This window comes from Mus musculus, chromosome 7 (genome assembly GCF_000001635.26).
Source record: "Mus musculus strain C57BL/6J chromosome 7, GRCm38.p6 C57BL/6J".
NCBI classification, from domain to species: Eukaryota; Metazoa; Chordata; class Mammalia; order Rodentia; family Muridae; genus Mus; species Mus musculus.
The window spans coordinates 108,157,450-108,229,538 of record NC_000073.6 but is presented as its reverse complement, the minus strand read 5'-3'; the positions used below and the strand labels follow the sequence as shown (position 1 = coordinate 108,229,538).

The following is a 72,089-nucleotide window of genomic DNA, read 5'->3' as shown; positions in this document are numbered from 1 at the left end:
TTGAAAATGCTGTCTTTTTTCCACTGGATAGTTTTAGCTCCCTTTTCAAAGATCAAGTAACCATAGGTGTATGGATTCATTTCTGGGTCTTCAGTTCTATTCCATTGATCTACCTGTCTGTCGCTGTACCAGAATCATGCAGTTTTTATCAAAATTGCTCTGTAGTACAGCTTGAGGTCAGGCATGATGATTCCCTCAGAGGTTCTTTTATTGTTGAGAATAGTTTTTGTTATCCTAGACTTTTTTTATTATTATTCCAATTGAATTTGCAAATTGCCCTTTCTAACTCTGTGAAGAATTGAGTTGGAATTTTGGTGGAGATTACATTGAGTCTGTAGATTGCTTTCGGCAGGATAGCCATTTTTACTATATTACACACTCAATTATATTGTGCATTTTTAAATTCTAATTTACACCATTCTTTCTCTTATTTTCCTATTACTGGTTTGGTTTTTTTTAATGTGTGTGTTTGCTTCAATTTCTTTTTTTTATTTTTTATTACATATTTTCCTCAATTACATTTCCAATGCTATCCCAAAAGTCCCCCATACCCTCCCTCCCACTCCCGTACCCACCCATTCCCACTTTTTGGCCCTGGCGTTCCCGTGTACTGGGGCATATAAAGTTTGCATGTCCAATGGGCTTCAATTTCCAGTGATGGCCGACTAGGCCATCTTTTGATACATCTGCAGCTAGAGTCAAAAGCTCTGGGGTACTGGTTAGTTCATAATGTTGTTGCACCTACAGGGTTGCAGATCTCTTTAGCTCCTTGGATACTTTCTCTAGCTCCTCCATTGGGGGCCCTGTGCTCCATCTAATAGCTGACTGTGAGCATCCACTTATGTGTTTGCTAGGCCCTGGCTTAGTCTCACAAGAGACAGCTATATCAGGGTTCTTTCAGCAAACGCTTGCTAGTATATGCAATGGTGTCATCGTTTGGAGGCTAATTATGGGATGGATCCCTGGATATGGCAGTCTCTAGATGGTCCATCCTTTAGTCTCAGCTCCAAACTTTGTCTCTGTAACTCCTTCCATGGGTGATTGTTTCCAATTCTAAGAAGGGGCAAAGTGTCCACACTTTGGTCTTCGTTCTTCTTCAGTTTCATGTGTTTTGCAAATTGTACCTTATATCTCGGGTATACTAAGTTTCTGGGCTAATATCAACTTATCAGTGAGTACATATCATTTGAGTTCTTTGTGATTGGGTTACCTCACTCAGGATGATGCCCTCCAGGTCCAACCATTTGCCTAGGAATTTCATAAATTCATTCTTTTTAATAGCTGAGTAGTACTCCATTGTGTAAATGTACCACATTTTTTGTATCCATTCCTCTGTTGAGGGGCATCTGGGTTCTTTCCAGCTTCTGGCTATTATAAATAAGGCTGCTATGAACATAGTGGAGCATGTGTCCTTCTTACCGGTTGGGACACCTTCTGGATATATGCCCAGGAGAGGTATTGCGGGATCCTCCAGTAGTACTATGTCCAATTTTCTGAGGAACCGCCAGACTGATTTCCAGAGTGGTTGTACAAGCTTGCAATTCCACCAACAATGGAAGAGTGTTCCTCTTTCTCCACATCCTCGCCAGCATCTGCTGTCACCTGAATTTTTGGTCTTAACCATTCTGACTGGTGTGAGATGGAATCTCAGGGTTGTTTTGATTTGCATTTCCCTGATAATTAAGGATGCTGAACATTTTTTCAGGTGCTTCTCAGCCATTTGGTATTCCTCGGGTGAGAATTCTTTGTTTAGCTCTGAGCCCCATTTTTGATGGGGTTATTTGATTTTCTGGAGTCCACCTTGAGTTTTTATATATATTGGATATTAGTCCCCTATCTGATTTAGGATAGGTAAAGGTCCTTTCCCAATCTGTTGGTGGCCTTTTTGTCTTATTGACGTTGTCTTTTGCCCAATTTCTTTGTTTATTATTATTCTTTAATCTTTATTTTGGCTAATTAAATTGTTTTTATTATTAAAACAAAATAATACAGGATGATTTTAAATGGAATAAATTTACTTCTTATAGTTGTGTGTAGAGCATTGGATGTCCAATATCAAGAAACCAATAGATTCAACATCTAATAAAGGCAAGTATTCTTCCCTACCAATGGGGCCTCTTGCTACATGTCATATTGCCCAAGAAGACATGCATATTCCTTCTACATTTTTTTCTTATTTCATTTTTTATTAGCTATTTTCTTTATTTACATTTCAAATGTTATCCCCTTTCCTGGTTTCTCCTCTGAAACTCCCTATCCACCTCCCTGCCCCCTGCCCGCTCACCAACCCACCACTCCTGCTTTCTAACCCTTTCAGTCCCATTTATTGGGACACATAACCTTCACACGACCAAAGACCTTTCCTCCCATTGATGACCTATTAGGCCATGCTCTGCTACATATGCAGCTAGAACCATGAGTTCCACCATGTGTTTATTTTGGTTGGTGGTTTAGTCCCAGGGAGCTCTGGAGATACTGGTTACTTGATATTGTTGTTACTCCTATAGGGCTGCAGACCTGTTCAGCTCCTTGGGGACTACCTCTAGTTCCTTCATTGGGTATCTTGTGCTATGTCCAATGGATGGCTGTGAGCATCCACTTCTGTATTGGTCAAGCACTGACTGGCAGAGCCTCTCAGGAGACAGCTATATCAGGCTTCTCTCAGCAAGCTTTTATTAGCATCCACAATAGTGTCTGGATTTGGTGGTTGTTTTTTGGGATGGATCCCAAGGTGGGACAGTCTCTGGATGGTCGTTCCTTTGGTCTCTACTCCACACTTTGTCCCTGTAACTCCCTCCATGGGTATTTTGTTCCCCTTCTAAGAAGGACCAAAGTATCCACACTTTGATCTTCCTTTTTCTTGCTTTTCATGTGTTTTGTGAAGTGTATCTTGGGTATTCTGAGCTTCTGGCCTAATATCCACTTAACAGTGAGTGCACATCATGTGTGTTCTTTTGTGATTGAGTTACCCCACTCAGGATGATATCGTCCAGATCCATTCATTTGTCTAAGTATTTCATAAATTCATTGTTTTCAATAGCTGAGTAGTACTCCATTGTGTAAATGTACAAAATTTTCTGTATCCATTCTTATGTTGAGGGACATCTGGTTTGTTTCTAGCTTCTGGCTATTATAAATAAGGCTGCTGTGAACATAGTGGAGCATGGGTTCTTATTACATGTTGGCACATCATCTGCGTATGTGCCCAGGAGTGGTATTGCTGGATCATCAGGTAGTATTATGTCCAATTTTCTGAGGAACTGCCAAACTGATTTCTAGAGTGGTTGTACCAACTTGCAATCCCACCAGCAATGACTGTATGATCAGAACTTCAAGACTCTGAAAGATAAAAGATCTCAGAAGATGGAAAGATCTCCCATGCTCGAAGACCAATGGGTGGATACTTCATTCCTCCTTAGATTGGGAACAAAATACCCATGAAAGGAGATACAGAGACAAAGTTTGGAGCTAAGACAAAAGAATGGACTATCCAGAGACTACCCCACCTAGGGATCCATCCCATAATCAGCCACCAAATCCAGACACTATTACACAATGACAGAAAGATTTTGCTGAAGGGACCCAGTTATAGCTGTCTCATATGAGGCTATGCCAGTGCCTGGAAAATACAGAAGTGGATGCTCACAGTCATCTATAAGATGGAACTCAGGGCCCTTAATGGAGAAGCTAGAGAAAGCACCCAAGGAGCTGAAGGGGTCTGCAACCCTATAGGTGGAACAACAATATGAACTAACCAGTATCCCCAGAGCTCATATCTCTAGCTGCATATGTAGCAGAAGATGGACTAGTCGGCCATCACTGGGAAGAGAGGCCCCTTGGTAACTTTATATGCACCAATACATGGGAATGCAGGGCCAAGAAGCAGGAATGGGTGGGTAGGGGAGCAGGGCGGAGGAAGGGTATAGGGAACTTTCGGGATAGCATTTGAAATGCATATAAAGAAAATATCTAATAAATAAATAAGTAAATAAAGATCTCCCATGCTCATGGATTGGCAGTATTAATAAAATGGCTATCTTGCTGAAAGCAATCTACAGATTCAATGCAATCCCCATCAAAATTCCAACTCAATTCTTCAACGAACTAGAAAGGGCAATTTGCAAATTCATCTGGAATAACAAAAAACCTATGATAGCAAAAACTATTCTCAACAATAAAAGAACCTCTGGTGGAATCACCATCCCTGACCTCAAGCTGTACTACAGAGCAAATGTGACAAAAACTGCATGGTACTGATACAGTGACAGACAAGTAGACCAATGGAATAGAATTGAAGACCCAGAAATGAACCCACACATCTACTTGATCCACTTGATCTTTGACAAAGGAGCTAAAAACATCCAGTGGGAAAAAGACAGCATTTTCAACAAATGGTGCTGGCTCAACTGACAGTTAGCATGCAGAAGAATATGAATTGATCTATTCTTATCTCCTTGTATAAAGCTCAAACCTAAGTGGATCAAGGACCTCCACATAAAACCAGAAACACTGAAACTTATAGAGGGGAAAGTGGTGAAGAGTCTTGAACATATGGGCACAGGTGGAAAATTCCTGAACACAGCACCATTGGCTTATACTGTAAGATCAAGGATTAACAAATGGGACCTCATAAAATTGCAAAGCTTCTGTGAGACAAAGAACACCTTCAGTAAGACAAGAAGGCCACCAACAGATTGGGAAAAAATCTTTACCAATCCTAAATCTGATAGAGAGCTAATATTCAATATATACAAAGAACTCAAGAAGTTAGACTCCAGAAAACCAAATAACCCTATTACAAAATGAGGTACAGAGCTAAACAAAAAAATTCTCAACTGAGAAATATGTAATGGCTGAGAAGCACCTAAAAAAATGTTCAGCATCCTTAGTCATCAGGGAAATGCAAATCCAAACAACCTTAAGATTCCACCTCACACCAGTCAGAATGGCTAAGATCAAACACTTAGGTGACAGCAGATGCTGGTGAGGATGTGGAGGAAGAGGAACACTCCTTCTTTAATCTTTTTAATAGTCAAGTTTTTATACCCTCCCAGTCTGCCCTCTGACATCTCCACATTCCTTACCTTCTCCTCCCAACAAGTCTCTAAGAGGATGTCCCCACCCTCTACCCCTATCCCACCAGATGTCCTAATTCCCTGGGTCCTCAAGTCTCTTGAGGGTTAGGTGCATCTTCTCTCACTGAGTCAAGACCCCACAGTTTTCTGTTGTATATGTGTTGGGGGCATCATATCAGCTGGTTGGTGGCTTTGTATCTGAGAAATCCCAGGGTCTAGGTGAATTAAGACTGCTGGTCCTCCTATAGGGCTGCCCTCCTCTTCAGCTTCTTCTGACATTTTCCTAATTCAACTACAAGGTTCACCAGATTCTGTACATTGGTTGGGTATAAATATCTGCATTTGACTCTTTCTGCTGCTTGTTGTACCTTTCTGAGGGCAGTCATGCTAGGCACACCATAGTATCAGTAATAGTGTCAGACCTTGGGCCTAAACTTTGAGCTGAATCCCGGTTTTGACCAGTCACTGGACCTCCTTTCTCTCGGGCTCTTTTCCTTTTTTGACCCTGTAGTTCTTTCAGACAGAAACAATTCTGGATCAGAGTTTTTGACTGTGGGATGGCAATCCCATCTCTCCAATTGATGCCCTGTCTTTCTACTGGAGGTGCATACTATAAGTTCCCTCTTCCCACTGTAGGTCATTTCATTTAAAGTCCCTCCCTTTGAGTCCTGAGAGTGTCTTACCTCCCAGGTTTTTGGTACATTCTGGAGGATTCTCCTGCCTCTTACCTCCTGAGGTTGCTTGTTTCTGTTCTTTCTCCTGGCAGCCAGTACCTGATCATGTTCCCCTCTTCCCCTCCCTGTCCTTTCCACCCAGGTACTTCCCTCCCTCCCACTCCTGTGATTGCTTTCTTCTCCCTCCCAAATGGGATAGAGTTGTCCTTACTTGGACCCTGTGGCTTGTTAACCTTGTTGAGTTCTGTGGACTTTATCATGAGTACTCTGTACATTTTTTAGATAATATTCACTTATTAGTGAGTACATACCATGCATGTCTTTTAAGGTATGAGTTCCCTCACTCAGCATGATATTTTCTAGTCCCATCCATTTGCCTGCAAAACTCAGGATATCCTCATTTTTAATAGCTGAGTAGTATTCCATTAGGTAAATGAACTACATTTTCTGTATCCATTCTCCTGTCGTGAGACATCTAAGTTGTTACCAGGTTCTGGCTATGATAAATAAGGCCAATACGGGATGGTGTGGCATCTTTTGGGTTTATAAATTTGTTTTTGATTCTTGGATAATTTTTAAAAAGAGAAGTAATGATCAAATGAAGGTGGATAGGTTTGGAAGAGTGAATGTTCTGGGAAAACCAGGAGAGCAGAAAATATTATTAACAAATACCATAACATTTTTTAAATAAAAAGAGGGCTCAGTATAAGGAAGAATATGCTGTTTTCTAATGACAGAGAGGAAAAGATTAAGAACATCGCAAAGGCAAAAAGAGGAAACATAAAAACTAGTGAGAAAAAGAAAATTCAAGTATGTGGGAAAGACAGTAGGAGAATTGTGAAGCCAGAGGAATAGGTGTTGCGCGCGCTCAACTAGCCAGGAAGAACGATGCTGCAACAGGATCCTTCTGCACACGTTTATTCAGTCCTGTTTCTTCTTTCTCTATATCTCCCTTGTTTATATCTCCCCTGTTTATATCTCCCTTGTTTATATATCTCCCTTGTTTTTATATCTCCCTTGTTTTTATATCTCCCTTGTTTTTATATCTCCCTTGTTTTTATATCTCCCTTGTTTTTATATCTCCCCCGAACCCTGGGCCTCTCACTCCTTTTATACTCTCTCATCCACGCACAGCAGGCCACGCCACCTCACCAGGCACGCAGCTTCAGCTAATCAGGGCAGGAGGGGCAAATCTCCACCAAATTGGATTCACCAGTATCCTGGTACACCTGTGCAGCTCTCAAGATGTTTGTGGCTTATATGAGGAAGTCAGGTGCAAGTCATATGACTTAGCTGCAGTCCCTGGCGCCTTTGGGACTGCCGCCACACCTGCTCCCCACAATTCCCCCTTTTTTCTTTTTTGGCAGAGAGAATGTCTGTAGATAGCCCCTCGCAACCATGCCCCTTACCCGTCCTTGGGTGACAAACAGCATTGGTTTGATCCATGTCTTAGGTTGGTGACATGCCCAGGGAGTCTTATCACTGACTACCTCTCTATCATGCCAAGCCACACCTGGGGAGATTGTGTTTTGCTTGTGGCAGGTGCATCAAAAGGCCAGGATGTTAATTAACCTATGGCCAGATCTTAATTGCTGCAAGCAAGCCTCATGGGTGAAGGTAGAGGTCTGATCCCCAGTGTGCAAGCATAGGGGCCCTACACAAAACCATCTCTTAGGCTCATCACCCAGAGAGGTCTTGGCCAGCTCCCGTGTCGTTTTTCCTGGGGGAAGGGAACTAGGACACTGAACCTTCATGCAATCAGACATGCCTTCCACAGGATGCCAACAGCAAGCTATCCTCTGTGCAGTGCTTAGCCTCGCACCCCACGGCATAACGCAGCATAATTTCTTTTAGAGCGGCAAACCGAATCTGAGGAGATTGTCCCGCCTCCACTGCAGCAAAAGCCTACGCTACCATGGCGAAAGTGCGGACCCGCACACTCTGCACCTAACACATGTGCCAAACACAAAAAACACACACACTATAACAAGCATACATCCCAGGGCTCTCATCCCCGCTCATCTTCCCTGAAGCAAGGGATAGATGGCCAGCGGGGCTATCTCTTTAAGGGGAATTCAGGGATCAAAAAGCGTGGAAAGAATATCATGTCGAGCTGGTATCGGCTTCTGGAATACCGAAAGGATCTCTCATCTCGGCTCCATTGTTTGTGCTTGTGGGAATATCCACCACATCCACAGGGGCAACTGGATCAGGAGCCTCATTCTTGCAGCGTCTCACCAATCTCTCCGGCACCCAAAGAGGTTCCATCTGGTCCTGTGGAAACACACAAACAGACCCTCTCGCCCACGTCAACACCTGATCCTGTCGATCCTCTCCAAATCTCCAGACAGAAGGTCCACCTACAGGTGGCTGCTGAGGAGGCATAAGGAGAGGACGCAGAAGCTAATTCGCCTTCCTCCTCCGCCTCAGCTCTTTTATTTTGTCCTTTCTGTCCACCTGATAACACTGTGTCTCCTTTCTTTTTCCTTTTTCTTTTTAAGCCCTTCTCCTTTTCCGACATAATTTCTTGTTGCTCTATAAGGGTTTTCTGACCTGTCTTGACTGCCTCTCGATTCAAACAGTAACAGAGTCCATATATCAGAACAAGCAAGACCAAAACTATCAGACCTACCCACAAAGGGTCAATGGGAGAAAAAAGCATAACTACACAGCGAGGATCTATTGATCACTACACTGAGGTTATCATAGTTCCTTAACTTGTCCCCAAACCGGGAACCTTAACTTGTCCCAAAACCAGGAACCTTAACTTGTCCCAAAGCCTGCTTCCTGGCAACTTTATATTCACCTCTATTTTATCCGAGGTCCTTCCCAAACTCCTGGGTTACTTTGTGCCTACTTCCTGGCAACTTTATGCTCACCTCTATTTTATCCGAGGTCCTTCCCAAACTTCTGGGGTCGCAAGTTTCACTCACCGTGAACTTACCCTGCCGGCAACCACTAACTGCTGAAAGTTCTGAACTCAGTGGGGGAGTCGGTTCCCCGTACGGGCCACCAATTGTCGCGTCTGCTCTCGACCAGCAAGAACGATGCGACCACCAGTCCTTCTAACAGCAGTTTATTCCGTCTTCATCTTTCTTCTTTCTCTTCATCAGTACCGTTCCCCAGCTGAAGAGTTCTGAATCCACGCTGGATCCTTCTCAACAGTCTGTTTTACAGGAACCTTTATCAACCACTCCTTCCCCGCGATGCAGTTCTGAATCCTCCCTGTAGCAGGGGGTCTTCACTCATGCCTGAAGATGTTTCTTGTCCCGGGTTTCCTCGTCCCAGGTCTTCTCGTCCCGTCCCGGGTTTCAGCACCAACTCTTGCGCGCGCTCAACTAGCCAGGAAGAACGATGCTGCAACAGGATCCTTCTGCACACGTTTATTCAGTCCTGTTTCTTCTTTCTCTATATCTCCCTTGTTTATATCTCCCCTGTTTATATCTCCCTTGTTTATATATCTCCCTTGTTTTTATATCTCCCTTGTTTTTATATCTCCCTTGTTTTTATATCTCCCTTGTTTTTATATCTCCCTTGTTTTTATATCTCCCCCGAACCCTGGGCCTCTCACTCCTTTTATACTCTCTCATCCACGCACAGCAGGCCACGCCACCTCACCAGGCACGCAGCTTCAGCTAATCAGGGCAGGAGGGGCAAATCTCCACCAAATTGGATTCACCAGTATCCTGGTACACCTGTGCAGCTCTCAAGATGTTTGTGGCTTATATGAGGAAGTCAGGTGCAAGTCATATGACTTAGCTGCAGTCCCTGGCGCCTTTGGGACTGCCGCCACACCTGCTCCCCACAAATAGGGAGTCTGCTGTAAAACTACCTCACAGTAAAAAAAGAAGCCATACACATATGACCTCACCAACAAACTTGACCAAACTGATGAAAGATAATAACAGGGAATTCACTAAAGTGAATAGAGAATAACCCATGAGGTCTCAATTCTATATAAACAAACATAGTCACCTAGAAGAAACTGAGAGTGGAAGAAATGGTCTTCCACAAGGGAAAGTACAATTTTAGTCTAATTTCAAATTTTCTGCCCTAAAAACCTGCATACAAGGAAAATTGTATAGATTGAGCAGGCAGTTTTAAAATTGAGCAAATAAAAAACATAGTAATGAAAATGAGGCAACTCATTGGAAATAGAGCAAGAAATGTTTACATGGAAAGAATTGCAGGAAGAAAAGGGCATAAGAAATTACTCAATTGTATTATAATATCAAAATAAAAGAAATGATTTTATAAGCACAGGTGATAGAGCTAAAACAAATGAGCCAATCAGAACACAGAGTGGGAAGGAATTTCTTTAACAGATAAGTGAGGCAGCCCTGGTGAAAAGAACTGATGGTTCCATAAGCAAGATAAGACCATGGTCCTCACAAATCTCAAATCTACCTGCTCATTTCCAAATACTGTTTTCTCTGACAAATGGATTGTCAGTAGAGATAGATCTCATCTGTCATTATATATGGTTCAGAAAAACAATGGTCAGGCACCACATTGATATATAGGGCCCTGAGAGCATGGTACAACCACAAGTAGGAGATTGCTAAATTAACCTTCCATGGTTCCACAGTGATCGACAACCCTGAAAAACAGTTGTGGAAAAAGAAGGACAAAACACTAACAAGATAAAAGTTAAGGTTACAGAATTTTTAGGTCAGACAGCAAAGTGCACAACCACACTTGATTGTCTGAATCGAATCTGGTTATTTGAGCCTGAAGCCAGCATGTAGAACAACCTCTGGAGTCATTTGTCTGCCAATAAATGGTGAAAATTCAAAGATCACTGAAGTGTGTCCCTCTATGTAGTTGATTAGTATTTAGGAGATGTTGACAGTATAAAGACTGGTCCTTAAACTGTGTAGTTAGTAGTCTTCTTGTTTTCCTTCCATCCTCAAGCTAAAATGTTAGGCAACCTAGTACTAATCCTGGAGACTCTGTATTTTAGATAAAAGTACCTATCTAGACAACTGATTGCAAAGTACAGTGTGCCTAGAAGAGGGCTTCAATGCACAGAAAATAATCTACTGTCATAGATAGCTGTGGTAGGCAGCAAGAAATCAAAAATATAGATTCAACATCAATATAAACCATAGAATATGAGTTCACAAATTCTCCTATGTCCCACAGCCACCCAGGGACAAATAATAGGAACTGATCCAATGCTTAATCCTTTGCTTTCCTTCCCCAATTCCACTTTACTTATGTCATACTTGCACAAAACTCATTTACAAATTTAGAAAATATTTAGTAATATTTTATCTTTTCCTCTTTTTTCTTTCTTTTCTATTTTTTTAAAAAAGTTATATTTTATTATGCTGAGTGCCATCCATCACACAAGGTTCACACTTTAAGTTCCTAATTAAGGTGCTAAGCCTATCTCACCAAGGCTACATGTGCTACATGTCTTAGCTAAAGGTCAGGTCCCCACTCTAAAACAATTCTGATTATAGGGTCAGTGATAGGTTATTTCTTCACCACCAGTGAAATGAGCCAATTTAAACCAGATTAGATTATTTTAAAGGCAAGTTTATTGGGAAGCTGCTCTGAGGTGGAGACTTCATGGGTCCCAAGGATGGAGACCTAGGAAGACACCATGGAGAAAGGGTTGGGGGATAGGTGAGGGAGAAAGAAAGAGAAAAAGGGACATGCACTAAGAGAGAAGACAAGAAGAAAGAGAAGACATGAAGAAAATAGAGAAAAGGAAGAGAAGAAGAGAGAGAAGAGGAGGAGAAGGAGGAGGAGGAGGAGGAGGAGGAGGAGGAGGAGGAGGAGGAGGAGGAAGAAGAAAAAGAGAAGAAAGAGAGGCAGAGAGACAGACAGGCACACATATACAAATTGAGAAGTTGAGGAGGGAGGGAGGGAAAGAGAGGATGGGGTAGAGAAGGAGTGAGGGAGAGGGAAAGGAAGAGAATAAAATATCTGGATTATAATCGAGGAGCCTCTGGAGGAAGGGAAGCCAAGCCCCTGGTCTGGAGAATTCAGAATACTGAGCAGGGTGTGCCAGTTGGGGACTGAGGGATTCTGGGAGAACTTGGAGGACAGGTGTGCTTTGTGAAATATGCACCCCAGTCCCTTTTCCCAGGGTCTGAAACCAAACTGTCAGGATTCTGTGGGAGACTTGAAAGTCACTGAGAAGATTAAGGTGCTATCTCTATACATATGCAAAACAGATTATTGATTATATCTTGCTTATATAGAGTCCTATGGGTGTCATGGGGTTCTAGGACTGTTTGGTTATTTTAACTGAGTGATGTCACTGGGTTTTGATTATCAGGTGCAGCATTGTGTCTAGTGGGATTCTGGTCAACTTATTTTTACATGTCTAAAATGAATCTTTTTCTATGCTCGTTACATATTTAAGAATTTTTTCCTCTTTTCATTAGATATTTTTTTATTTACATTTCAAATGTTATTCCCTTTCTTAGTTTCTCCTCCGATAATCCTCTATTCCCTCCTCCCACCCCCTGCTCCACAACACACCCACTCAAGATACCTGGTCCTGGCACTCCCTTCTACTGGGGCATAGAATATTTACAGGACAAAGGACCTCCCATTGATGACTGACTAGGCCATCCTCTGCTACATATGCAGCTAGAGCCATGAGTCTGACCATGTGTTTTCTTGGATTGGTGGTTTAGTCCCAGGGAGCTCTGAGGGTACTGGTTAGTTCATATTGTTGTTCCTCCTATGGGGCTGCAAACACTTCAGCTCCTTGGGTAGTTTCTCTAGTTCCTTCATTGGGGACCCTCTGCTCCATCCAATGGATGACTGTGAGCATCCACTTCTGTATTTGTCAGGCACTGGGAGAGAATCTCAGGAGACAGCTATATCAGGCTCTTGTCAGCAAAATCTTGTTGGCATCTGCAATAGTGCCCGGGTTTAATGGTTGTTTATGGTGTGAATCTACAGGTTTGGGAATCTCTGGTTGGCCATTCCTTCAGACTCTGCTCTGAATATTGTCTCTGAAACTCCTCCAATGGGTATTTTGTTCCCCCTTCTAAAAAGGTTTGAAGTATCTACACTTTGGTCTTTCTTCTTTCTGAGTTGCATGTGTTTTACAAATTGTATCTTGGGTATTCTGAGATTCTGGGCTAATATCAAGTGTGTTCATATCAAGTGTTTTCTTTTGTGATTGGGTTACCTCACTTAGGATGATATCCTCCAGATCCACCCATTTGTCTAAGAAATTCATAAACTCAATTGGTTTTAATAGCTGCATAGTGCTCCATTGGTAAATGTGCCACATTTTCTGTATCCATTCCTCTGTTGAGGGACATCTGGGTTCTTTCCAGCTTCTGGCTATTATAAATAAGGCTGCTATGAACATAGTGGAGCATGTGTCCTTATTACAAGATAGAGCATCTTCTGGGTATATGCTCAGGAGTGATATTGCTGGATATTCTGATAGTACTATATCCAGTTTTCTGAGGAACCGCCAGACTAACTTCCAGAGTGGTTGTACCAGCTTGCAATCCCACCAGAAATAGAAGAGTGTTCCTCTTTTTCCACATCCTCGACAGCATTTCCTGTCCCCTGAGTCCTTTTTCTTTTATACTCTTATCTTTCTTCATTTCTTTATCTTCTTGTCTTCTATTATACATATTTTTAAATATTTTAGTTTCTCTAATTTTTACTCTTAATTTAAAAATTCATCAAGTATATATTGATCATGTTATTTTTCCCACTTCCTCCAGATCTGATTCACATCCAGAACCACACAATTTTCATGTTCTCTCTCTTTCTCTCTATTCCTATCTCAATACAAAAATAAATAAAATATAAAAATATAATTCAAAAATCATAAAGTCTGTTTTATGTTGGCCCCATACTTCTGTACATGGATAGTGCAATGAAGTGTGGTTGATATATCTAGTGTCACCCCATTGGGGGAAAGTGATTTTCCCTATCCCAGAAAGGATCAATTGCAAGAAGAAAACTGTTACCTGTCAGTGTTTCTGCCGCAACAATAAGTACAAACCACAAATAACTAGCCAGTGTACAGCAAGGTAGTATACAACAGAATGTGGCATATGGAATAAACCCCCATGAATACCTGATCTCCTTGTTAAAATTCTACTGAAGTTCATAAGGACTGTAAATATTATAGAAACTTATGCTGATATAAATATGTGTTATCTACTTATATCTTTTGTTACATTTCATGTACAGCATAACAATAAATGATGAAAAGTTTGTATAAGTTTTTACAAACATCTAATTTTATTCTTCTCTTTTATTCCTTCTGCATAAGTTCATCATTGAAGGTCATCATTCTGCCATGTAAAAGATGAGGAACATATTAGGTATCAGACTTGAATGCATGATGTACCTTATGTCTCTTGATATTGCAGAGTCAATTCATATGTGATATTCTTGAAGACTGTCTGTTATAAAATGAAAAGTCAAAATATTAAATAGATAAATGTAGCATTATAGTGGAAACTGTATCCACAATGAAGAATAAAGAAACTAATACAATGTAGAATTTAATGGAATGAAGATTAGCAAGAGAATTGAGCTGTCTCTTTAGGTCAACCATGCTTTCTGTTCTACACTATATTATAAGAGCTGACACTATTGTCTCTTGTTTTAGTTATGAGCTATGGAATGTTTATTCCAACCTGGAAATCACCCATATCTCTTTCTACAATTTATTTTCTATTTAACAATAATATTTTATACTCTTGACTATAAAAAATGTGAGTACCTATAATAACTGTTATTCCACTAAACAACTCATCACTGCCTATACTCACCAAAATGCCTAATAGAGTATGTTGCATCAACCACCACTAAAATAGTAAAACAAAAATTTATGTAAATTGAATGAAAGAAGCCAATGTAGTCCATTTTAGTGACCAGTTCAATATTTCCTAACTTGACCTAACCTGAAACAAATATCAACTGGCAGGAGTATTTTCTTAAGATAATTTGTGATCCTATACCTCCCATAATTACTGAGTGAAAGTGCACCAATAGTCACAAAATTTGAAAAGCAATAGATTGCTTGAGATTGCTAGACTCATTGAAAATTAATTGTACTTGTGTTAAATGAACTGCTCAGGACTCACTGGGAAATAGGTAATGATCCCTGATGCTTTAAATTCACATTGGACTCCAGAGCTTCTGCAGGGACTTATCCTCAGTGACAATGACAGTGGGAAACAGGTTTGCTATAAAGTCATAGTAACTTTGAATCTCTTTATTTGAAATGAATTTTTATTTCAAAAGGTAAGATTTTGACTTTGATGGTAAATGAAGTTTTTTTTTTTCTTTGACATGCGGTGTATTTATAAACCCTGATGTTGAAACAAGTCTGATGGAATTATGAAGTTATATAAAAGAAGGGAGAAAAACAAATCTTCATGTAATCACCTTGTATTTCATTAGCAAATTGTTCAGAATGATCAGGCACAAAACAAAGTTTTCATAGATTCTTTATTTATCCATCTGCAAGTAAGACCTTCCTAGCTAGTGTATGCGTAGCATTCACCAAATGGCTAACAAGTACAATAGCTTTGAAATACTTCGGTTGCTTACTGTCAGGGGATATCCTGTGCAAGGACTTGCTTTATTATGGACTGAATTTGCCAGTCTCATAGGTATCTCTGTAGACAAATGAGGATGTAAGTGTAGAATGTGAGGGATGACAGTCAATCTGCCCCTCGTGAATAAATCTCTTAACTTCTGAGATTGAATGTTGAACAGCGTCCTCTGTTGAATTCATTCTATCATACTCCAGTTAGAAAAGCTGTGATACTAGGTAAGGAGCTGCTGTGTCTAAACCAATGATGTGTTAAATATTTATATTTCACAAGATGATAAAATTGATATTTCAAAATACTTTAAAGAACAGTGATCTAGTAAGAAGAATTTAAAATATCTAATGAGTGTACAATAGTAAATTCAACTTGCAAATTTAATGTGATCCTTATTGAGTTTTACAAGCTCTTGAGATTAGTATCACCAACAAAGCACCTTTCTATGTACTAAACATGGGAAAGCTGAAGTATTACCCTTCTGTCTCTCCCTGATTTGTGTATGCTTCGAACAGCATTGCCATCATTCACTTACAGTGAAGTTACTAAGAGCAATAGACTGCGTTCAACCACCTAATGTTCATATCTAATATTCTCTTAAAGTTTGTCATTTTTATTTAATATATTTATGTGCTTCCTGTTATATATACATGTGTCATTTGAATTTCTAGTTTTGATGAGGATCAGAACAGGGCATCGTGTCCTAAGAACTGTAAAAAACAAACTGTTGTGAAAAATCATGTGGATGCTGAGAATTAAAAACAGGTCCTCTTTGAATATAGTCAGTGTGCTTATCACAGAGTAATCTCTGAGCTCCACAATATGTTACTTGATGTAATCAGGTATGTATTAGATGTGGAAATGTATATGTATATACATGTGATGATGATGAGTGTGTGTGTTCAAAGTCAGCCTGTTTTCCATAACAAGAGAGCCAGGATTACAAAGAAAAACCCTATCAGGGGAAAAACAAAACAAAACAAAACAAAAAAGCTGCAACACAAAAGAAAAAAATTAACTGATAATTCATGGAAATAAAAATATGAATTATAAATAAATACAAGTTTTTTTTTAAATCCTGTGCTGGTGGTTCAATATATTTAGAAATAATTTAAATCTTCATTACATAATTCTATTATTTTACATTTTATTTCTTGGTTATAATAAATAAATTATTATTTTGAAAGGGCTCATATAATTTTATATTCGTTCATTTATTTATGTGTCTGAAGAGAGTGATACAGGTAAATGCACAGGTGTGAGTGTCAAAGGACAACATCCAGGAGTTAAAGCTCTTTTCCCACCTTGTGAGTTCCAAGAATCAAACTCTGGATGTCAGAGATCAGGCTTTGTAGAAAGAATCTATAACTGCCAACCCATCTTACCCGAACATAGCATGCTTTTATATATTTAACTATAATGACAATTTCATATGTTTTACTATAAAAATTGTAAATAAAAGTTATTTATTATTTATACCACATTTCTAGCTTTTCTGGTTGAATAATTAGAAGAACTTATTGTATAGAAATGTATAAAGAATGAAAACTTTACTATAATATCCATGGTTGATCCAAATTTTGGATAATATGTTTATTTTTTATGCTTTCATGTATATATTACATGAAATGAAGTGACCTATTTATAAATCCCTCTCTGTACTATCTCCATCACAGCCTTGATCTTGCAGCAGCTGTATGATCCTATGGCTTTCATATACAACGGTAGCCAGACAACAGTGACAGAGTTCATATTATTGGGACTAACAGATGACCCAGTCCTTAAAGTCATTCTCTTCAGCATCATCCTGTGCATCTACCTGGTGACTGTGTTTGGAAATCTCAGCACCATCCTTCTCATTGGAGTTTCTTCCAAACTCCATCATCCCATGTACTTTTTTCTCAGCCACTTGGCTTCTGTTGATATGGGCCTTTCATCTTCTGTCACACCCAATATGCTTGTCAACTTCCTGACTGAGAAAAACACCATCTCCTACCTTGGATGTGGCATACAGCTCAGCTCAGCTGCTTTCTTTGGGGCTGTTGAGTTCTTCCTTCTGGCTGCCATGGCTTATGATCGCTTGGTAGCAATCTGCAACCCACTGCTTTATTCCACCAAAATGTCCACACAAGTGTGTATCCAGTTGGTTGTAGGTACTTATGTAGGGGGTTTCCTTAACGCTTCATTTGTAACCCATTTCTTTTTTTCTTTTCTCTTCTGTGGCCCAAATAGGGTCAATCACTTTTTCTGTGATTTATCTCCTATGATGGAACTCTCCTGTTCTGATGTGAGTATCTCAGAAATTGTTATCTCATTTTCTGCAGGCTCATTCACAATGACCACATTGTTTGTTATAGTCATATCTTATTTCTATATTGTCATCACCATCCTGAAGATGCACTCCACTGAGGGTCGCCAAAAAGCCTTCTCCACCTGCATGTCCCACCTCACTGCAGTCACTCTCTACTATGGAACTACCATATTCATTTATGTGATGCCCAAGTCCATCTACTCCAGGGACCAGAACAAAGTGGTGTCTCTGTTCTACGTGGTGGTAATCCCCGTGTTGAATCCTCTCATCTACAGCCTTCGGAATAATGAGATTAAGGATGCTCTGAAAAGACAGTTTTATAGGAAAACATTGTTATAGAGCAGTCAGTTGTTGGTAAAACTTAATATAATAATTTTAATCCTGCAAGACCAATGTAACCATCATATCAAGTTTGGTTATAAGCCTTGGTATTTCTCCTTTTGCCCTAATCTGTTTCTTCCAGTGTGTATAGGTATTGTATTTCATTGCATTTTCCTGTTTATATTTTCAAATGTGACTTCCTGAACCTGATAGAATATATTTGAACATGTTTACCCTCATTCTCAGCTCTTCTCAGCCTTTTAGCCCCATCTCCTGTACAATAAACACTATGTTGCAATTTGGACTTTCTCTATACTTTTAGGTTTGTAGGTATCTATTGAATCATGGTTAGCCTGCTGGGGAGACACTCTTAAAGGAAATTGACTCTCATTCCTCAGGAAAAATATCAATTGCCAGTAAAACCTCAGTTAGGGTTGGACACTGTGCTCAGTTCCTCTCTGTATGCTAGTATTGTTTCTGCTTTTCTGCTTATAGACACTGATACAACTTCCATGAGTCATACCTATAACGATTTTTTTTATGTCCTGAAAGCAATGTTTCTTTGTAGTCATACACCACCTCCAGCTTTTCCAGTATCTCCACATAGTCTATCACAATAATTGTTAATCTTGGAGAGAAGAGTATGTGATATACATGTTCCTTTCATAACTGCACCTTTTAGTCTCTAATTATCCTCACAATGGTAAGTTGCATGTCAATTACTATCTACTGCACAAAGAATCTCTTCTGATAATGGTTGAAAGATGAGCTAATCCTGAGTATAATGACAAGTCATTGCAAATTGGTTTGATATTACACCCATTTATCAAAATAATGGTAGTAGTTTTCTTTTTCTAGGGTCTATGACTTGTCTACATTAGGTTTTGGCCCTGATAGTGGTGTTATGTATGGTATCATTTTGTAGACCTTGCACAACTTAGATCCAGTCAATAAGAGTTTGGTAACTCCCATAATATTTGTGCCACTATTAGCAAGAGTAGGCATTTCTTCTCAGGCTGGTGGTTATTTTAGTTTGTAACTTTCATGATATAAAGTGTCTATACTATAGCCATGTTTATAAATATGTTCATGATTGCACTATTACTATTTACAAATATTAATTGCTTCCCTTCACTTCACAGTGTAGTTCATTTACTCTCCTCTCTTCCATGATTCTCTCCTTTGATTTTCCTCACTTCCCTTTTATTTCTTGAAATTATCAGGATCAGTGTACTTCCTATTTTCTATTGCACATTTTAGCTTATGTTCCATACTTGTGATCCCATCTCATTTTCCAGATCAAATATTATTTGTCCAATAGGGATTTCACTGCTAGCCTATGTAAGCTGCAAACACTGTCCTTTTACCACTCTCCACATCTATCTTTACCACTCATAATAGTTCCATATATTCTTATCCAAAATGTTCTAAGTATTAAAATGTTGATTATTTTCAAATGTACTATCCATTAAAATATTATTTCATGAGAATTATTTAATTCAGCAATATTTCTTTAGTATCTACTTGTTTAAGTAATACCATAAATACACAATATCTAGATGGAGTGAATTGTTCAATAGTAATACTGTATCTACCTATAACACAATTCCAATCTTTGACATACTATTCCACAAAGAATTTGACATCCTGAAGATAGATATGACTGGTTTATGATACCTTCCTCTACCTTTCTTTTTTTATTAAATGTTTTCTTCATTTACATTTCACATGCTATTCCCTTTCTAGTTTCCTATCCTAAAACCCTGTATACCCTCCACCCACCCCCTGTTCTCCAACCGACCCACTCCCACTTCCTGGCATTGGCATTTCCCTATACTAGGGCATAGAATCTTCACAAAATCAAGGACCATTCTCCCACTGATGGCCAACTGGGCCATCCTCTGCTACATATGCAACTAGAGACACGAATCCCACCATGTGTTTTCTTTGATTGGTGCTTTAGTCCCAGGGAGCTCTGGGGTTACTGGTTAGTTCATATGGTTGTTCCTCCTATAAGGCTGCAAACCCCTTCAGCTCCTTGGGTACTTTGACTAGCTCCTTCACTGGGGACACTGTGTTTCATCTAATAGATGACAATGAGCATCCACTTCTGTATTTGCCAGGCACTGGCAGAGCCTCAGAGGAGACAACTATATCAGGGTCCTGTCAGCAAATTCTTATTGGTATATGCAATAGTGTCTGCATTTGGTGGATGTTTATGGATTGGATGCCCAGGAGGGGCAGTCTCTGGAGGGTCACTCCTTTAGTCTCAGCTCCGAACTTTGTCTCTGTAACTCTGTCCATGGGTATTTTGTTCCCCACTCAAAGAAGGAATGAAGCACCCACACTTTGGTCTTCTTGAGTTTCAAGAGTTTTGAAAATTTTATCTTGGGTATTCTAAGTTTCGGGGCTAATATCCACTTATCAGTGAGTGCATACCATGTGTGTTCCTTTGTGACTGGTTTACTGTGATGGTTTGTATATTCTGGGACCAGGCAGTAGCACCATTTTAGGTGTGGCCTTCTTAGAATAGGTGTGACCTGGTTTGAGTATGTGTGTCACTGTAAGTGTGGGCTTAAGATCCTCACCCTAGTTGCCAGGAAGTCAGTCTTCCACTAACAGACTTTGGATAAAGATGTAGAACTCTCAGCTGTGCCTGTGCCATGCCTGCCTGGATACTACCATGCTCCCACTTTGATGATTATGGACTGAACCTCTGAACCTGTATTCCAGCCCCAATTAAATGTTGGTTGCTTTTATAAGACTTGCCTTGGTCATAATGTCTGTTCACAGCAATAAAACCCTAAGTCAGTTACCTCACTCAAGATGATATCCTCCAGATCCATCCATTTGCCTAAGAATTTCATAAATTCATTGTTATTAACAGGTGAGTAGTACTCCACTGTGTAAATGTACCACGTTTTCTGTATCTATTCTTCTGTTGAGGGACATCTGGGTTCTTTTCAGATTCTAGCTATTATAGATAAGGCTGCTATGAACATAGTGGAACATGTGTCCTTATTACAAGCAGGAGCATCTTCTGGGTATATGCCCAGGAGTGGTATTGCTGGATTTTCCGGTAGTACTATGTATAATTTTCTGAGGAACCGCCAGATGGATTTCCAAAGTGGTTGTACCAGCTTGCAATCCCACCAATAATGGAAGAGTGTTCCTCTTTCTCCACATCCTCGCCAGCATCTGCTGTCACCTGAATTTTTGATATTAGCCATTCTGACTGGTGTGAGGTGGAATCTCAGGTTTGCTTTGATTTGCATTTACCTGATGATTAAGGTTATTGAACCACTTTTATGGTGCTTCTCAGCCATTCGGTATTCTGCAGTTGAGAATTCTTTTTTTATATATCATTTTTTATTAGATATTCTCTTCATTTACATTTCAAATGCTATCCCGAAATTCCCCTATACCCTCCACCTGCCATACTGCCCTACCCACCCACTCTCACCTCTTGTTGCTGGCGTTCCCCTGTACTGGGGCATATAAAGTTTGCAAGACCAAGGGTCATCTCTTCTCAATGATGGCTGACTAGGCCACCTTCTGCTACATATTCAGCTAGAGAAACAAGCTCTGGGGATACTGATTATTTCATATTGTTGTTCTACCTATAGGGTTGCAGACCCCTTCAGCTCCTTGGGTACTTTCTCTAGCTCCTCCATTGGGGGCCCTGTGTTCCATCCATTAGATGCCTTTGAGCATCCACTTCTGTATTTGCCAGGCACTGGCCTAACCTCACAAGAGACAGCTATATCAGTGTCCTTTCAGCAAAATCATGCTGGCATATGCAATAGTGTCTGCATTTGGTGGCTGATTATGGTATAGATCCCTGGGTGGGGCAGTTTTTGGATGGTCTATCCTTACGTCTCAGCTCCAAACTTTGCCTCTGTAACTCCTTCCATGGGTGTTTTGTTCCCCATTCTAAGAAGGGGGGAAGTATCCACATTTTGGTATTCCTTCTTCTTGACTTTCTTGTGTTCTGCAAATTGTTTCTTTGGAAAGGTATTGCTGGATCTTCTGGTAGTACTATGTCCAATTTTCTGAGGAACTGCCAGACTGATTTCCAGAGTAGTTGTACAATATTGCAAGCCCACCAACAATGGAGGAGTGTTCCTCTTTATCCACATCCTTGCAAGCATCTGCTGTCACTTGACTTTTTGATCTTAGCCATTCTGACTGGTGTGATGTGGAATCTCTCAGGTTGTTTTGATTTGAATTTCCCCGATGATTAAGCATGGTGAACATTTTTTTCATGTGCTTCTCAGCCCTTTGGTATTCCTCAGTTGAGAATTCTTTGTTTAGCTCTGTGCCCCATTTTTAAGGGGGTTATTTGAATTTCTGGATTCCAGCTTCTTGAGCTCTTTGTATATATTGGATATTAGCCCCTATCAGATTTAGGTTTGGTAAAAATCCTTTCCCAATCAGTTGATGGCCTTTTTTTTCTTATTGACAGTATCTTTTACCTTACAGAAGCTTTGCAATTTTATGAGGTCCCATTTGTTTATTCTTTTTATATATATATAAAATAATTTTAATACTTTGTGCCCAGGCTAGCAGCATCTTGCACTGTGACATTCCTATACATATATAAGCATTTTATCTGAGTACAAATGTTAAAAGTAGAATAACATAAGCAATTGCCTATACAGAGGTAAATACACACATATGTTACTGTTCTTGAGTCATTTTTGCTGCATAGTAAATTGCAATTACATGTCAGTATCATGTTACTGATTGAAAAAACACTTTGAACTGTGAGGTATGGTAGCTCCCTGTAAGATAGCAGAACATGTAAACCTGAATATTTTGAGTGATTTTTTTTCTTAGATGCCATGGATGGGAAAGACAAAAGAATTATCCAGCACTCAAGACTCTAGAAACTTATTTTCCTAATAAAAAAATAAAAATAAAACCCTTGAGTAATTCTCAGCTATTTCCTCATTGGAGTGTTGTTGAATGGACAAAGATACTGTAAATACTGAAGTGAAGCTATGCTTTAGGATTGTGAATTAAACCAGTTATTAAAAAAGATCCATCAGATAACTGCTCATTTACTTTACATCAAGTTGACATCCCAATATATATATATATCAACTTCATAATTCAAGATTGCACTTAAATACTTCTAATTCATTTGAATTCCATAGCAGCTAAACAATTAAGAACCTTATGTTTTATTGCAAAGGACATGCTTAGCATTTTCTGACATTACTTCTAGAGTCAGATTAATTACAACCCTACACCGCTTCAAATGAATATTCTGTTCTACAAGCGGTTGAAAGTTGGTAGCAAAGTTGTCACATGTTGTTTGAACATTCCTACTATAGAGATGGTATAACATTTAATAGACAAGAAACTAGCATGAATCAGTTAAATTAGGAGAAGACTCCCTTCTCCACTCCAGTTTCCAGGAGCTGTCTCAAACTTTCAAACGGGGAGTAATGAAGTTCCCTATGTTTTGATAAGAAAATGTATAGTTTTAATTGTGAGCCCAGCTTTCACACTTAATATTGAAACTGGGTGGACATTCATACATTATTCAAGTTGTCTAGAGAATAAATCATGATTGGATAAATTTATCATAGTTAACTTACAAAACATCACTAGAAATGGAACCTAAGACAGCTACTGACAGTAAATACAGAGGAAGAAAAGAAACTTGGAGGCTTCTTATGAAAGTACAAACTTCATCTGTCCACATCAACTGTGCTCAACATGGTGGCAGTCTGAGACTGTCTCCAGTATATCATGCTGGATAGACACTTTATATGAGAAGAAAAAAATGACAGTGGGTAGAAAAATGGAAAATTACCAGCTACAAATGAATGTCAATAACCTCTATTTTTGGACAGACTCCTATTTAAAGAGCAACATGTATTTTTATAAAACTTAGTTTAAAAAGTTACTTCACATGTCTCATCTTGAAAAACCATTTTTAATAGCGATTGCTTTAATCACAATTTCTGTTTAATGAGCCATAGATTATGGGTTGACTCCAAGATATATCTTTGTTGGCCTGTATGTATACAGGGATTTTTGAATACCCAATGTAATCTTGGCTCTACTAGACCACCATGCCTGTGACACAACAGAATTAAAAGCAATACTGGCTTTCAGAGCTGAAAGATGTGATATGGGATGGGAAACCAATAGAGGCTAGAGATCAAGGCAATAGTAATTCTGGTTTATATTCAGGATCCTACTGTGAAGGACAAAGAAACTTTCTATACTGTTGATGTCATAGGGTGGTGAGCAAAACAAGGAACTTAAGTGTAACCTGTTACCTTACACAGTGCCTCATGGTACCCTGGAAGTGTGCGGGCATCATTCCCAATGTAAAACACCTCGAAAGAGGACTGAGAAACATGAGCTATAAAGGAGCTGTGTTTGTGCTACCCTAAAGTCATCATGTACAAAAGTTAAAAACACTTCTCTCTTCTGCACATCACATTTACAGAAGTAAAATGTTTTTGTAGAACAACTTTTATACATATAGATAAAAACATTGAAAACTAAACAGCCATAAAGTGATTTTGCTAATGCAAATTATGGTATAAATTTGAGTTAATTTACCAACAAGTTAAAACAGTAATTTACAGTACACTAAAGCCACCCAGAAATTGCTTTCCCCAATGGATACATCTTCAAAGCAAAGCTGTCAGCTGAACCTCAGAGAAGTAATACAACAGAAAATAGAAGTAAGTGTCTCATTCCAAATAATTTACTTTCTCCAAGCATCAGATTTAATTTATAGTTTTAAAACAAGAAATTAAAGAAAAACGTTAATAGCTGTTCACTGCTTTATATACTAATTTAGATGTCATGAGGATTTGCTTGTTTGTTGATGCAAGGCACTTTTCTTTTGGGGGTTTCATATTGAAGAAACAGTGCTACATTGGTTTGGTCTACATTGAACCATTTTGGACAAAAGTTAGAAGAGCTTGGCAACTCTGAAAAGACCAAGTCTACATTTGGCTTAAACAGCAAAGAGAAAAAAGTTATGTGGAAAATATAACACTATCCTTATTTTTTTGAGTATCTGGTTTTAGAAAGTAAGACCTCTTTCTTTGATCATTTCAACTTTTCTCATTTAGAATAAGGGAGGCAATTAGAAAGGAAGTATTAACTGTATTAAATTGTAAAGTAGGCTAGTTGGCTAAAGTCATGATTTAAAGATACGGGACCAAGAAGTTTTAAAAAATGGTAATCAAGTTACTGAATTATACTAAAAAATGTGGACAAGTTCTACATTTTGTTTATGTTTCTGTAAGAGGCTTCATCATAAAATTGAACTGTAAAATTACTTTAAATGTAATATATATATATATATATAACACAAAATGAGTTTTTAGGAAACATTAGGAAATTTGTTTGCTATAAATTATCCAAAATCTATAAACAAATCCCCCTAACTTGTATTTTGTTTAAAGTAATAACTTTATATCATACAAATAAATTTCAAGTATGAAAAGTACATTATTGCAATAATACCTCTTTGCAAGTCCAAAATTCTTGGTTTATAATAAAACCATAAAGGGTTTTTGTTTCTTTCTTTCTTTTTTTTTTTTTTTAAGTAAACCCATCACCCATCAGTGCCATCTACTGCATAAGTCCAACATCTTAAAGTGTTGCAGAGAAACATGTCTGGAAGCAATGTATAATTGAAAAGAAAGTATTTGTGAGTTTACCATTTCACATTAACATCACTAGGATCCTCTCTTTTCCAGATGGAAGCTCACACCCATGCAACACTCCTCATAGGTCAGCCAACCTGTGCAATTAACAGTCCTCACAGGTCAGCCGTTCTGTGCGGTTGCTACTTGCATGTTTCCAAAGTTATCATCTTCTTCATGTGTTCTCTTCACACTACCTGTGGTACCAGAATGAATAGCTAAGGACCTTTCTATTTGGAGTGGTGACATCATCTGTATTGTTAATTTTGCTAAGTAGATGGCTTCATATTCCTGAAGTTGGTGGACAAATCCAGCATTAGGATTAATACAAAATCTCCTTTTTTGGACATAAGCAAATGCATCTCTGTATTTCATCCCAAACGTCTCCATGATGTATGCAATGACAAAGGCCTGCATTCCCATGGACAAGAACTTTTCCTCCATTTTGTAAGCTTCCATCAATAAACTCTTTAGTAATAGGGAAAAAAAGGTATTATGTTTTCAATTGGATTATCAGCAATATCCAAAACTAAATATCTAAATAATCGTTGAAAGTTTGGTTTAATAAAGTTTGCTTCAATATTTTGCCGTATGCAAATTATACGAGTTATGCCATGTTTCTGAAGTATAGGTAGCTTACTTTTCATAGCAGAAGAGTATGGGCCTAAGAACAATCCAGGCAAAACTTCCTGCATCTCTTGTCTCATAGGGTAAGTTCACTCCTCAGCATCCTCTTTGCACTGCGGGAGCTAGGGGAACTTCAGTTTCCCGTCCTTCCTTCATGGTCCCAGGGCCCTGGTGGGTGGGTGCTGTGCACCTGGCTGCTCTCCAGGCTGGCAGAGGCTACAAGGGAAGGAGGGTGGGCAGACAGGGGTTGGAGAGGGGGGCAGCTGACACACTGCAGGCTCACTCCCAGACCACAGGGTCCAAGCTGCTTCGACAGGAGGGCAGAGGGCAGGGCGGTGCACTGCCGGCCGCCATACTGTGGCCCTGTCCCTCTGATAGGTCTCTGCGCCCCCCCCCCCCCATTTGTCGATTCTTGATCTTACATTTTTATAATAATTGCTTGATGACAGGGATCATGATTCCACCTGAGATTATTTTTTCTTTTTTTCTTTTGTTTCTTTTGTTTGTTTGGCTGGTTGGTTGGTTCTTCGAGACAGGGTTTCTCTGTGTATCCTTGGCTGTCCTGGAACTCACTTTGTAGACCAGGCAGGCCTCGAACTCAGAAATCGACCTGCCTCTGTCTCCGGAGTGCTGGGTTTAAAGGTGTGCTCCACCATGCTCCAACTGAGATTCTTTTATTGTTGAGAATAGTTTTTGCTATCTTAGATTTTTTTGGTATTCCAGATGGATTTGCAAATTGCCTTTTCTAACTCTGTAAAGAATTGAGTAGGAATTTTGATGGGGATTTCATTTTATCTGTAGATTGCTTTTGGCCTGATAGCCTCATTTACTATATTAATCCTGCCAATCCATGAGCATGGTAGATCTTTCCATCCTTTTTTTTCTTTCCAAGTTTTATGAGGTATTTTCTTCATTTACATTTCAAATACTATCCCGAAATTCACCTATACTCTCACCCCCCTCCCCTACCCACCCACTCCCAATTCTTGGCCCTGGTGTTCCCCTGTACTGGGGCATATAAAGTTTGCAAGACCAAGGGGCCTCTCTTCCCAATGATGGCCAATTAGGACATATGCAGCTAGAGAGACATGAGCTCTGGGGGTACTGGTTATTTCATATTGTTGTTCCACCTATAGAGTTGCAGACCCCTTCAGCTCCTTGGGTACTTTCTCTAGTTCCTCCATTGGGCGCCCTGTGTTCCATCCAATATCTGACTGTGAGCATCCACTTCTCTGTTTTCCAGGCACTGGCATAGCCTCACAAGTGACAGCTATATCAGGGTCCTTTCAGCAAAATCTTGCTGGCATATGAAATAGTGTCTGCGTTTGGTGGCTGATTATGGGATGGATCCGCGGGTGGGGCAGTCTCTTGATGGTCCATTCTTTTGTCTCAGCTCCAAACTGTCTCTGTAACTCCTTCCATAGGTGTTTTGTTCCCAATTCTAAGGGGTGAAGTGTTCACACTTTGGTCTTTGTTCTTCTTGAGTTTCATGTACTATGCAATTTGAATCTTGGGTATTCTAAGTTTCTGGGCTAATATCCACTTAAAAGCAAGACATGGATATTTCCATCTTTTGAGATCTTTTTTGATGTCTTTCTTCAAAAGTTTGACGTTCTTATCATACAGATCTTTCACTTCCTTAGTTAGAGTCACTTCAAGGTATTTTATATCATTTGTGACTATTTTGAAGGGTATTGTTTCCTAAAATTTTCAGCATTTTTATCCTTTGTGTAGAGAAAGACCACTGATTTGTTTGAGTTAATTTTATACCAGCTACTGCACTGAATTTGTTTATCAGGTTTAGGAGTTCTCTGGTGGAATTGTTAGGGTCACTTAAGTATACTATCATATCATCTGCAAATAGTGATATTTTGACTTCTTCCTTTCCAATTTGTAGCAACTTGATCTCCTTTTGTTGTCTAATTTCTCTGGCTTGGACTTCAAGTATTAAATAATAGGTAGGGAGAGAATGGGCAGCCTTGTTTAGTCTCTTATTTTAGTGGGATTTCTTCAAATTTCTCTCCATTATTTTTATGTTGGCTACTGGTTTGCTGTATATTGCTTTTATTATGCTTAGGTATGGGCCTTGAATTCCTGTTCTTTCCAAGACTTTTATCATGAATGAGTGTTGGATTTTGCCAAATGCTTTCTCAGCATCTAATGAGATGATCATGTGGATTCTGTCTTTAAGTTTGTTTATATAGTGGATTATGCTGATGGGTTTCCCTATATTAGACCATCCCTGCAATCCTGTGATTAAGCCTACTTGATCATGATGGATGATCCTTTTGAAGTGTTCTTGGATTTGGTTTGCAAACATTTTATTGAGCATTTTTTCATTGATATTCATATGGGAAATTGGTCTGAAATTCTTTCTTTGTTGGGTCCGTGTGTGATTTAGGTATCAGAGTAATTGTGGCTTCATAGAATGAATTGGGTAGAGTACCTTCTGTTTCTATTTTGTGGAATAGTTTGAGGAGAATTGGAATTAGGTATTCTTTGAAGGTCTGATATAACTCTGCACTAAACCCATCTGGTCCTGGCCTTTATTTATTTATTTATTTTTTTATTTTTTGGCCAGGAAACTATTAATGACTGCTTTTATTTCTTTAGGGGATATGAGACTGTTTAGATCGTTAATCTGATCCTGATTTAACTTTGATACCTGGTTTCTTTGAAGAAATTGGTTCATTTCATCCTGTTTTTCCAGTTTTGTGGAGTATAAGCTTATGTAGAAGAATGTGATAAAGTTTTGCTTTTCCTCAGATTCTGTTTATAGCTCCATTTTCAATTCTGATTTTGTTAATTGGGACACTGTTCCTTTGCCCTCTAGTTAGTCTGGCTAAGGGTATATATGTCTTATTGTTTTTCGCAAAGAACCAGTTTCTGGTTTGGTTGATTCTTTGTATATTTCTTTTTTTTTCCACTTGGTTGATTTCAGCCCTGAGTTTGATTATTTCCTGCTGTCTACTCCTCTTGGGTGAATTTTCTTCCTTTGTTCTAGAACTTTTAGGTGTGTTGTCAACCAGCTCATATATGCTCTCTCCAGTTTCTTTTTGGAGACACTAAGAGCTATGAGTTTTCCTCTTAGAACTGCTTTCATTGTGTCCCATTACTTTGGGTATGTTGTGGCCTTATTTTCATGATACTGTAAAAAGTCTTTAATTTCTTTCTTTATTTTGTCCTTGACCAAGTTATCATTGAGTAAAGTGTTGTTCAGCTTCCACATGTATTGGCTTACTATTATTTACATTGTTATTGAAGATCAGCCTTAGTCCTTGGTGATCTGTTAGGATGCATGGGATAATTTCAATATTTTTGTATCTGTTGAAAACTGTTTTGTGACCATTTATATGGTCAATTTTGTAGAAGGTACCAAGAGGCTCTGAGAAGAAGGTATATCCTTTTGCTTTAGCTTGAAATGTTTTGTAGATATCTGTTAAATCCATTTGTTTCATAACTTCTGTTAGTTTCACTGTGTCTCTGTTTAGTTTCTTATTCCAGGATCTGTCCAATGATGAGAGTGGGGTGTTGAAGTCTCCCACTATTATTGGGTGAGGTATAATGTGTGCTTTGAGTTTTAGCAAAGTTTCTTTAATGAATGTGGATGTCTTTGCATTTGGAGCATAGATGTTCAGAATTGAGAGTTCATCCTGGTAGATTTTACCTTTGATGAATATGAAGTGCCCCTCCTTGTCTTTTTTGATAACTTTGGCTTGCAAGTTGATTTTATTTGATATTAGAATGGCTAATCCAGCTTGTTTCTTCAGACCATTTGCTGTGAAAATGTTTTACAGCCTTTTACTGTGAGGTAGCATCTGTCATTGTTCCTGGGGTGGGTTTCATGTATGACACAGCGTGTTTGGTCCTTTTTATATAGCCAGTCTGTTAGTCTATGTCTTTTTATTGGGGAATTACTTCCGTTGATATTAAGAGATATTAAGGAAAAGTAATTGCTGCTTCCTGTTATTTTTATTGTTAGAGTTTGGCTTCTGTTCTTATGTCTATCGTCTTTTACATTTGTTGAAGGATTACTTTCTTGCTTTTTCTAGGGTGTAGTTTCCCCCCTTGTGTTAGAGTTGTCTCTTTATTATCCTTTGAAGGGTTGGATTTGGGGAAAGATATTTTGTGAATTCGCTTTTGTCATGGAATACTTTGGTTTCTCCATCTATGATAATTGAGAGTTTTGCTAGGTATAGTAGCCTGGGCTGGCATTTGTGAGTCTTTATAACATTTGTCCAGGATCTATTGGCTTTCATATTCTCTGGTGAGAAGTCTGGTGTAATTCTAACAGGTTTGGGTTTTTATGTTACTTGACCTTTTTCCCTTACTGCTTTTAATATTCTATCTTTATTTATTGCATTTGTTGTTCTGATTATTATGTGTCAACAGGAATTTCTTTTCTGGTCCAGTCTATTTGGAATTCCGTAGGTTTCTTGTATGTTCATGGGCATCTCTTTCTTTAGGTTTGGGAAGTTTTCTTCTGTAATTTTGTTGAAGATATTTACTGGCCCTTTAACTTGAAAATCTTCATTCTCATCTACACATATTATCCTAAGGTTTAGTCTTTTCACTCTGTCCTGGATTTCTTGGATGTATTGAGTAAGAAACTTTTTGCATTTTGCATTTTCTTTGATTGTTGTATCCATGTTTTCTATGGAATCTTCTGCACCTGGGATTCTTTCTTCCATCTCTTTTATTCTATTGATGATGTTCACATCTATGGCTCCTGTTGTCTATCCTAGGATTTCAGTCTCCAGAGTTGTCTCCCTTTGTGTTTACGTTATTGTTTTTACTTCCATTTTTTAGATCTTGGATGGTTTTGTTCAATTGCTTCACCTGTTTGATTGTGTTTTCCTGTAATTCTTTAAGGGATTTTTTTTTGTGTGTGTGTGTTTCCTCTTTAAGGAGTTCTACCTGTTTAGCTGTGTTCTCCTGTATTTCTTTAAGGGAGTTATTAATGTCCTTCTTAAATCCTCTACCAGCAACATGAGATATGATTTTAAATATGTATCTTGCTTTATGGTGCATTGGGGTGTCCAGGACTTGCTGTGGTAGGAGTACTGTGTTCTGATGATGGGGATTGGTCTTGTTTTCTGTTAGTAAGATTCTTACATTTGCCTGTCACCATCTGGTAATCTCTGGTGTTAAATGTTCTAGCTGTCTCTGGCTGGAGCCCTTTCCTCCTATGAGACTGTTAGCCACTGGCAGCATTCATGGGAGAACAGCTCTCTTCTGATTCCTGGGGGTCAGAGCACTCCATGTAGGCAAGCTTTCCTCTTACAGGAAAGGTACACAGAGGTCTGAGTATCAGCTCTGCCTCCTGGCTGAGGATGAAGGTCCAAAGGAATCCTGTCTGAGAAGCTATGTTGCTTCTGCGGCCAATGTGCTCTCCTGTGTGGACCTGACTCCTTCCTCTATCTTTCTAAATGGCCATTCTTTCCTATCTTTCGAAACTATCTTCAAACATCTCAAAAAGAAAATCTTTATGGATGTGTAAATTATCATTTCTTTTTTTTTTCCATTTTTTATTAGGTATTTAGCTCATTTACATTTCCAATGCTATACCAAAAGTCCCCCATACCCACCCACCCCCTGATGGTTTGTGTTTTATTTCAGAATTATTAATGCTTAAAGAGTAATATAGAAAACAAACAAACAAAAACAGCTGAACATTCTGACCTCATAGAAGAGGATTCAGTGTTATTGGGGGAGGGGGTGCTAACTTATTCATTCCAGAAGTTGGCCAGACTGGTATACTGAGGATTGCCACTCTCAGTGTGAGTGACAATATGTGACTTAAGCTGTTGTAGTCTTTATTATACAAACTTAGGTTCCCTTCTGTTTTGGGCATTGATGTTGAGAATTGGAATTCAATCTTGGTTGATTTTTCTTTTGATTACTAGGTAGTGATTTCTGTGGCTGCCTGCAGCCACACTAACAGGGTTCCTAAGTGGGAGGCAGGAGCTGTATGGGAGAGAACATCGAGAGGAATAATGGAGGCCAAGACACATTTCTGTTCAAGACCCGCAAAGTTTACTAAGAGTCTGTGCTTATAAAGGGAGATTCCCATCCCCCACCAATCCATTCTTGGTGCCTGTTGCCAGCTTGTAGGCTGATCTGCCAGTTGCGGTCTTCGAAATTTCTCACGGGCCTCTCAGCAGGTAGCAGTGTCTTGGAGAAGAGCAGCAGCAGGTGACAGAACAATAGAGATATCTAAGTCGGAAGGCTCCACCCCAGGTGATCTCATACACAGTTTCAGTGAGGTCTGAATCACCCTGCTTCAAGGCTGGGGGAGGCTACAATTCCTTCCTAAATATATAATAAAAATTAGCTGGACTGGGGCATAAAACTTATTTGGGAATTATGGTGGCTGGTGGCTGTGCCTGGCTTGGGGACTCAGATTTTCCACTAATTATTCTTATCCATCAAGGAGAACATATGCAGCTTGTTTGTGTTTATTTTGCACAAACATGGCTCCATGGTGTATTATTAATAAACCACAGCCTGTTGGCATATACCTCTGTCTTAGATTGATTCAGTTCAGAAATCTGGTTGCCTGTCGTTGGCTAACCAGCTTTATAGCACACCTTATTCCAATCAGACCAAAGCCACAATATATATATTCAATATGTTTCTTCATATTGATGAATTTCTGCCACCTGCGCTCGCTGGAGGCAAGGCTGCTGCATGCTTGCTGGAGACAGGCTGTATGGCTTTGACTGACCTGCTTGAAAAACAAAGTCAAGACAGTTGAAAAGCAACAGGATAAAAGCTTCTTTGGGGAAGTCTAGGTACTCTATTCAGTTGCAAATTAGCAACAATCAAGCTCAATCTCTGGCCTCAAGGTGTGGGGGAATTGACTTTGAGAATCAACAGAAAGGCTGTTTCTCATGTAAATAGGTTAAGCTCTAAGTTAACTCTGCTAGCTAATAAAGATTTTTAGCTATCTTCCATAGGAATCTCCAATATTGGAATTATTACTAGACCAGTCCAAGATTGAGTTAGAATAACTGGTCACATTGACCATTGAAGGAAGAGAAGAATCATTATAACTCCTTTTTATGACTAATCTTTCTAAAGTCAGATTCCATGGTCTCTAATGTTTTCTGTCCCATAAATTTAAAAAGCTTGAAGCAAGGCTGCTTAGCTTGTCCAATCTGGGACAAAGGCAAGCAAAGGTGGGTCAAAAAATATATGCCCAAATCAGCTTTCTTGTCACCACAGTCTGGGCACTCAGTGAACTCACAGGTCAGCCTGTCACAAGAATCATTCTGGCAGTTGTCATGCTTCTGCAACATTCTGTGGAGAAAACCTAAGCTTTCTCTCTTCCCCATATAGGGTAGCTGTTCAGGATCAAGACATATGCCAATAAGTAGATCCTTTTCATCTCACCTAGACATGATTATGTCTAATTTTAAGATACTATAAGGCATTTATTAAGTTCTTTGACATCCAAAATTTTAAATTTTAAAATTTTAAAAATAAAAATGTGATTTAAATAATGTACACGGGGATATAACTCCTCCCCTTCTTTGTTTTTTAAGAAGATATAGTTTTTAAAGTTCCACAATACCTTGTCTTTGAGAATTATAAAATGTCTCAGTAGCATGGGTAACATTAAAGTGTTGAAAAAACATCTTAAATACTTGACAGTTATAGTCGATTCCATTATCTGTTGTAATCTAATTTGGAACACCAAGTACATAAAAAAAAAATTAACATAGGCAATGGCTAACTATACATGTAGTTGTTTCTTTTGTAAAGCAGTTGTAACTCGAAAGCTTGAAAAGGTATTAATCGTCACATGTGTATAATTTATTTATTAATCAGAAATAAGAGTTTCCATTTGCAGCAATTGATTAAGTATAAGTCCTTAAGAACTAACACCATAATGTGGAAACAGTTAGAAACTGAGGACACTAAGAACAAATTTTTACAATTTGATATGCACATTCTCTAAAAATACCAAAATATTATCCTAAGTTATTACTGTTTTTATGATAAAGAATGAGATTATATGGCCAATTATTGTGTAAGGTCTATAATCCACCTGGGATAGAAATCTAGCATGTCACTGCTTTAAGAGGTCTTGTCCAGGCAATCTAGAACAAATTCTTAAATATCCAAAGACAGTCTTCTTCAAAGAACAACATTTTTGCTCATGAGTTGTATATGCATAAACAATTGAAATTTGAGAATTTATAGTATTGAGGGACAAACAATTTTAAGCAATTGTAAGCATATATATATATATATATATATATATATATATATATATATATGTGTGTGTGTGTGTGTGTGTGTGTGTGTGTGTGTGTGTATACACACAAATTAAAGCTTGATTATTTAACATTTTAAAACACCATCTACAGCACACAATTTAATTATCTGTGCTGAAGCAGAAGGGAACTCAAAAGAATAAACATGTGATCTAATTCACATATACTTTTTCTCATAGAGGGCTGTTTTTAAATACAGTAAATGGGATGCATGCATGCATGAATTTATAGAAGATACAAAAGCATGCATTAAAAACAATTTTTAACTTATCTTTTGGATAGTAATTATCACTTTTATTTAAAATGATGGTATGTAATAGGCCAAATATCAATATTCTGCAATAACCAATTTAATTGCTGTTTGGAACAAGGAACAGACATTTTGTCAGGTTTTTAAGACACAATTTTTGTTATAGTTTTTCTAAAATATATGAAATTATCTTAAAATTCTTTATTAGCACCACAGCAGCCTTATAATAGGATGTTAAAACTTTACTTTGAGGTGAAGAAAGATGATTTTACATTAATGTATTCTCATGCCAAAGAATTTCTGTGGGCACATTTAATAACCATAACTAAAATAAGCAGCTAATATTTAATTACCATTGATTATAATTGATAACAATTATAAAAGCTTCCTTTATTTTCTGAAAGAACCCAGATGTCCCTCAACAGAGGAATGGATACAGAAAATGTGATACATTTACACAATGGAATACTACTCAGCTATTAAAAAAAATGAATTTATGAAATTCCTAGGCAAATGGATGGACCTGGAGGGCATCATCCTGAGTGAGGTAACCCAATCACAAAGGATCTCACACAATATGTACTCACTGATAAGTGGATATTAGCCCAGAAACTTAGGATACCCAAGATATAAGATACAACTTGCTAAACGCATGAAATTCAAGAAGAAGGAAGACCAAAGTGTGGACACTTTACCCCTTCCTAGAAATGGGAACAAAACACCCATGGAAGGAGTTACAGAGACAAAATTTGGAGCTGTGACAAAAAGATGGACCATCTAGTGGTTGCCATATGCAGGGATCCATCCCATAATCAGCTTCCAAACGCTGACACCATTGCACACACTAGCAAAATTTTGCTGAAAGGACCCAGATATAGCTCTCTCTTGTGAGACTATGCCGGGGCCTAGCAAATACAGAAGTGGATGATCACAGTCAGCTATTGGATGGAACACAGGGCCCCCAATGCAGGAGCTAGAGATATTACCCAAGGAGCTAAAGGGAACTGCAACCCTATAGGTGGAACAACAATATGAACTAACCAGTACCCCGGAGCTCTTGTCTCTAGCTGCATATGCATCAAAAGATGGCCTAGTCGGCCATCACTGCCTTTTGTTCTTTATTAGTTAATTTGTTTCTCTTGAGATTACATGAAACAAAGGTTTAAGTCATTTTAAGACCTTAAGGTGAGGTCTTAGCCAATTAACATCTCCTGGAAGCTTTTGAAAATAAAATTTTGAAGCAAATCAATTTTTCCTTCTTAAATTTTCTGTACCACAATTCTCTAGTATAGCTAAAACCCTAAGTATTAAAAAGATATTGCCTCTGAATCTTTTCTGGAACAACAGCTACTTCCCAGAACTTTAAAGCTCATTGTGTGAGAACAAAGCTATGAAGTAAAGTTCCTTTTAGAGGCATTAGCTTATAAAATACTTTCCACTTAGGAAACAATATACATTGAAAGACTCAAAATCTTAGCTTCTTTTATTGAAGCAGAGACAATAAAAATTTTTTCTTACATAATGTAAAGCTATATTAGCCATACCTAGAGGCAAAATTTTCCAGTAATCACCAGTTCACTAGAAGCAAACACTTTACAATTACCAGAATGCAAAGGAAAAAGTAAACTTTTCAATCTATAATAATTTTATAAGAAGTAGGCAAGTCAGATTGTAATGTCTTTATAAGATCTACAGCCTGATTGACTTTTTATAAATTCTGAATTTAAATTTTATTTAGAACAACATCTGGATAGATCTGTAACAATGTTCTTTTTTTTTTTTTTTTTTTTTTCTAAAAAGAAATTTCCCTGAAGTCAGGCAAGAATTTCCCTAGGCACTGTTTGCAAAACAAAAGAAAGCCACACAAGCCCTGCTGAGGCTGTTCTGAGCTTTGTATGGCTGTATGGCCGCAGAGAGCTGTGTTAGTGCTCTCATAAGATGATTACTCTTGTAATTATCCTAATGACAATATATAGGTGAATTAAAGATCTTAAATTTGCAATCAAACTGCAAACTGCAGTCAATGAAACATTGGCAATTTTAACTATAATTTAAGTTTTTTTAATGCAACGTTAGAATATATATATAACTTTTGGTGACCAAAACCCAATTTTAAACAATTTATCATCTTTAAAATCAATACTAGAAACATCAATATCATGTTACGAAGTTTGGCTGCCAATTTATACATATGAATGCATGACAGTGCAAATTTTAATGCTTCATTAAAAAGACATTGTTTTAAATCTTATCTCTATAAGTCTACTTTCTAGGATAATAATTAATTAAATACTATCTCAATTTAGAAGTATCTTAGAGGCCTAGTTTTCTGGGCTGTTTTTTGCCACGTGTTGTTATTTAAAATGACTCCAATCCTGAGTTACCAATTTAAAGCTAACTTTTTTTGTAACCAATGGTACACCTTTTTGATCATACCCAATAATTTATAAGCCAATATTTTATGACCAAGACATGCAGAGCATATTTACACCTTTAAGACCAGTAAAAACCAAATTAAGTGGCTACACAAATTTTATAAATTTAGACCAATTAAAGAATTTTACATTTTATAGCTATAATTTTAAGATTAAAAGCACTTTGTCATTTGCTGAACCCAATTGCAGAGAATTTTCTAGGTAAAAACCAACTATCAGCTTTTTTGCCTTAGAACTAAGAAGCTGCAGACTCCTTTTTAAAAAAAAAAACAATAAAACAAAAAACAAAAAAACAAAACAAACAAACAAACAAGCAAATCAGTTTTTCAGCAGGAGCTTCCTTGCTGTGCCTCACTCCTGGCTACAGTGCAGGGCAAATTAAATCAGCCTCTGCTGTGTAAACTGACTACATCAAGAGATGGAAAGCCAGCAGATAAAATTTTAACCATTTTTCTTTTTCAACATCAAACATAAAACAACAGTCATTCATACAATGAAACAAAGTCAGACATGAATTGACACATGGGCATATATTGGTGCACCAAACACAAACACAGAGAAGGCAGAGAACTTGATATAACCAAATCTAAGAGTGTCTCCTGTAGGGGCCAGAGAGAAGAGAAGGCCAGACGTCTCCAGATTTCCCTGTGTCCCTGCAAGAGTTCTGAAATCCATTTTCATTCTCTCTTGATTATTTCAAGCTGGCCTGCAGCTCACATGAACTGGGTAAACCTGAGTGGCAGGCCAGGGCTGAAAGAGAGGGGAACTAGGTGGTCAAGAGAAAAATGGAGCTAAGTCCAGATTCCTGATCAAAGCTCAAATGTTTAATGGCAAATGCACTTATAAAGGGGGTAGGGGTAGGCCCATTCCAGCCAATTCATTCTTGGAGCCTGGAACCAGCTGCAGGTGACAACATGAAGGATAGGGTGTAGTCTCCGGAATAGCTCAGTGGCCTCGCAGCAAGTAGCAGTGTCTTGAAAGGGAACAGTGGCAGTGGCTGAACAATAGAGTGATCTAGGGAGGAAGGCTCCACCCTAGGTAATCTCCTTAGTGGCAGCAAGGTCAAGGTCTGGCTCAGCCTGCTTCAGGCTGGGGGAGGTTACAATTTCCCCCCTGTTATTAATATTTAAAAAAAAAGCTGGACTGAGGCATAAAATTTATTTATGCTCTATAGTCCTGCCTGGGAGTTATGGTGGCTGGTGGCCTTGCCTGTGTTAGGATATCTTAGATCTTCCTGAACCTTCCAATTCTGTCTTGGAGGCTACATGCAGCCTGTTTGTGTTTATTTCACACAAAACATGGCTCTGTGGTGTGTTATCAACAGCTACGGCCTTTTGGCATGTACCTCTGTCTTAGATTGGTATGGTTCTGAGATCTGGGTGCCTGTCTTTGACTTTCAGGCCCTCATTAGCACACCTTATTCCCAATTCAGACCAAAGCCACAATATGTACTTAGAATGCTTCTTCATAAAGATTTATAACTGCCACCTGCACTGTTGGAGGTGAGGCTGCACACCTGCTGCAGTCAGGCTGAGGAGCTTTGACTAACCTGCTTGAAAAACAATGGGAGACAGTGAAAAGCAACAGTACAAATCTTCTTTGGGGAAGTTCAGGTACTCCATTCAATTGCAAATTAGCAACTGTCAAGCTTAGACTTAGAGCTCCTGGTGTAGGGGAGGTGACTTTGAGAATCACAGAAAGGCTATAACTTTCTGGGAGAGGAGGCTGTGCCCCAAATTAATTTTTCGGCTAAGGAGGATTTTTAGCTATGATCAAGGTCAGAGTCATACTTACTGGAAGATTCAGGATCTGTGTCCAGTTGATGAACTAATCTTTCAGACAGCCATCGTGCTCTGTCTTCTTTTTGTGAAAAAAGACACACAGAGCCCCTTCCCCAGATTAGGACAAGTCTGGACCCTTCCATTCATTAGTTAATGGGTCCCGCCACTGTACCATGGCATAAGAACTAGAAGTAACTGGATGCCAGTGGCGATCCACTGCAGACTGACCTTTAACATCAATTTGCAAAAAATTTAGAACAAATAAAGCAAAAGCAAGATGAGCCTTTGATGACCTTGGGGGATATAACTGCCCCTATTTTATTTTAAAAGCCAATTTTTTTAAGTGTGATGAGCAAGTTCAACTATTCCTTCTCCCAGTTATAAGGAATTCCAGTTTTATGTTTGATACCAAATTCTTTACAAAATAAAGTAAAATTTTTGCTAGAATAGTATGGCCTGTTATCTGTCTTAATAAGTTTAGGCAATCCCATAGCATTAAAGGCTTGTAGGCAATGATCTTACATTTTTGGAGGCTTCTCCAGTATGCAGAGAAGCAAAAAGAAATCCTGAACAAGTGTCAATACAAATATGTATATATTTTAATTTTCCAAATTCTGCATAATGAGTTACATCCATTTGCCAAATATGATTAGGCATAAGACCTCGTGGATTAACTCCTAAATGTGGCACTGGAGATAATGTAATACATTTAGGACATTGTTTTACAATCATTCTTGCCTGTTCCTTAGTGATCTTATGTCGGAGCCTTAACGTATGGCTAGAGAGATGAAATTTTTCATGATCACGTTTGGCCAAAGCAACAGGGTCTGAAATTAAGGCCTCTCCTATTAGAGCTCTGTCAATGCAATCATTGCCTGCTGCTAAAGGTCCAGGAAGACCAGAATGAGATCCTATGTGGCCAATATAGAACGGATGTTTTCGGGCAAGAATGATGTTTTGCAATTGTGAAAACAGAGATCCTGCTGGCGTATTAAAGTTAAACATACCACAGGTCTCCAATAAGGGTACATATAAACTATCAGTAAAAATATTAAAAGCCTCATGCACAGACTGAAAGACATTCAGTTCTGCTGTTAATTCTGCTAATTGAGCTGAGAGGCCAGGAGTCTTTATGATTACCTGGTGATTATTTATGAGAAATCCAGCTCGCCCTTTAGAGGAACCATCAGTAAACACCAGAACACCATTGTGTAAGGGTTGTAAAGAGGTCATATTAGGAAGTGTCACCTCACATACATTCAAAATTTTTATCAACCTATCTTGAGGGTAGTGGCTGTCTATAGTTCTTTTAAACCCTATTTGAGCAAGCAACCAATCTGTACTGTGCTGTTTCAGCCAAGTGTCTTGACCTACACTGTAAGGCTGAACAATAATATCTGGCTCTTTGCCAAAATGTTAGTGCCTGCTTCCTTCCAAGGATAATCATCTGAGCTACTGCTTCATAATATGTTTAAGTTATGTTTAGGAGAAATCCTCGAATGTATGCACATTAGAGGAGACTTTTGCCATAACAATCCTGTGGGCATATAAATCTTATTAAAAATTAACAGATATAAAGGCAAAGAGTAACCTATATAAGTGACAAATGGTTCTTCAATAGCTTTTTCCACTTGTTGTAAGGCCAGAAATCCTTCTGAGGTTAAAGATCTAGGGGAGGTAGGATCAGAACTCCCTTTAAGAATATCAAAGGTTTCAACTCCCCTGTAGTAAGCTTTAAATAGGGGCGAAGACAACTAATATCACCTAACAATTTTTGAAAATCATTCAAAGTCCTTAAGTTGTCTCTGCAAATAACTATCTTCTGTGGAAATACTGGGGACAGAAACCCAGGTTGTAAAGGTCCCATGTATACCATGGTCTCATTAACTTTTCTTAAATCTTGTAACAATCTCCATTTACCAGATTTTTTTTGATAATGAAAATTGGTGTATTCCAAGGGGACTGAGATTCTACTAAATGTCGTGCCTCCAGTAGCTCCAGTAGCTCCTGCACTAGCAAAGAGGTGGCTTCTATCTTTTCTTTAGGTAAAGACCACTGATCCACCCTCACCGGAATATCATTAAGCCATTGAATTTTATCAGCGTGGGATGCAGGCAAGATAGTGGCCATTACTGAAAATACTCCAAACCTCTTGTGTTAGAGTGAGGTTTAGGGTCTTCAAAAGTCTTAATTCCTTGTCCCTTCTTTTTTAGCCCATGACCAGGCAAAAGTCCGTGTCTGAGCGTCTGCTTAGTCACCATCTCATTAGGACTGTACATTATAACACCCATCTGTGACAAGAGATCTCTTCCCCATACAGTTACAGGCAGATTTGACATAACATATGGCTAAATTTGTCCTGATTTGCCTTTCCCGTCTCTCCAGGTTAGCAATTTGGAGCTTCGTTTTGGGTTACTAGAATAACCAATTCCTTGAAGGTGAGTAAGCATATCAGTCAAAGGTCAAGCTGAAGACCAATCCTGTCCTCTAATAATTGTTACATCAGCTCCAGTATCTATCAATCCTTCAAAGCTTTTTCCATCAAATGTCAGTTTAAGGTTTGGTCTCTGATTAGTAATAGATTGAACCCAATTCACACCAGAGGAGTCAAAGCCACCTTGTCCTCTCTCATTCTTAACAAATCTGGATGGTGGTGGATGTAAAGGGATTAAAACAAGTTGAGCAATTCTTTGATTAGCAGGTACAGTTATAATACCATGAGAGGAAGTAGCTATGATTTTAATTTCTCCCTCATAGTCATTATTTATAACACCTGGATAAATCTGCAGGCATTTTACAGTAGAACAGCTTGGTCCTAAAAGAAATCCTCAAGTTTCTACAGATAGAAGTTCAAAGACTCCGGTAGGCAGAGTTTGGACTCCCATTTCTGGGGTTAATACTGCGTGGGTAATGGAACAGAGGTCCAATCCTGCACCTCCTGGTTTTGCCCTGACAAGTTCAAAAACTGACTCTTTGGCTGAGCAGCAGGTTCATGGCCCCATAAGCTGTTTGCTGTGGGTAAGTCAGGGCCTGGGGCTGGCCCCTTCTCTCGTTTCCCAGCAATGGACAGCCCAGAATGCCTGGCTTGGATTTGCACACCTTAGCCCAATGGTTGCCCTTTCTGCACCGGGGACAAATTCCTGGGACATGGCCTCTTTGCCCACTCTCGGCACCTTTGTTCTCAGGGCAATCACTTTTAAAATGACCCAAACTTCCACACTTAAAACATGCATTATACCCTCGTTTCCACAAGAGCATTGCTTGTACGGCGGTCCCTTTCAAAGTGGCACTGAAAGCCAAACCCTGATTATATGATGGCCCAATCCCTGCACAAAGATAGACATATAATGCTAAATCTGTTTGTCCTTTGTGCAGCTGGATAATGGTGCGACACATTGCGTTAGCGTTCTCATAAGCAAATTGTATAACAAAAGGACTTCCTGTGTCAGATTTTCCAAGGATTCTACTAGCTGCTCTTAATATCCTATCCACAAAGTTCTGGTAAGGCTCATCAGGACCCTGCCAAATGCTGGCTAAACTCCCACCAACATCCCCTCTAACCAGTAATTGTCCCCAAGCTCAGAGGGCAGCCACCACAATCTGTGCATACACTCCAACTGGAAAACCAATCTGATTAGCCTGACCATCATACAGACCTCCCAGAAGCATGTTGCTATCCAAGTCTTGAGCATTTAAATTGGCTGCTTTCTTGCTGGCATCTCGATATTCAGAATCCAAAAGCAAGAAATCTCCTACTGACAAGGTAGCCTTACATAGAGTCTTCCAATTTAGGGGGGTTAAGTGTGACTCCATGACCATATCCAGTAATGCTTGTATGATGGGGGCTTAAGGACCATATTGGACAGCAGCTGTTTTTAACTCCTTTATCAACTTGAAATCCAAAGTCTGGTATTATCTGAATCTAGTATCTTGCTGGTCAATTACCTCGACAACAGGAAAGGCTAGCACATCAGATGTATCCTGTCCTCTCCAACCAGCCTGACTCACAGCTCTTCCTAGCAGCACTTGGTACATTTCAGAAGAGTTACTCCTTCCTGTATCTGACAAAATTTTTAGCTCCCGAAGCTCATTAGTCAATTTCTGCAGCCTAACTTCAAACCCTAATTTGCTTAGTTGCTTGTCCCTATGAGTAGCATCTCCCATGATGGAGGCTATAGGTGGAGTGGGAGACTGGCAAGAAGGCCAATCCTCCTCAAAATATTTGGCGACTCCTCTTTCTTTGTCTAAATTAGCTCATCATCAGAGACTCTATATCTATCAAATTTAGAGTTGAGAGTACCCTTTTCTGAGAAGACCTTCTCTGACAGGCACTCTTCCTGAGATTCATTAAGCTCTGCCTGGGTACTATCTGACCCCTGTGAGATCACCTTTTCAATAGCATCTTTTATAAGCACCCAGAGGCAAAGGTGAAAATTTCTGCCTGAGTGATTTTCAAGGCTTTTCCAATTTTCTCCCAGGTTCTGATATCTAAATTTTTTCTTCCTTGAACCATGGACAACAAGAATCTATCCTATCTAAAAATTTTTCTAACAATTTTACTTCAAGCCATACTGCTCTTGCCTGAAGCAACTCTTGAAAACTGTGGACAACTGCCTGGTTGAGTTCCTAATTCTGAATAATTCACTGCTAGCCTAAGTGGAAACCAGCGTTGGGCTAGCACTGATTCCAAACTTAGCCTGTATCCTCCCGCACCTCTAATAACATTTAAAAAATGAAGTTTTAAGCTAGCATGTGTACCTGTTGCTTCGGTGCCCAATATGATCCTTCTCTTTTTCTTCCCATGGAACTCCACACGAAACAACGTTCTTTCAGCATCCTTCTGCCATTCTTCAGGTCCCTATTTCGGTGCCAGATTGTTGTGAGCCAGCTCACAGCTCACATGAACCAGGTACACCTGAGTGGCAGGCCAGGGCTGAAAGAGAGGGGAACTAGGTGGTCAAGAGAAACATGGAGCTAAGTCAAGATTCCTGATCAAAGCTCAAATGTTCAATGGCAAATGCGCATATAAAGGGGCAGGGGGAAGGCCCATTCCAGCCAATTCATTCTTGGAGCCTGGAACCAGCTGCAGGTGACAACATGCAGGATGGGGTGTAGTTTCCGGAATAGCTCAGAGGCCTCCCAGCAGGTAGTTCTTGAAGGGGAACAGCAGCAATGGCTGAACCATAGAGTGATCTAGGGAGGAAGGTTCCACCCTAGATAATCTCCTTAGTGGCAGCAAGGTCAAGGTCTGGCTCAGCCTGCTTCAGGATGGGGGAGGTTACACTTGATCTCTTTCTCTCTCCATATTTTTTTTTGAATTTTACTATTTTTATTTTATTTTATTATTTTAAACCCTACTCCTCTAGCCTGATGAAATTCTTGACTGCAGACAAATGCCTGTTTTTTTTTTTTTTTTTTTTTTGTTTTGTTTGTTTTTTTTTTGTTTTTTTTCACTCCCATTTTCCACTGTCAACCCCTAGCTGATATCAGTGCTGGGCCAACGCTGACTCAGTCTAGCCTCTATCTCTTTGCACCTACCACAATAATTTGGAAAAGATGAAGTTTAAAGCCAGCGCTAGCATGAATAAAAAGTGTTGCTCACTGTGCTGGATACATCTTCTTCTTAATCTTTCTTGTAGAGCTCTACCAAAAGAGGGTTCTCTCGGTTGATATACCTGTACTCAGGCCACTGTTCGCGGGCACCACCTGTTGCCACCTGTGTCCACACTAACTGGGTTCCTGAGTGGGAGGCAGGAGCTGTATGGGAGACAACATCGAGAGGAATAATGGAGGCCAAGACACATTTCTTTTAAATGCCCCCAAACATTTACTAAGAATCTGTGCTTATAAAAGAGGAGGCCCATCCCCCACCAATCCATTCTTGGTGCCTGTTGCCAGATTGTAGTGAGATAAGCCAGATGCTGTCTCCAATCTGCTGGATACTGTCTACTGAATTTCTCAAGGGCCTCTCAGCAGGTAGCAGTGTCTTGGAGAAGAGCAGCAGCAGGTGACAGAACAATAGAGATATCTAAGTCAGAAGGCTCCACCCCAGGTGATCTCATACTCAGTGGCAGCGGGGTCTGAATCAGCCGCTTTCAAGGCTGGGGAAGGCTACATTCTTCCCTATTGCTTCTGATAATCTTGGTTTGAAACTTGTATACTAAAATCTATACAACTATACCAGCTTGCTTGTTCGGTTCATTTGCTTGTAATATCTTTTTAACAGTCCCTTAACTTTAGGTAATGCCTCTCATTGATGTTAACATATATTTGTTGGATACAACAGAAGGATGAATCTTGTCTTTTAATCCATACTCTTAGTCTGTGCCTTTTTATTGGAGAAGTGATACCATTGATAATACAAGATATTATGACCAAGGATGATTTATATCTCTTATTTTGTTGTTGTAGTTGGTATTGGTGGTGGTGAAGAGGGTGGTAGTCATGGTGGTGGTAGTAGTGGTGGTAGTGGTGAAGGTCATGGCAATGGGTGTGTATGTATCTATTCCTTCTTTTTGTTTCTGGTCTGAGATTATTTATTCCATATCTTTTCATAGTTTAATTAACCTCTTTAGGTTGGAATTTTACTTTTATCACCTTTCATATAGTTGTGTTATATAAAAATAAAAAGAAAAGGAATATGTTTGGTGGGGGTGTGGTGAAGTGAGGAGGAATGGGCTACCTCTAAGGGTTCATGGTGAGGCATCCCTTTCCCCTCAGGGACCAGCCACATGAAATGTATAATATAGAATAGAGCTTATTCAAGTTATGAAGAGGGGGGTTGAGAAGGTAGTAAAGACAGAGAGAGAGAGACAGAGAGAGAGACAGAGAGAGAGAGAGAGATCAGCCATGCGCAGATGGAGAGAGAAGAGGGGAACGCAGAGAGAGAGGATAGCAGGACAAGAAAACAGAGGAAGAACTAGAAGGCAAGAGAGAGAGAAAGGGGCAGGCAGCCCATTTTATAGTGAGGCAGGCATACCTGGCTATTGCCAGGTATCTGTGCGGTGAAACCTAGACAAAATGCTAGCACATAGGACGATATTTGTATATAAATATTGTTTAAATTTGGCTTTGTTGTGCAGTATGGATTTGAACACATTAGCTGATAAGGTCACAGAAACAGGGAAGCTAAGTGAAAACTTTCTCCATTCTCTCTTCTCTTCCAAATTCAATCCCCTAGTCTCATCCCTAGCTCTGCAACATCTGTTATATATCCTTCCCTGTCTACTTGTACCCATTTACTGTGGATCTCATAAATTTCTCTTCCTACCCCTCCTACTACTACTACTTGATTCTTTATCTGACTGCCCCACCCCTATACCTGCTGTAGCAGGTACTTACTACTAACATAATGATCTCCTGCCAGGAAATTCTGTAAGCCAACTGCAGATATTTACCTCTCCTACTCTCCTCCAGAAGAGATACACTGAACTGTACCCCCAACTCCTTAGTATAATACCTCTTGCGGTCTCCCTTTATGAACTAACCTGATCCTAGGTGTATCACAAAGTATCACAAAGATCTTGTCATTTAAACTTCCTTTCCCAAAATTTTCCCTCTATCTTATTTTTCTTCCCTCACTCTGGTGCTCTCTCTGTCTCTCTGTCTCTCTGTCTCTCTGTCTCTCTGTCTCTGTCTCTGTCTCTCTCTCTCTCTCTCTCTCTCTCTCTCTCTCTCTCTCTCTCTCTCTCTCTGTCTCATAAGGCCTGGCACAGTTCTCTTATGTGTTTCAGTCTGGAACCTTTCATATACCTTTGGCTGGGATGTCCCTCATATACGAAATAAAACTTTATCTTCATCCACACATAGGAGTGGTCACATTCTCATTTTTATTTCTCTGGTGTACCTCTCCAAGGTGCAAGGAACTCTGTCTCTCCAAAGCAAGCTGCTGATATGACTCTCCAAAGGTATGTACAGATCATTTGATTCTGAGACCCACCAAATTAGACTCCAAATTCTAGAGTCTCCCCTGTCATTGTCTTCTTCCCTCCACTTCATATAACCATTCATCTCTCCTCATCTATTCAGTAAATTATTCTATCTCCTATAGTTTGCTATGTCTCCTGTGCATTCCTCCTTCAATTCAGTCTCTCTGATTCCTATAGCATCCTATGCCCTCCCACGGTGCTTGTCTGGACATTTACAGTTACATAGCTTCTTTATACCATATTTAGCCTCTAGGATATAGGAATTATCCATAAGGCAGAGTTCCTATACTTAAACCTCATTCCCTCTCACCTTCCTCCAGGAAGTCCTGCAGTTTCCTTATGCACTCTTGGGACTGCAATCTCTTCCTCAACTCCTCTTGAGACTTGTTTGAAAATCCCTCCTGGAGTTTCCTCTCCTCCTCTATGGAGCTGCCTGTTCTATTGCTTCCTTAAGTGGAATCACCCTCAGGGGGAATTTTTAAAGTTTGCAACCCTGCTCAGTCTCATCTCTATCCTGGAAATCCCACAGGTTCTTTACATGCTCTTGAGCCTACACTGTGACTCTTTTCTGACTTTCTCCTTGCGGCTACCTGCTCTGTCTCTTCATTATGTCCCTCTGGAATTCTATCTTCCTTCCTTACACCCTCCTGAGCCTTTTATGACACTCTCATTTTTAATTCTTGGATTTTATTAAAGCCCTCGTCTGTTACTGCAAATGGCTTCGATTTAACCTCAATACAGTTTGATCAATAGCCACAATTTTTCAAATTCTTTCATATAGTAAGAAATCCTGCCACACCACAAAAAAAATAAAAATGATCCCTAAATCTTTTATATCTAAACGTGCTCTGCACTACATTTATAAAGGTCTCTTTTGAAGGTTATTCTACTTTACAAAATATTATTTATTTATTTATTTATTTATTCACTTTATATCCAAATCATAGCCCCCCCCCCCTCCATCCTCTCCTCCCAGTCCTACCCTCTCATCAAAGTTTTTCCATTCTCTCCTCTTTCTCTAAGGAGAAGAACACTTCCCTTCACCAGGTACCAACCCACCCTGGCACAGCTAGTTGCATCAGAACTAAGCACATCCTTTCCCACTGAGGCCAGATAAGACAGCTCAGCTAGGAGAAAGGGATCCAAAAGCAAACAAGAGAGTCAGAGATAGCCCCTGCTCCAATTGTTAGGGCAGCCACATGAAAACTAAACTACAAATGTGCCACATATGTGAAGAAGAGTTTGCTTGATAACTGGTCCATTTGTGAGAGTTGGGTGTTCAAACCTCCCACTATTAATGTATGGACTTTATATGTTACTTGGTATTTATTCATTGAAGCTTTTAATATTCTCCTTTCTTTTTAACATTGAATGTTTTGATTCTTCTTTTTGAGTCTCTGTTGAGAAGTCAAGGGTTATTCTAATAGTCCTGCTTTTATATGTTACATAACTTTTTTTCCCTTGTAGCTTTTAGTGTATTTTCTCTGTTCTCTACATGAAATGTGTAGTATTATGTTTTGAGGGGGTTTTCTTTTCTGGTCAAATCTATTTGGTGTTTTGTGTGTTTCATGTATGTTTATATGCATCTCTTTCTTCAGGTTAAGGAAGTATCCTATTATTTTGTTGAAAATATTTTCATGGTTTCGGAGTCTTATCATTCTATTCCTATTATTCATAAATTTGGTCTTTTTGTATTTTCCCAGATTTTCTGGATATTTTCAGTCATGGACTTTTAGATTTAACATTTTCTTTGACTGATATATGATTTCTTCATTTGTGTTTTCTATACCTGAAATTCTCACTTCTATCTCTTCTATTCTGATGGTGATGCTTGAGCCTGCAGTTTATGTTCTCTTACCTAGATTTTCTATCTCCAGGATTTCCTTAGTTTGTGCTTTCTTTATTGCTTCTATTTCCATTTCCAGTTTTTGAACAGTTGTATTAATTTTCTTCACCTCTTTGGTTCTATTTTCTGTATTTCTTTTAGGGATTTAATCATTTCCTCTTTAAAGAGTTCTAACGTCTTTATAAAATTGAATTTAAGGTCATCATCTTGTCCTTGGCTGTGTTAGGAAGTCTAAGCTTTTCCATTATAGGATATGTGGGCTCTGGTGGTACTATATTGTCCTGCATCTTCCTGATTTTGTTCTTATACTGGTCTTTAGCCATCTGGTTTTCTCTGATGTTGGCCAGATGTTTCTGTTTCCCACAGGACTCCTAGGGAAGGCATACAGAGCTTTGGGACTGACAATAGTCCTCAGGAAACAAAAAAACTGATGAGAAAAAAAATCAAGTATTTGGAAAAGACAGTAGGAGGACTGTGAGAGGCAGAAGAATAGCGAGTCTGTTGTAAAACTGCCTCACAATATCATAAGAAGCCATACACATATGGTCTTTTCAACACAGTTGACCAAACTGAAGAAAGATAATAACAGGAAATTCACTAAAGTAGATAGAATATTACTCATGAGGTCTCAATCCTACATAAAGAAACACAGTCACCTACATGAAACTGAGAGTGAAAGAAATGATCCTACCTAGGGGAGACCACAATTTTTACTCTAATTTCAAATTTTCTGCCCTAAAAACCTGCATACAAGGGAAATTGTATAGATTGAGCAGGCAGTTTTAAAATTGAGCAAATAAAAAACATAGTAATGAAAATGAGGCAATTAATTGGAAATAGAGCAAGAAATGTTTACATGGAAAGAATTGCAAGAAGAAAAGGGGATAAGAAATTACTCAATTGTATTATAATATCAAAATAAAAGAAATGATTTTATAAGCACAGGTGATAGAGCTAAAACAAATGAGCCAATCAGAACACAGAGTGGGAAGGAATTTCTTTAACAGATAAGTGAGGCAGCCCTGGTGAAAAGAACTGATGGTTCCATAAGCAAGACAAGACCATGGTCCTCACAAATCTCAAATCTACCTGCTCATTTCCAAATACTGTTTTCTCTGACAAATGAATTGTCAGTAGAGATAGATCTCATCTCTCATTCTATATGGTTCAGAAAAACAATGGTCAGGCACCACCTTGATATACAGGACCCTGAGAGCATGATGACAAGTAGGAGATTGCTAAATTAATCTTCCATGGTTCCACAGTGATCAACAACCCTGGAAGGTAGTTGTGGAAAAAGAAGGAGAAAACACTAACAGGATAAAAGTTAAGGTTACAGAATTCTTAGATCAGACAGCAAAGTGCACAACCACACTTGATGGTCTGAATCAAATCTGGTTATTTGAGCCTGAAGCCAGCATGTAGAACAACCTCTGGAGTCATTTGTCTGCCAATAAATGGTGAAAATTCAAAGATCACTGAAGTGTGTCCCTCTATGTTGTTGATTAGTATTTAGGAGATGTTGACAGTATAAAGACTGGTCCTTAAACTGTGTAGTTAGTAGTCTTCTTGTTTTCCTTCCATCCTCAAGCTAAAATGTTAGGCAACCTAGTACTAATCCTGGAGACTCTGTATTGTAGATAAAAGTACCTGTCTAGACAACAGATTGCAAAGTACAATGTGCCTAGAAGAGGGCTTCATTGCACAGAAAATAATCTACTGTCATAGATAGCTGTGGTAGGCAGCAAGAAATCAGAAATATAGATTCAACACCAATATAAACCATACAATATGAGTTCACAAGTTCTCCTATGTCCCACAGACACCCAGGGACAAATAACAGGAACTGATCCAATGCTTAATCCTTTGCTTTCCTTCCCCAATTCCACTTTACTTATGTCATACTTGCACATAACTCATTTACAAATTTAGAAAATATTTAGTAATATTTTATCTTTTCCTCTTTTTTCTTTCTTTTCTATTTTTTTAAAAAAGTTATATTTTATTATGCTGAGTGCCATCCATCACACAAGGGTCACACTTTAAGTTCCTAATTAAGGTACTAAGCCTATCTCACCAAGGCTACATGTGCTACATATCTTAGCTAAAGGTCAGGTCCCTACTCTAAAACAATTCTGATTGTAGGGTCAGTGATAGGTTATTTCTTCACCACCAGTGAAATGAGCCAATTTAAACCAGATTAGATTATTTTAAAGGCAAGTTTATTGGGAAGCTGCTCTGAGGTGGAGACTTCATGGGTCCCAAGGATGGAGACCTAGGAAGACACAATGGAGAAAGGGTTGGGGGATAGGTGAGGGAGAAAGAAAGAGAAAAAGGGACATGCACTAAGAGAGAAGACAAGAAGAAAGAGAAGACATGAAGAAAATAGAGAAAAGGAAGAGAAGAAGAGAGAGAAGAGGAGAAGGAGGAGGAGGAGGAGGAGGAGGAGGAGGAGGAGGAGGAGGAGGAGGAGGAGGAGGAGGAAGAAAAAGAGAAGAAAGAGAGGCAGAGAGACAGACAGGCACACATATACAAATTGAGAAGTTGAGGAGGGAGGGAGGGAAAGAGAGGATGGGGTAGAGAAGGAGTGAGGGAGAGGGAAAGGAAGAGAATAAAATATCTGGATTATAATCGAGGAGCCTCTGGAGGAAGGGAAGCCAAGCCCCTGGTCTGGAGAATTCAGAATACTGAGCAGGGTGTGCCAGTTGGGGACTGAGGGATTCTGGGAGAACTTGGAGGACAGGTGTGCTTTGTGAAATATGCACCCCAGTCCCTTTTCCCAGGGTCTGAAACCAAACTGTCAGGATTCTGTGGGAGACTTGAAAGTCACTGAGAAGATTAAGGTGCTATCTCTATAGATATACAAAACAGATTCTTGCTTATATCTTGCTTATATACTGTCCTATGGGTGTCAAGGGTTTCTAGAACTGTTTGGTTATTTTAACTGAGTGATGTCACTGGGTTTTGATTATCAGGTGCAGCATTGTGTCTAGTGGAATTCTGGTCAACTTATTTTTACATGTCTAAAATGAATCTTTTTCTATGCTCGTTACATATTTAAGAATTTTTTCCTTTTTTCATTAGATATTTTTTTTATTTACATTTCAAATGTGATCCCCTTTTTTAGTTTCTCCTGATAATCCTCTATTCCCTCCTCCCACCCCCTGCTCCACAACACACCCACTCAAGATAACTGGCCCTGGCACTCCCTTCTACTGGGGCATAGAATATTTACAGGACAAAGGACCTCCCATTGATGACTGACTAGGCCATCCTCTGCTACATATGCAGCTAGAGCCATGAGTCTGACCATGTGTTTTCTTGGATTGGTGGTTTAGTCCCAGGGAGCTCTGAGGGTACTGGTTAGTTCATATTGTTGTTCCTCCTATGGGGCTGCAAACCGCTTCAGCTCCTTGGGTAGTTTCTCTAGTTCCTTCATTGGGGACCCTCTGCTCCATCCAATGGATGACTGTGAGCATCCACTTCTGTATTTGTCAGGCACTGGGAGGGCCTCCCAGGAGACAGCTATATCAGGCTCTTGTCAGCAAAATCTTGTTGGCATCTGCAATAGTGCCTGGGTTTAATGGTTGTTTATGGTGTGAATCTCCAGATTTGGGAATCTCTGGTTGGCTATTCCTTCAGATTCTGCTCTGAACATTGTCTCTGAAACTTCTCCAATGGGTATTTTGTTCCCCCTTCTAAAAAGGTTTGAAGTATCTACACTTTGGTCTTTCTTCTTTCTGAGTTGCATGTGTTTTACAAATTGTATCTTGGGTATTCTGAGATTCTGGGCTAATATCAAGTGTGTTCATATCAAGTGTTTTCTTTTGTGATTGGGTTACCTCACTTAGGATGATATCCTCCAGATCCACCCATTTGTCTAAGAATTTCATAAACTCAATTGGTTTTAATAGCTGCATAGTACTCCATTGGTAAATGTGCCATATTTTCTGTATCCATTCCTCTGTTGAGGGAAATCTGGGTTCTTTCCAGCTTCTGGCTATTATAAATAAGGCTGCTATGAACATAGTGGAGCATGTGTCCTTATTACAAGTTAGAGCATCTTCTGGGTATGTGCTCAGGAGTGATATTGCTGGATATTCTGATAGAACTATGTCCAGTTTTCTGAGGAACCGCCAGACTAATTTCCAGAGTGGTTGTACCAGCTTGCAATCCCACCAGCAATAGAAGAGTGTTCCTCTTTTTCCACATCCTCGCCAGCATTTCCTGTCCCCTGAGTCCTTTTTCTTTTATACTCTTATCTTTCTTCATTTCTTTATCTTCTTGTCTTCTATTATACGTATTTTTAAATATTTTAGTTTCTCTCATTTTTACTATTAATTTAAAAATTCATCAATTATATATTGATCATGTTATTTTTCCCGCTTCCTCCAGATCTGATTCACATCCAGAACCACACAATTTTCATGTTCTCTCTCTTTCTCTCTATTTCTATCTCAATACAAAAATAAATAAAATATATAAATATAAAACAAAAATCATAAAGTCTGTTTTATGTTGGCCCCATACTTCTGTACATGGATAGTGCAATGAAGTGTGGTTGATATATCTAGTGTCACCCCATTGGGGGAAAGTGATTTTCCCTATCCCAGAACGGATCAATTGCAAGAAGAAAACTGTTACCTTATCAGTATTTCTGCCGCAACAATAAGTACAAACCACAAATAACTAGCCAGTGTACAGCAAGGTAGTATACAACAGAATGTGGCATATGGAATAAACCCCCATGAATACCTGATCTCCTTGTTAAAATTCTACTGAAGTTCATAAGGACTGTAAATATTATAGAAACTTATGCTGATATAAATATGTGTTATCTACTTATATCTTTTGTTACATTTCATGTACAGTATAACAATGAATGATGAAAAGTTTGTATAAGTTTTTACAAACATCTAATTTTATTACTCTCTTTTATTCCTTCTGCATAAGTTCATCATTGAAGGTCACCATTCTACCATGTAAAAGATGAGGAACATATTAGGTATCAGACTTGAATGCATGCTGTAGCTTATGTCTCTTGATATTGCAGAGTCAATTCATATGTGATATTCTTGAAGACTGTCTGTTATAAAATGAAAAGTCAAAATATTAAATAGATAAATGTAGCATTAAAATGGAAACTGTATCCACAATGAAGAATAAAGGAACTAATATAATGTAGAATTTAATGGAATGAAGATTAGCAAGAGAATTGAGCTGTCTGTTCAGGTCAACCATGCTTTCTGTTCTACACTATATTATAAGAGCTGACACCAATTGTCTCTTGTTTTTATTATGAGCTATGGAATGGTATTTCCAACCTGCAAGTCACCCATAACTCTTTCTACTCTTTATTTTCTATTTAACAATAATATTTTATACTCTTGACTATAAAAATGTGAGTACCTATAATAACTGTTATTCCACTAAACATCTCATCACTGCCTATACTCACCAAAATGCCTAATAGAGTATGTTGCATCAACCACCACTAAAATAGTAAAACAAAAATTTATGTAAATTGAATGAAAGAAGCCAATGCAGTCCATTTTAGTGACCAGTTCAATATTTCCTAACTTGACCTAACCTGAAACAAATATCAACTGGCAGGAGTATTTTCCTAAGATAATTTGTGATCTTGTACCTCCAATAATTACTGAGTGAAAGTGCACCAATAGTCACAAAATTTGAAAAGCAATAGATTGCTTGAGATTGCTAGACTCATTGAAAATTAATTGTGCTTGTGTTAAAGGAACTGCTCAGCACTCACTGGGGAATAGGTAATGATCCCTGATGCTTTAAATTCACATTGGAATCCAGAGCTTCTGCAGGGACTTATCCTCAGTGACAATGACAGTGGGAAACAGGTTTGCTATAAAGTCATAGTAACTTTGAATCTCTTTATTTGAAATGAATTTTTATTTCAAAAGGTAAGATTTTGACTTTGATGGTAAAGGAAGTTTTTTTTTCCTTGACATGCGGTGTATTTATAAACCCTGATGTTGAAACAAGTCTGATGGAATTATGAAGTTATATAAAAGAAGGGAGAAAAACAAATCTTCATGTAATCACCTTGTATTTCATTAGCAAATTGTTCAGAATGATCAGGCACAAAACGAAGTTTTCATAGATTCTTTATTTATCCATCTGCAAATAAGACCTTCCTAGCTAGTGTATGCGTAGCATTCACCAAATGGCTAACAAGTACAATAGCTTTGAAATACTTTGGTTGTTTACTGTCAGGGGATATCCTGTGCAAGGTCTTGCTTTATTATGGACTGAATTTGCCGGTCTCATAGGTATCTCTGTAGACAAATGGGATGTAAGTGTAGAATGTGAGGGATGACAGTCAATCTGCCCCTCGTGGATAAATCTCTTAACTTTGAGATTGAATGTTGAACAGCATCCTCTGTTGAATTCATTCTATCATACTCCAGTTAGAAAAGCTGTGATTCTAGGTAAGGAGCTGCTGTGTCTAAACCAACGACGTGTTAAATATTTATATTTTACAAGATGATAAAATTGATATTTCAAAATACTTTAAAGAACAGTGATCTAGTAAGAAGAATTTAAAATATCTAATGAGTGTACAATAGTAAATTCAACTTGTAAATTTAATGTGATCCTTATTGAGTTTTACAAGCTCTTGAGATTGGTATCACCAACAAAGCACCTTTCTATGTACTAAACATGGGAAAGCTGAAGTATTATCCTTCTGTCTTTCCCTGATTTGTGTATGCTTCGAACAGCATTGCCATCATTCACTTACAGTGAAGTTACTAAGAGCAATAGACTGCGTTCAACCACCTGATGTCCATATTTAATATTCTCTTAAAATTTGTCATTTTTATTTAATATATATGTGTGCTTCCTGTTATATATACATGTGTCATTTGAATTTCTAGTTTTGATGAGGATCAGAACAGGGCATCGTGTCCTAAGAACTGTAAAAACAAAAACTGTTGTGAAAAATCATGTGGATCCTGAGAATTAAACACAGGTCCTCTTTGAATATAGTCAGTGTGCTTATCGCAGAGTAATCTCTGAGCTCCACAATATGTTACTTCATGTTACCATGTATGTATTAGATGTGGAAATGTATATGTATATACATGTGATGATGATGATGATGTGTGTGTGTGTGCGTGTGCGTGTGCGTTTGTGTGTGTGTGTGTGTGTGTGTGTGTGTGTGTGTGTGTGTGTGTGTGTGTGTGTTTGTGTGTGTATTCAAGGTCAGCCTGTTTTACATAACAAGAGAGCCAGGATTGCAAAGGAAAACCCTATCAGGGGGAAAAAAACAAAAACAAAAGCTGAGACACAAAAGAAAAACAATTAACTGATAATTCGTGGAAATAAAAATATAAATTATAAATAAATACAAGTTTTTTTTTAAATCCTGTGCTGATGGTTCAATATATTTAGAAATAATTTAAATCTTCATTACATAATTCTATTATTTTACATTTTATTTCTTTGTTGTAATAAATAAATTATTATTTTGAAAGGGCTAATTTAATTTTATATTTGTTCATTTATTTATGTGTCTGAAGAGAGTGATGCAGATAAACGCACAGGTGTGAGTGTCAAAGGACAACATCCAGGAGTTAGAGTTCTTTTCCCACCTTGTGAGTTCCAAGAATCAAACTCTGGATGTCAGAGATCAGGCTTTGTAGAAAGAATCTATAACTGCCAACCCATCTTACCCGAACATAGCATGCTTTTATATATTTAACTATAATGACAATTTCATATGTTTTACTATAAAAATTGTAAATAAAAGTTATTTATTATTTATACCACATTTCTAGCTTTTCTGATTGAATAATTTGAAGAACTTATTGTATAGAAATGTATAAACAATGAAAACTTCAATATAATATCCATGGTTACTTCAAATTTTGGATAGAATGTTTACTTTTAATGCTCATGTGTATATTATATGAAATGAAGTGACCTATTTATAAATCCCTCTCTGTACTATCTCCATCATAGCCTTGATCTTGCAGCAGCTGTATGATCCTATGGCTTTCATATACAACGGTAGCCAGACAACAGTGACAGAGTTCATATTATTGGGACTAACAGATGACCCAGTCCTTAAAGTCATACTCTTCTGCATCATCCTGTGCATCTACCTGGTGACTGTGTTTGGAAATCTCAGCACCATCCTTCTCATTGGAGTCTCTTCTAAGCTCCATCACCCCATGTACTTTTTTCTCAGCCACTTGGCTTCTGTTGATATGGGCCTTTCATCTTCTGTCACACCCAATATGCTTGTCAACTTCCTGACTGAGAAAAACACCATCTCCTACCTTGGATGTGGCATACAGCTCAGCTCAGCTGCTTTCTTTGGGGCTGTTGAGTTCTTCCTTCTGGCTGCCATGGCTTATGATCGCTTGGTAGCAATCTGCAACCCACTGCTTTATTCCACCAAAATGTCCTCACAAGTGTGTATCCAGTTGGTTGCAGGATCTTATGTAGGGGGTTTCCTTAACGCTTCATTTGTAACCCATTTCTTTTTTTCTTTTCTCTTCTGTGGCCCAAATAGGGTCAATCACTTTTTCTGTGATTTATCTCCTATGATGGAACTATCCTGTTCTGATGTGAGTATCTCAGAAATTGTTATCTCATTTTCTGCAGGCTCATTTACAATGACCACATTGTTTGTTATAGTCATACCTTACTTCTATATCTTCATCACCATCTTGAAGATTCGTTCCACTGAGGGTCGCCAAAAAGCCTTTTCCACCTGCACTTCCCATCTTACTGCAGTCACTCTCTACTATGGAACTATCATATTCATTTATGTGATGCCAAAGTCCACCTACTCCAGAGACCAGAACAAGGTGGTGTCTCTGTTCTACATGCTGGTAATCCCCGTGTTGAATCCCCTCATCTACAGCCTTCGGAACAATGAGATTAAGGATGCCCTGAAAAGACAATTTTATAGGAAAACATTGTTATAGAGCAATCAGTTGTTTGTTAAAACTTAATAAAATAATTTTAATCCTGCAAGACAAATGTAACCATCATATCAGGTTTGGTTATAAGCCAAGGTATTTCTCCTTTGGCCCTAATCTGTTTCTTCCAGTGTGTATAGGTATTATATTTCATTGCATTTTCCTGTTTATATTTTCAAATGTACCTTCCTGAACCTAATAGAATATATTTGAACATGTTTACCCTCATTCTCAGCTCTGCTCAGGCTTGTAGCTCCATCTCCTATACAATAAACACTATGTTGCAATTTGGACTTTCTCTATACTTTTAGGTTTGTAGGTATCTATTGATGCATGATTAATTAGTCTGCTGGAAAGACACTCTTTTTTTTTTCTTTTGAAGAACATTTTATTTTTTTAATATTTTAATTAGGTATTTTCCTCAATTACATTTCCAATGCTATCCCAAAAGTCCCCCATACCCTCCCCCTCTACACCCCTACCCACCCACTCCCACTTTTTGGCCCTGGCGTTCCCCTGTACTGAGGCATATAAAGTTTGCAAGTCCAATGGGCCTCTTTTTTCAGGGATGGCCGACTAGGCCATCTTTTGATACCTATGCAGCTAGAGTCAAGAGCTCCGGGGTACTGGTTAGTTCATAATGTTGTTCCACCTATAGGGTTGCAGATCCCTTTAGCTCCTTGGGTTTTTTCTCTAGCTCCTCCATTGGGACCCTGTCATCCATCCAATAGCTAACTGTGAGCATCCACTTATGTGTTTGTTAGGCCCTAGTGTAGTCTCACAACAGACAGCTATATCAGGAACCTTTCAGCAAAATCTTGCTAGTGTATGCAATGAGGTCAGCGTTTGGAGGCTGATTATGGGATGGATCCCTGGATATGGCAGTCTATAGATGGTCCATCATTTTGTCTCAGCTCCAAACTTTGTCTCTGTAACTCCTTCCATGGGTGTTTTATTCCCAGTTCTAAGAAGGGGCAACGTGTCCACACTTTGGTCTTCGTTTTTCTTCAGTTTCATGTGTTTTGCAAATTGTAACTTATATCTTGGGTATTCTAAGTTTCTGGGCTAATATCTACTTATCAGTGAGTACATATCATTTGAGTTCTTTTGTGATTGTGTTACCTCACTCAGGATGATGCCCTCCAGGTCCAACGATTTGCCTAGGAATTTCATAAATTCATTTTTTTAAATATCTGAGTAGTACTCCATTGTGTAAATGTACCACATTTTTTGTATCCATTCCTCTGTTGAAGGGCACCTTTGTTACTTCCAGCTTCTGGCTATTATAAATAAGGCTACTATGAACATAGTGGAGCATGTTTCTTTCTTACTAGTTGGAACATCTTCTGGATATATGCCCAGAAGAGGTATTGCAGGATCCTCCGGTAGTACCATGTCCAATTTTCTGAGAAACCGCCACTGATTTCCAGAGTGGTTGTACAAGCTTGCAATCCGACCAACATTGGAGGAGTTTTCCTCTTTCTCCACATCCTCTCCAGCATCTGCAGTCACCTGAATTTTTGATCTTAGCCATTCTGACTGGTGTGAGATGGAATCTCAGGGTTGTTTTGATTTGCATTTCTCTGATGATTAAGGACACTGAGCATTTTTTCAGGTGCTTCTCAGCCATTTGGTATTCCTCAGGTGAGAATTCTTTGTTTAGCTCTGAGCCCCATTTTTTAATGGGGTTATTTGATTTTCTGGAGTCCACCTTCTTGAGTTCTTTATATATGTTGCATATTAGTCCTCTATCTGATTTAGGATAGGTAAAGATCCTTTCCCAATCTGTTGGTGGCCTTTTTGTCTTATTGACGTTGTCTTTTGCCTTACAGAAGCTTTGCAGTTTCATGAGGTCCCATTTTTCAATTCTTAATCTTACAGCACAAGCCATTGCTGTTCTATTCAGGAATTTTTCCCCTGTGCCAATATTTTGAGGCTTTCCCCCACTTTCTCCTCTATAAGTTTCAGTGTCTCTGGTTTTATGTGGAGCTCCTTGATCCATTTAGATTTGACCTTAGTACAAGGAGATAGGAATGGATCAATTCGCATTCTTCTACATGATAACAACCAGTTGTGTCAGCACCATTTGTTGAAAATGTTGTCTTTCTTCCACTGGATGGTTTTAGCTCCCTTGTCGAAGATCAAGTGACCATAGGTGTGTGGGTTCATTTCTGGGTCTTCAATTCTATTCCATTGGTCTAGTTGTCTGTCAGTATACCAGTACCATGCAGTTTTTATCACAATTGCTCTGTAATAAAGCTTTAGGTCAGGCATGGTGATTCCACCAGAGGTTCTTTTATCCTTGAGAAGAGTTTTTGCTATCCTAGGTTTTTTGTTATTCCAGATGAATTTGCAGATTGCTCCTTCTAATTCGTTGAAGAATTGAGTTAGAATTTTGATGGGGATTGCATTGAATCTGTAGATTGCTTTTGGCAAGATAGCCATTTTTACAATGTTGATCCTGCCAATCCATGAGCATGGGAGATCTTTCCATCTTCTGAGATCTTCTTTAATTTCTTTCTTCAGAGACTTGAAGATCTTATCTTACAGATCTTTCACTTCCTTAGTTAGAGTTATGCCAAGGTATTTTATATTATTTGTGACTATTGAGAAGTGTCCATGGTCCCTTTCAAAGTGGCGCTGAAAGCCAAACCCTGATTATATGATGGCCTGATCTTTGCACAAAGATGGACATATCTTGCTAAATCTGTTTGTCCTTTGTGCAACTGGATAGTGGCCCGACACATTGCGTTAGCATTCTCATAAGCCAATTGCATAATGAAAGGACTTCCTGTGTCAGATTTTCCAAGGATTCTACTAGCTGCTATTAATAGCCTATTCCCAAAGTTCTGGTAAGGCTCATCAGGACCCTGCCAAATGCTGGCTAAACTCCCACCAACATCCCCTCTACCAGTAACTGTCCCCAAGCACGAAGGGCAGCCACCACAATCTGCGCATACACTCCAACAGGAAAACCAGTCTGATTAGCCTGACCCTCATATGGACCTTCTCCCAGAAGCATGTTACTATCCAAGTCTTGATTACCGGTCTGAGCATTTAAATTGGCTGCTTTATTACTGGCATCTCGCCATTCAGAATCCAAAAGCAAGAATTCTCCTCCTGAAAAGATAGCCTTACATAGAGTCTTTCAATCCAGGGGGGTTAAGTGTGACTCCATGACCATATCCAGTAATGCTTGTGTGAAGGGGGCAGAAGGACTGTATTGCACAACAGCTGTTTTTAACTCCTTTATCAACTTGAAATCCAAAGTCTGGTATTATCTGACTCTAGTATTTTGCTGGTCAATTACCTCGACAACAGGAAAGGCTAGCACATCACATGTATCCTGTCCTCTCCCATGACCCTGACTCACAGCTCTTCCTAGCGGCCCTTGGTACATTTCAGAAGAGTTATTCCTTCCTGTATCTGACATCATTTTTAGCTCCCGAAGCTCATTAGTCAATTTCTGCAGCCTAACTTCAAACTCTAATGTGCTTAGTTACATGTCCCTATGAGTAGCATCTCCCATGGTGGAGTCTATAGGTGGAGTGGGAGACTGGCAAGGAGGCCAATCCTCCTCAAAATATTTGGCGGCTTCTCTTTCTGTGTCTAAAATTTGCTCATCATCAGAGTCTCTATATCTATCAAATTTAGAGTTGAGAGGACCCTTTTCTGAGAAGACCCTCTCTGACAGACGCTCTTCCTGAGATTCATTAAGCTCTACCTGGGTAATATCTAACCCCTGTGAGATCACCTTTTCAATAGCATCTTTTATGAGCACCCAGAGGCAAAGGGTGAAATTATCTGCCTGAGTGATTTTCAAGGCTTTTCCAATTTTCTCCCAGGTTCTGATATCTAAATTTTTTTCCTCCTTGAACCATGGGCAACAAGAATCTATCCTATCTAAAAAATTTTCTAACAATTTTACTTCAAGCCATACTGCTCTTGCCTGAAGCAACTCTTGAAAACTGTGGACAACTGCCTATTGAGTTCCTAGTCCTGAATAATTCCTGCTAGCCTAAGTGGAAACCAGCGTTGGGCTAGCACTGATTCCAAACTTAGCCTGTATCCTCCCGCACCTCTAGCAGCACTTTAAAAAATGAAGTTTTAAGCTAGTGCTAGCATGTGTACCTGTTGCTTTGGTGCCCAATACAATCCTTTTCTTTTTCTACCCGTGGAACTCCACTGGAAAGAATGTTGTTTCAGCATCTTTCTGCCATTCTTCAGGTCCCTGTTTGGGCGCCAAATTGTTGTGAGCCAGCCCGCAGCTCACATGAACCAGGTACACCTGAGTGGCAGGCCAGGGCTGAAAGAGAGGGGAACTACGTGGTCAACGGAAAAATGGAGCTAAGTCAAGATTCCTGATCAAAGCTCAAATGTTCAATGGCAAATGTGCATATAAAGGCATATAAAGGGGCGGGGGGGGGGGGGGGAGGCCCATTCCAGCCAATTCATTCTTGGAGCCTGGAACCAGCTGCAGGTGATGATGTGCAGGATAGGGTGTAGTCTCAGCAATAGCTCAGTGGCCTCCCAGCAGGTAACAGTGTCTTGAAGGGGAACAGCAGCAGTGGCTGAACAATAGAGTAATCTATGTAGGAAGGCTCTACCCTAGGTAATCTCCTTATAGGCAGCAAGGTCAAGGTCTGGCTCAGCCTGCTTCAGGCTGGGGGAGATTACACTTGATCTCTGTCTCTCCCTATTTTGTTGAATTTTACTATTTTTATTTTATTTTATTATTTTAAACCCTACTCCTCTAGCCTGATGAAATTCTTGACTGCGGACAAATGCTTGTTTTCTTTTTCACTCCCATTTTCCACTGTCAACCCCTAGCTGATATCAGTGCTGGGTCAACGCTGACTCAGTCTAGCCTGTATCCCTTTGCACCTACCACAATAATTTGGAAAAGATGATGTTTAAGGCCAGCGCTAGCATGAATAAAACGTGTTGCTCACTGTGCTGGCTGGATACGTCTTCTTAATCTTTCTTGTAGAGCTCTACCAAGACAGTGTTCTCTCGGTTGATACACCCAAACTCAGGCCACTGTTCGCAGGCACCACCTGTTGCCACCTGTGGCCACACTAACTGGGTTCCTGAGTGGGAGGAAGGGGACGTATGGGAGAGAACATCGAGAGGAATAATGGAGGCCAAGACACGTTTCTGATAAAGGCCCCCAAAAGTTTACTAAGAATCTGTGCTTATAAAAGAGGAGGCCCATCTCCACCAAGCCATTCTTGGTGCCTGTTGCCAAACTGTAAGCAGATCTGCCAGATGCTGTCACTGATCTGCTGGATACTGTCTACTGAATTTCTCAAGGGCCTCTCAGCAGGTAGCAGTGTCTTGGAGAAGAGCAGCAGCAGGTGACAGAACAATAGAGATATCTAAGTCAGAAGGCTCTACCCCAGGTGATCTCATACACAGTGGCAGCGAGGTCTGAATCAGCCTGCTTCAAGGCTGGGGAAGGCTACATTCTTCCCTATTGCTTGTGATAATCTTGGTTTGAAATTTGTATACTAAAATCTATACAACTATACCAGCTTGCTTGTTCGGTTCATTTGCTTGTAATATCTTTTTAACAGTCCCTTAACTTTAGGTAATGCCTCTCATTGATGTTAACATATATTTGTTGGATGCAACAGAAGGATGAATCCTGTCTTTTAATCCATACTCTTAGTCTGTGCCTTTTTATTGGAGAAGTGATACCATTGATAATACAAGATATTATGACCAAGGATGATTTATATCTCTTTAGTTTGATTTATATCAAACTAAAATGTTAGGCAACCTAGTACTAATCCTGGAGACTCTGTATTGTAGATAAAAGTACCTATCTAGACAACAGATTGCAAAGTACAATGTGCCTAGAAGAGGGCTTCAGTGCACAGAAAATAATCTACTGTCATAGATAGCTGTGGTAGGCAGCAAGAAGTCAGAAATATAGATTCAACATCAATATAAACCATAGAATATGAGTTCACAAATTCTCCTATGTCCCACAGCCACCCAGGGACAAATAACAGGAACTGATCCAATGCTTAATCCTTTGCTTTTCTTCCCCAGTTCCACTTTACTTATGTCATACTTACACATAACTCATTTACAAATTTAGAAAATAATTAGTAATATTTTATCTTTTCCTCTGTTTTCTTTCTTTTCTTTTTTTAAACAAAAGTTATATTTTATGATGCTGAGAGTCATCCATCACACAAGGTTCACACTTTAAGTTCCTAATTATTGTACTAAGCCTATCTCACCAAGGCTACGTGTGCTACATGTCTTAGCTAAATGTCAGGTCCCCACTCTAAAACAATTCTCTGATTGTAGGGTCAGTGATAGGTTATTTTTTCACTACCAGTGAAATGAGCCAATTTAAACCAGATTAGATTATGTTAAAGGCAGGTTTATTGAGAAGCTGTTCTGAGGTGGGAGACTTCATGGGTCCCAAGGATGGAGACCTAGAAAGTCACTATGGAGAAAGGGTAGGGAGATAGGTGAGGGGATAAAAAGAGAGAAGGTGGTGTGCATTGAGAGAGAAGAAGAGAAGAAAGAAGAGGTGTAGAAAAAGATAAGAAGAAGAGGAGAAGAAGAGAGAAAAGAGGAGGAGGAAGAGAAGAAAGAGAGAGGGAGAGAGACAGGTAGACAGACACACACACATATAGATAGAGAGAGGGGGAGGGGGAGTAGGAGAAAGAAGGAGAGGGGGAGGGAGAGAGGGAGAGAGAAGAAGAGAGGGAGAGGGAGAAGGACAGGGAGAGGGATGAAAAGAGAATAAAATGTCTGAATTATAAGGGAGGAGCCTCTGGGGGGAAGGACAGCCCAACCCCTTGTCTAGAGAGTTCAGGGTACTGGACAGGGTGTGTCAAGTTGGGACTGAGGGATGCTGGGAGACCCTGGAGGCCAGGTGTGCTTTTGTGAAATATGTACCTCAGTCCATTTTCCCAGGGTCTGAAACCAAACTGTCAGGATCCTATGAGAGACTTGACAGCCACAGGGAAGATTAAGGTGCTATCTCTCTAGATATACAGAACAGAATATTGCTTTTATCTTGCTTATATACTGCCCAATGGGTGTCATGGGATTCTAGGACTGTATTTGGTTATTTTAAGTGGGTGATGTCATGAGTTTTGGTTATCAGGTGCATTATTGGGTCTAGTGGGATTCTAGCTAACTTATTTTTACATGTCTAAAAGGAATCTTTTCACTATATTCATTACACATTTAACATTTTTTTCTTTTTTATTTGAAATTTTCTTTATTTACATTTCAAATGTTATCCCCTTTCCTAGTTTCCTCTCCAAATATTGGTAGCCCCCTCCCCCTGATTACCAACCCACCCACTCCCATTTCCTGGCCCTGGCATTCCTTATACTGGGGCATATACCCTCCAAAAGACCAAGGACATCTCCTCCCATTGATGACTGACTAGGCCATCCTCTGCTACATATGCAGCTAGAGCCATAAATCCCACCATGTGTTTTCTTCTATTGGTGGTTTAGTCCCAGTAAGCTCTGGAGATATTGGTTAGTTCATATTGTTGTTCCTTCTATGTGCCTGCAAACCCCTTCAGATCCTTGGGTACATTCTCTAGCTCCTTCATTGGGGACCCTGTGCTCCATCCAATGGATGGCTGTGGGCATCCACTTCTGTATTTGCCAGGCACTGGCAGAACCTCTCTGGAGACTGCTATATCAGGCTCCTGTCAGCAAAATCTTATTGGCATCTGCAATAGTGTCTGGATTTGTTGGTTGTTTAAGGGATGGATCCCCAGGTGGGATACTCTCTGGATGATCATTCCTTCGGGCTCTGCTGCACACTTAGTCTCTGTAACTCCTTCCATGGGTATTTTGTTCCCCCTTCTAAGAAGTATCAAAGTATCTACTCTTTGGTCTTCCTTCTTCTTGAGTTTCATGTGTTTTGAAAATTATATCTTGGGTATTCCAAGCTTCTGAGCTAATATTCACTTATCAGTGAGTGCATATCATTGTGTTCTTTTTAAATTGGGTTATCTCACTCAGGATGATATCTGCCAGATCCATCCATTTGCCTAAGAATTTCATAAATTCATTTTTAATAGCTGTGCAGTAATCCATTGTTTAAATGTACCACATTTTCTGTATCCATTCCTCTATTGAGGGACACCTAGGATCTTTCCAGCTTCTGGCTATTATACATAACATAGTGGAGCATGTGTCCTTATTACATGCTGGAGCATCTTCTGGGTATATGCCCAGGAGTGGTATATCTGGATCCTCGGGTAGTACTATATCCAATTTTCTGAGGAATCACCAAACTGCTTTTCACAGTGGTGTACCAGCTTGCAATCCCACCAGCAATGGAAGAGTGTTTCTCTTTTTCCACATCCTCTCCAGATCTGCTGTCCCCTAGTCCTTTTGTTTTATACTCTTACCTTGCTTCATTTCATTTTCTTTCTTTCTTTCTTTCTTCCTTTCTTCCTTCCTTTCTTTCTTTCTTTCTTTCTTTCTTTCTTTCTTTCTTTCTTTCTTTCTTTCTCTTCTTGTCTTCTATTATATTTTTAAAACATTTTCCTTTCAATCTTTTACTATTAACTTAAAAATTCATCCACTATATATTGATCATGTTCTTTTGTTCGCTCCTTCTAGATCTGATTCACCTCCAGAATCACATAATTTCATGTCCTCTGTCTCTATTTCTATCTCAAAACAAAAATAAATAGAATATATAAATATAAATATAAAACAAAAGTCATAAAGTCTGTTTCATGCTGGTCCCATACTTCTGTACATGGATACTGTCATAAAGTGTGGTTAATATATTTAGTGTCACTCCATTGGAGAAGAGTAATTTTCCCTATCCCAGAAAGAATCAATTGCAAGTAGAAAACCATTACCTGTCAGTGCCTCTGCCCCAACAATGAGTACAAACAGCAAATCACTAGCCAGTGTAAAGCAAGGTAGTATACATCAGAATGTGGCATATGGGATAAGCCCATCCCATAATCAGCTTCCAAATGCTGACACCATTGCATATACTAGCAAGATTTTGCTGAAAGGACCCAGATATAGCTGTCTCTTGTGAGACTATGCCAGGGCCTAGCAAACACAGAAGTGGATGCTAGCAGTCAGCTATTGGATGGATCACAGGGCCCCCAATGGAGGAGCTAGAGAAAGTACCCAAGGAGCTGGGGAGATCTGCAAACCTATAGGTGGATCAACAATATGAACTAACCAGTACACCTCCCCACCCCCTGCAGAGCTCGTGTCTCTAGCTGCATTATGTATCAGAAGACGGCCTAGTCGGCCATCAGTGGAAAGAGAGTCCCATTGGTCGTACAAACTTTATATGCCTCAGTACAGGGGAAATACCAGGGCCAAGAAGTGGGAGTGGGTGGGTGGGAGAGTGGGTGGGGGAGAATGTGGGAGACTTTTGGGATAGCAGTGAAAATGTAAATGAAATAAATACCTAATTTAAAAAAAGAAAAGAAAAAAAGACAAAAAAAGAAAAAAGGAAAAAATCACTAAAAGAGTATAACAAACATTTATATACATTGAATAAAAGAAGTCAATGTAGTCCATTTTAGTGATCAGTTCAATATTTCCTAACTTGACCTAACCTGAAACAAATATCAACTGGCAGGAGTATTTTCCTAAGATAATTTGTGATCCTGTACCTCCCATAATTACTGAGTGAAAGTGCACCAATACTCACACAAATTGAAAAGCAATAGATTGCTTGAGATTGCTGGACTCCTTGAAAATTAATTGTGCTTGTGTTAAATGAACTGCTCAGGACTCACTGGGAAATAGGTAATGATCCCTGATGCTTTGAATTCACATTGGAATCCAGAGCTTCTGCAGGGACTTATCCTCAGTGACAATGACAGTGGGAAACAGCTATAAAGTCATAACTTGGAACTTCTGAATTTGAAATGAATTCTTATTTCAAGAGGTAAGATTTTTGACTTTGTAGGTAAATGGAGATTTATTCCTTGACATGTGGTGTATTTATAAACCCTGATGTTGAAATATATCTGATGGAATTATGAAGTTATATAACAGAAGGAAGAAAAACAAACCTTCATGTAATCACCTTGTATTTCATTAGTAAATTGTTCAGAATGATCAGGCATAAGGCAAAGTTTTCATAGATTCCTTATTTGTTCATCCATAATTAAGAGCTTCATAGCAATGTACATGTAGCATTCACTAAAGGCCTAAGAAGTTCACTAGCTTTGAAATACTTTGGTTGCTTACTGTCAGGGGATATCCTGTGTAAGGACCTGCCTTGTTTATTGACTGAATGTGTCAGTCTCACAGGCATCACTGTAGGCAAACGAGAATGTAAGTATACAATGTGAGGGATGACAGTCAATCTGCCCCTTGGGGGTGAACCTTGGCAAATCTCTTAACTTCTGAGATTGAATATTGAGCAGCATCTTCTGTTGAATTCATTCTATCATACTCCAGTTAGAAAATGCTGTGATACCAGGTAAGGAGCTGCTGTGTCTAAACTAATAATGTGTTAAATATATTTCACAAGATGAGAAAATTGATATTTCAAAATACTTTAAAGAACAATGCTCTATTTAGAATTTAAAATATCTAAAGAGTTTACAGTAGTAAATTCAACTTGTAAATTTAATATGACCTTTATTGAGTTTTACAAACTCTTGAGATTAGTATCACCAACAAAGCACCTTTCTATGTACTAGACATGAGAAAGCTGAAGTATTAGCCTTCTGTCTTTCTCTGATTTGTGTATGCTTTGAACAGCATTGCCTTCAATCACCTGATGTTCATATCTAATATTATTTTAAATTTTATTATTTTTATTTAATATATATGAGTGCTTCCTGTTGTATATACATGTGCCATTTGAATTCCTAGTTTCGATGAGGATCAGAACACGGCATTGTGCCTTAAGAACTGTAAAAACAAACATCTTTGAAAAACTATGTGCATACTGAAAATTAAACACAGGTCCTCTTCGAATATACTCATTGCACTTATCCCAAGAACAATCTCTGAGTTCCACAATATGTTACTTCATGTAAGTATGTATGTATTAAATGTGGGAATGCATATATATATATATATATATATATATATATATATATATATATATATGTATGTATATATGATGGTGTGTGTGTGTGTGTATGTGTGTGTGTGTGTGTGTGTGTGTGTTCAAGGTCAAACTGGTTTACATAACGAGTTAGCCAGGACTACAAAGAAAAACCCTACCCTGATAATAACAAAACAAAACCAAAAGCAACAAGACAAAAGAAAAACAATTAACTGATATTTGGTGGAAATAAAAATATAAATTATAAATAAATACAAGTTTTTAAAAACCTGTGCTGGTGGTTCAATATATATTTAGCAATAATTTTTAAGTCCTCAATATACTATTTTACATTTATTTCTTTGTTACAATAAATAAATTATTATTTTGAAAAGACACATATAATTTTATATTCATTCATTTATTTATGTGTCAGAAGAGAGTGATGCAGGTAAATGCATAGGTGTGAGTGTCAATGGACAACATCCAGGAGTTAGAGCTCTTCTCCTACCTTGTGAGTTCCAGAAGTCAAACTCTGGATGTCAGAGGTCAGGCTTTGTAGAATGAATTTTTACATGCCAACCCATCTTACCCTAACATAGCATGTTTTTATGTATCTAACTATAATGGTAATTTCATATGCTTTATTATAAAATTTGTAAATAAAAGTTATTTATTATTATACTACATTTCTAGGTTTTCTGATTGAAATATTTGAAGAGATTATTTTATAGAAATGTATGAACAATGAAAACTTGAGTATAACATCCATTGTTGCTCCAAATTTTGGATAGTATGTTTACTTTTAATGCTTTCATGTGTATATTATATGAAATGAAGTGACCTATTTATAAATCCCTTTCTGAACTGTCTCCTTGATCTGTAAGCAGCTATGATATCCTATGGCTTTCCTGGACAATGGAACCACACTGCAGTGACAGAGTTCATTTTATTGGGATTAACAGATGACCCAGTCCTCAGAGTCATTCTCTTCAGCATCATCCTGTGCATCTACCTAGTGACTGTGTCTGGGAACCTCAGCACATTCCTTCTCATCAGAGTTTCTTCCCAGCTCCATCACCCTATGTACTTTTTTCTCAGCCACTTGGCTTCTGTTGACATGGGCCTTTCATCTTCTGTCACACCCAATATGCTTGTCAACTTCCTGACTGAGAGACATAGCATCTCCTACCTTGGATGTGGCATACAGCTCAGCTCAGCTGCTTTCTTTGGGGCAGTTGAATTCTTCCTTCTGGCTGTTATGGCTTATGATCGCTTCATAGCAATCTGCAACCCACTGCTTTATTCCACCAAATTGTCCACACAAGTGTGTATCCAGTTGGTTGTAGGATCTTATGTAGGGGGTTTCCTTAATGCTTCATTTGTAACCCATTTCTTTTTTTCTTTTTTCTTCTGTGGACCAAATAGAGTCAATTACTTTTTCTGTGATTTTCCTCCTATGATGGAACTCTCCTGTTCTGATGTGAGTGTCTCTGGAATTGTTATCTCATTTACTGCTGGTTCGATCTCTATGACCACATTGTTTGTTATAGTCATATCTTATTTCTATATCCTCATTACCATCCTAAAGATGCACTCCACTGAGGGTCGCCAAAAAGCCTTCTCCACCTGCACCTCCCACCTCACTGCAGTCACTCTTTCTTATGGAACTGCCACATTCATTTATGTGATGCCAAAATCCACCTACTCCGGGGACCAGAACAAGGTGGTGTCTGTGTTCTACACGGTAGCGATCCCCATGTTGAATCCTCTCATCTACAGCCTTCGGAATAATGAGATTAAGGATGCCCTGAAAAGACAATTTTATAGGAAAACATTGTTATAGAGCAACCAGTTGTTGGTAAAACTTAATATAATAATTTTAATCCTGCAAGACCGATGTAACCATCATATCAGGTTTGATTATAAGCCTTAGCATTTCTCCTTTGGCCCTAATCTGTTTCTTCCTGTATGTATAGCTATTATATTTTATTGCATTCTGTTTATATTTTCAAATGTACCTTAGCAAACCTAATAGAATACATTTGAACATATTTACCCTCGTTCCAGCTCCTCTCAGCCCTGTATCCCCATATCCTATAAAATAAACACTATGTTGCAATTTGGATTTTCTGTATACTTTTATGTTTGTAGGTATCTATTGATGCATGATTAGCCTGCTGGGAAGACACTTTTAAAGGTAATTGACTCTCATTCTTCTGGAAAATATCAATTGCCAGTAAAACCTCAGCAAGAGTTGAACACTGTTCCCCAGGTCCTCTCTCTATGGCAGTATAGTTTCTGCCTTTGTGCTTATAGACACTGATACTACTACCATGAGTCATACCTACGACAATTCTTTTAAGTCCTAAAAGCAATGTTTCCTTGTAGTCATCTACCATCTCCAGCTTTTCCAATATCTCTACCTAGTTTGTCACAATAACTGTTAATCTTGGAGAGAAGATTGTGTGATATAGATGTTCCATTCATAACTGAGCATCTCAGTCTCTAATTCTCTTCACATCAGTAAGTTAATCATCAACTACTATACAAAGAATCTGCTCTGATAATGGTTGGAAGATGAACTAATCCTGAGTATAATGACAAGTCATTGCAAATTGGTTTGATACTATGACTATTTATCAAACTAATGGTGGTAGGTTATTTTCTAGAGTCTATGTCTTGTCTACCTTAGGTTTTGGCACTGATAGTGATGTTAGGTATTGTATCATTTTGTGGACCTTGTGCAACTTATATATAGTCAATAAGTGTTTAATCTGGGGTATCATCAAGAGGACAGAGAGGCTTGTCAGAGTGAAATATCCCAAATTATGGAGGATAGGCATCTCTTTTCACATGATATGGGCCAACTAGGGTGAAAGTAGCATTGTGGTACATACTAGTGTGGCTTTTGTAGCAATAGTAGACAAAGGGACACTTATCCAAGAGAGGAGAAATGAAAACTGCTAAAAATGCAAACTGGGGGAGGCTTTGGGGGAAAGGGATAGTGCAAGTGCCATAGAACAGAAGTTCAAGAGGGCCTAGCAGGTCAAAGAAATGCCCAGACAAGCACCTTGGGAGGGCATAGTAAGCTGTAAGAGCCAGAGAGACTAGATGAATGAGAAATGAGCAGGAGACATAGCAACCTGTAGGAGCTAAAACAATTTAATGAGTAGATGGGTAGTTAGAAGACAATGGAGGGAAGAAAATGAAAAGGGAGACTCTAGAATTTGGAGTCTAATTTGGTAGGTCACAGAAAAAAATGCTTTGTGCATACCTTTGGAGAGTCAAATCAGCAAGCTCAGTTTGGAGAG

The 72,089-nt window shown here is 38.9% G+C and overlaps 3 protein-coding genes, 1 long non-coding RNA gene and 1 pseudogene across 4 annotated transcripts; 3 read left to right on the top strand and 2 right to left on the bottom strand.

Moving 5' to 3' along the window:
- Positions 1–17,011: 17,011 nt before the first annotated feature.
- Positions 17,012–17,956, top strand: Olfr487 (olfactory receptor 487). Its single transcript, NM_001011811.1, has one exon. The coding sequence runs from the start codon at positions 17,012–17,014 to the stop codon at positions 17,954–17,956; it is 945 nt and encodes a 314-aa protein (NP_001011811.1).
- Gm18944 (predicted gene, 18944) lies at positions 25,750–26,399 on the bottom strand (annotated as a pseudogene).
- On the bottom strand, positions 43,814–44,935 carry Gm39066. The gene is made up of 3 exons (XR_869860.2): positions 44,870–44,935; positions 44,674–44,755; positions 43,814–43,931 (listed from the first exon to the last, which is right to left on the bottom strand). It is a non-coding gene; the product is annotated as a predicted gene, 39066 (long non-coding RNA).
- An 11,861-nt stretch (positions 44,936–56,796) lies between these two features.
- On the top strand, positions 56,797–57,741 carry Olfr486 (olfactory receptor 486). The gene has a single exon (NM_146496.1). It carries the CDS (start codon positions 56,797–56,799, stop codon positions 57,739–57,741), a length of 945 nt encoding a protein of 314 aa, NP_666707.1.
- Positions 57,742–69,667: 11,926 nt separating this feature from the next.
- Olfr485 (olfactory receptor 485) lies at positions 69,668–70,621 on the top strand. Its single transcript, NM_001011810.2, has one exon. It carries the CDS (start codon positions 69,668–69,670, stop codon positions 70,619–70,621), a length of 954 nt encoding a protein of 317 aa, NP_001011810.2.
- Positions 70,622–72,089: the final 1,468 nt, after the last annotated feature.

Coding starts and splice junctions, on each gene's coding strand:
- Olfr487 (NM_001011811.1), top strand. CDS start 17,012: ATGGCTTTCATATACAACGGTAGCCAGACAACAGTGACAGAGTTCATA.
- Olfr486 (NM_146496.1), top strand. CDS start 56,797: ATGGCTTTCATATACAACGGTAGCCAGACAACAGTGACAGAGTTCATA.
- Olfr485 (NM_001011810.2), top strand. CDS start 69,668: ATGATATCCTATGGCTTTCCTGGACAATGGAACCACACTGCAGTGACA.